Raw genomic sequence first — 72,089 nt, 5'->3', positions numbered from 1 at the left:
AAAAAAAAAAAAAAAAAAATCAAGGTCGAACTAAGCACAAGGTATACCAATGATTTGAGGCACCTCTTGTAGCCATATCTTATCACTTTTACCTTTTACACTTCAAATATACAATCCTTTTTTGATAAAACACTTTGAGCCTCGTCTAACGATAGACCTTTCTTTCTTCAACCCATATCTACCTAACCTTGGGATGGGATGGTGTGTAACTTATGCAATTTACAAATGTGAAAAGCTTGAGTGATCTCAAAAGAATAAAATAAAAAATAAATAAATAAAAGTGTGCAAAAGGGCAGTGTTCCAATGTCTGTGATATGAAAATATCTTTGATAAGAACACGTCTCAGATTGCATCTCTTATCGAGTGCTCGGTACCGTGCCAGAGAAACATGAATGCCAAGTGAGTGATAGACCGCATGATCGGGATTGCCCACACTTATATAAAAAAAAAAGCGAATATGAAAAAATGCAAAAGCAAAATAAATAGAGAGCAAAAAAAAAAAGAAGAAAGAGAGCTCAAAAGTGAGAAAAGCTCAAGCATAAAAATATAAAGATTCAAAAGCAAGGTTACACACCTTGGGGGCTTATCTAGGGTCTTGAGCCTTTATCCCCTTCTTCTCTAACCTTTAGCCTAACCACGTCACAACCCTTAAAAAGACCTTTTTGAGGTATACACACACTTGTGCGAGGTTCGGCTAGAGTTACGTTTGGCCTGATTCCTAACGGATACGTAGGCAACCTCACAATGAGGTGCGGCCATAATAAAAATGCATTCATTTTCACATTCACACACTCACACCATGATCATGTCAAGGGATCTCCAATGCTCATCCCTATTCATTTAGAGCTAGACTTGAGGGCTTGATCCTTACATCATTAGCCTACCTAGCCTAAGAGTCATCATTATTTGACTCTTACCAAATAATACTTTTCCACACCGTTAGCCTTTGCAGCCTAACCTTAGTGTCACTTTCACACACATCACGGATACATGACCAAATAGACTTTCAATTAGGAACCTTTTTGTCATGAAATCTTAACATAACGTTGAAGCATGCTTTGTCATATCACACATCACTCATCACTTATAATCATCATTGTATCAAAGTATGAAGTGCTTAGCCTCTGTGCCTAAGTTACCTAAATTCTTTCATAATCGAGTCAACTAAAATAGTTTAGGATGAATTAATCCTTGCACCTTGAGGGACAGTATCGAACGCATATATTTGCCTAAGCTCATTCAACATGCACCATCAAACACTTTGATTCTTTATCACGTCTTTCTTTTTCGGGAGAAAGTCGGTACCCTCCACAAAAATGACGGAAAATTTTTGTTTTTTTTGCATATCACACACAAGTCATGTACATTGAGTCATGTCGTGTCATATCACATCGAGTGGAGTCTAGCACATGCGTCAAACGCTTTGAGTCGAGTCATGTCGAATCAATGAGTCAAGAAACACTAAGCCTTAGGTCAACCCTAAGATAATAAAAGATTAGCAAAGTCCTATAGTCCAAAATATAGATGCAGGTACATTCCAGCGAGCAAGAATATTCCCGGATTTTTTCGAAAAAAAACCGCGAATATAGATAAGAGAAGTTTGAGCAAAATTATGAAGAGCTTTAATTTCCAAAAGATTTGAGCAGATTTGGTCGTAAGGAAACGACCAAATTGAAAGTTCGGAGCGAAACCGAGCAATGAACAGCAGCAGCAGCGGTAGAAATGAAAAAGAAATATGTCGCCAAACGACAAGGTTTGTTGCCTGGCGACAGAACGATATCGCGGCGATAGAAGGTTTTGGCTTGCGCTGGTGCGGCGACAGGTCACGTGGCTTCATGATGTGGTCATATAGACCTGGCTCAGCAATTTTTGGTTCCTTGGTACGCCAGTTAGCCCCTATAAGCAATTTGACAGGATTAAGTAGTCGGCTCAATTACAACAATAATAAGTGATCGACCTGACAAAAGATCGTCTCACTTAGCTTAAAGCGCCTAAGTATTGGCTCATCGCAAGCACCAAAGTAACGGTTCACAACGATTTCCTAGGATGGAAGAAGATTTGAAGATTCGAGATGACGAAGCCTTCAATAGGGGGCTTTAAGATTAAAAAGAGTCTATTACTTGGATTTAAGAAGGACGGTTTGAGATGAAGCGACCTTCAATAGCTTTCACTATGATAGGGGAGGTTATTATTTGAGAAGAACGATTCAAGATGAAGCGGTCTTTGATAGCTTTCGCTAAGATTGTGAAGGTTATCACTTGATTTGAGAAGATAGCACGAGATGAGCAATCTTCGACAACACCCGCTAAGATTGTGGAAGTTGTCACCAAGATTTGAGAAGATAGCACGAGATGGGCTGTCTTCAACGACGTTCGCTAAGATTGTGGAAGTTGTCATCAAGATTTGAGAAGATAGCACGAGATGGGCGGTCTTCGACGACATTCACTAAGATTGTGGAAGTTGTCACCTATATTTGAGAAGAGCAGTTCGTGATGAGGCGGTCTTCGACGGCATTAGCTATGATTGGGAAGGTTGTCACCATGATTCAAAGAAAAGGTCGAGATGTAGCAGCAATGATAGACAGCGTTCCCTAGGATGTGGAAAGTTGTTACAAATTCTGAAGATGACAAAATATGGTCACCTTCGACGGTCCCTCAAGATAAAGAAGAGATTGTCTATAGCGGCGACGCACTGCCGTGGCGACGTGCTGCCACAACCCTGAAGGTGACGACATACAGCTACTTTCGACGATGTTCCCGAAAAACTGTTGAGGATTGTCACCAAGTGTTGAAGATGACGACGCAATGTTACCTTCAAAAATGGCGTTCTCTAGCTTGTAGAAGGTCGTCAAAACAAAATACAACAAATATGGTTACCTCCAGAGATGTGTGCTCGACGGTGCAAGATACGCGTTTCTTAACTCTTTTATCTGTTTTAACTAATGATTAGTTTGCAGGTATCGGCGTTATAAGAATGATTTGGAATCGCAGAACGTTTTATTTGGATCATTCTCCGTCCCTATCGCTACTTTGACTTTTGTTTTCGAAACATAAGTTTCTCCAAACTCAGTCAAAGTGGGGGCTTTTGTAGACACCCATTTGTGTCTCCCCAAAACCAAACCAAGTAATGAATGTCTTTCACGTCGAACCATAATCGAATGAGGTGAAAGTGTGGAAAAGTCAAGTGTTGCGGTTTAGTTTTATTTAAAATTCTCTTCTCTCTATTTTCGAAAATAACTCTATTTATTTAAAAATAGCCAAACCAGTTTATCTTGGTCCATAATTAAGGTCCAATAATAGTGTAGTTGGATGGGGCTCGAAGAGACCTTTCCAACGATACATTATAGGCCCAATTCCGATGAATATTGAGGAAGTTATGGCCAAAATACTAAACCGGGCCCGGTTAATTATTTGCATACGGCCCAATGATCTAGAGGAGGGCCCAATGTTAATTATTATTCCTAAAATTATTAGGATTAGTTATAACTTTCTAAAAGTTTCTAGAAGGTTCCTTTTAATTCTAATATTATTAGATTTAATAATTATTTATTTTTAAAGTGGACTTTTATTTGGAATATTATTATTATTATTTTAATATCATTATTATTATTATTATCATCTTTAAAAATACGTTTTTATCTTCTGTACGGCTTCCGTAGATCAAGTTGATTAAAGATCGGATTTCGCGTGGAAAAACGCGCTTAAGCCAGGTTGTCGCCTCGCGACAGACCCTGTTGCGTCGCGACAGCGTGTAGTTTTATTCCTTATCAAATTCTATATTTTTCCGGATTATTTCCCTATAAATAGGATCTCAAACCTCCGTTTTTATTCATCAATAACTATCAATTCTCTCTATTCTCTTATCAAGAATTAATTAATTCTTAATTACTCTCTCTCTCTCTTTCTAAACCAACCTTTTACAAATACAATATTCCGCATTCGCAAGACTTAGAGTCACTTAGCCAAGTTCGAAGTTGCCTTCGTCCTAGACGTGCAAGAGGTACGAGGCTTCAAAGTAAGTAGATTAGCTTACTCTCTATTTCTTTCACAATGTAGAAAGCATGTTTATTATTGTTCTATGATTCCTAGTATCAAGTTAGGATGTTACTTTATGCTTTCTAGTATCATGTTTAGGGTGCCTTTAATCTTTTCTAATATTATGTTATCATGTTAGTACCATGTTAGGTTTAAAGCTTCGATCTTTATTGCTTAGTGACATGCTAGGGTTTGTTATTAATCTTGTTAGTATCATGCCTAGGATCTTGCTATTATTATTAAGCTTTATTATGCCTTATCATGGTTATTATTATGATTATGCTTATTTTTTATGTTGCTTGATATATTTTTATTGTTATTGCTTGGTCACACCTTTTATGCTTGTTAAAGGGAATTCGTACTTGAAATCACGCTTAATAAGATAATTAATAATTTGGTTTAGGCTAATATGAATTTAACTCAAGTGATCGCCAATAATAGTTTTATTTGTGCATTAATATTCAACCAACATAGATAAACAGGGTAGGGTTAATATAATGTGTGTATGTTATTCGAAAAGCGCACATGATTACGAGCAGAACAAAGTAGAGGCCTATTTTATAGGGCGGGTCCTTTCTTTTGTAGATTGGATTCGTACCCTCATCCCCGAACCCTGTTTGGTTCAAGACCTTATGGAGTTGATGGTCCTTTTGGATTGTCTTTTGGGTTTACAAGTTCCTAAAACTTGTTGGCGACTCTTTTGCTCTCTTTTCTTTCCCTTTGGAACGCCACCATACTTAAGTGATGTATGATCACAGTGGGGTTCAAGTTTGGGGATCATAATGCTTGAAATATTCCCTACACCACCGAAGACCCAGTCTCCGAGTTCGCATCGGGGGTGATGAAACAGGTTGAACACCCACCGCACCAGCAAATCCACCAGTTGGGGTGGTTTCCGCCACTGGATCTGGCGTTGGATCTGGCATAGGCGTGGGAGGAGCACGTTTTTTGGAGCCAGAACCCTTGTTGGTCTCCTCTTCAGAATCGCTAGATATGTATTCAACTAACTTAGCACCACAGATCCTTCGACGCGCAATCAAAGATGCACGCCTCACAGGCTTCATAGCCCCAGAACCCCGTCGAGGAACATACCTAGTCACTCCGGGAGGCGGTGGTGTTGGTGATCTAGTAGATCTAGAAGATAGGGACTCATATTTTTTGGGATCTGGTTGTTTATGTAGAGGGGAATCCATTTTCAGAGAGAACAAACACAAGGAACACGAAGAGAGAGAAATTAAATGCTCTCAACCATCTTCAATGGGTATTGAATGCAGATTCAATGAAGGTGGTTGGGAGAGGAATCAATTTAAAGGGAAAAGGGTAAATTTGATGGGAGTGATTAGTTTAGATAATTAAAACATAAACATAACTTTGTAAAATTAGGAGTGTTAATAAGTTTGTTTTAAAAAAAAGTAAGGGCAAAAATGTCATTTTGTAGGAAATAACTTACCAAATAAAGAAAAAAAAAATTGTTGCGAGTAAATTGAACCACCCCAAAATGGAATTTGTTGCGAGTAAATCGAACCGGAGGTAGTATTTTTCATAGGGCACCAAAATCTCATAATCAGCATTGTGTGTGTCACCGACTCACCATGTCGAGGTAGTAGGTGGTGTTGCGGACCAAATATATGTTGTTGCTGCTGCTTCTTCATTTTCTATCTTCCTCCTCTAATTTCAAGCTCAGTCTATAATGAAGGTATATGTTTAAATATACTCAAGCGGTCTAATTAGCCTTATTCTAATTTCATGATCAAGAAGCTCAAATTATTCTTGTATTATAATTAATATTTTATTTAGTATTTATTAGTCATTCAAGGAATTCCTAAGAGCAAAGCAGAACAGCTTAAAAGAACAAGGCCTTGGTTTTATTTTAATATTATTTATAAGTTATTATGTTTTTGTAAAATTTATCCTAATAAAAATGGGTTTAAATTAGTTTTATTGAAATTAAAATATTACATTTCATAATAGCTTTTAAATGGATTTTATATCTAAATATTGATTTTCTAAAGTGAATGTTCTAATTATGTGAGTAAATCGATGATACTATTTATTGTTATTATAGTTTGAGGTGAATGATTAGTGATGAAAGTTGAAGTTCAAACAAAGGAGTGTTTGATATTGAGAACTTATGGTGGTGATCGGATTGTTGATAAGAGACTTTGTATTTACGGGGCGTTTGGTAGGAGTGATGGGATTAAGTGAGATAAGAAGGTGGGATAAGAAGGATTAATAGATGGGATAAGGATAAAAATAATATAGACCATTGTTTGGTATGGATTGGGATTAGATTGAAACAACTAATTACCCTTACTACCCTTTCTTCACTCTCTTCTTCTTTTTCTTTCATTAAGGGTAGAAATGTCTTTTATCCGTTAAATTTAATCCCCATCACTTATATCACCCCCCTTAGTTATCAATTTGGAGTGATAACTCCCTTTTTTATCCCCCTCCTAATCCCCCTCATAATCCCTACCCCTCTAAACAAACAAAGGACATGTTAAATCCCCCCTTTTTTATCTTATCCCCTCATTTCATCCTTCTAAACAAACACCCTCTTAGAGTGTAATTGCCATAGGGACTAAGGTACACACTTGTTTTTTCACTTTCTAACTAGATTTAATTTGCAAGTGTTTACTTCATTTATGAAATGTTTGGAAATGCAAATAGATTTTTGCATTTGACGTGAACTAATGTGTGATCACATAGATTGTAAAAATGGTTTGAAATTTGTGATTTGAAGAATGATTGATATCTAAAGTATTAAACTAAATTTAAGAAAATAATAAATATTTTGTTTGTGTTTAAAAGATAAAAGCCGAATTAAAAATTACAATGTTTGATTCTAAGAGCATGTTTGGTACGAAATTTTTTTTTTTTTGGGTCGAAAATAGATTCAGTTAAACCATTACCGTTACCAAGTGTTTTGTTGGAAGGCTTGGCTGGTAACAATTATCATTACTTTAGGGTCATGATTTCCACTCATTTGTTACCTCTCTAAAACTTAAGGTAACAATTACCCTTTCTCTCCTCAATAAAAAACAAAGAGAGACAGGTTTAAGTTATTCATTTTCATGATTAAACCAAACAATCAAAAAGGTAAGTGTTAAATGATTTTTTTCTGACCTCTTATTTGTTTCTTTCCACTCCATTTTCCATTATTCATTCATATCAAACGCTCCCTAAGAATAATTTGATTCATGTCTATAATTTCTAAAGAAGTATTAATATTGCGTTTGTGTGTGTGAATTGAGTTTGGCATGTAATGATTGTCATATGATCTGATCTAAAGCCTTGTGCTAAGTTACTTTCTGACGTTTGACGTTTTTATTGTTATAAAATAAAGTATATATTTTGAGACATGTTTTAAGAATATACTTCTTATATTAGAGTTTCTATCTTTTTATGATTCAATTGTATCTTAAATCTATACTATATATCAAAAGACGTTCCTAAATACACCAACATTACTCGTTCCCTCTAGGTTTTCTCCTTAGGAGGGTTGTTTTTTTTCCCTCTAGGTTTTCCCTTGGAAGGGTTTTTCCTAGCCCCCATTGCTAGGTTTTTTCAAATTTTTTGAAGGTTTTTCTTCTCTGCTCTCCCTTTCCTTTCCATCTCTTTTCCTCTTGGTCTCAATTGTAAATCTTTGTAGGGGCAGCATCCACTAGTGTTCTTAACGGTGGTAAGCTCCAAAAACCTTTAAATTGCTTTCAATAAATAGATTAGGGTTTCATAATCTCTACAAGAATCCGGAGGATCACATGAGTATTTCCACTCAAACGATTATGCATCAGTGGATTTCAAGCCGAATCAGTGTGAACTCATAGATTATATTACTTCAGATGAAGTTTTTTATAAAGGAGATTGTCAATCACATCTACGATGTATTTAGTTTTAAGGTGTGTACTTGTTTTGAAAATTTTGATTTCTTAGGAATTATATGTAAATGTCATTTGGCTATAAAAAAAATAAAAATAAAAAAAATAAAAAATAAAAAAAAAAACCAAAACAAAACAAAACATTACTCCATGTAAAAAAAAATTTATATAAATGCAAACCACAAGGTTAAAAAATAATAATAATTAAAAAAAAACTAAAAAAATAACTCAATTTTGGTTTGACAATGACAGTTACATTTCTAAAAAAAACCTTTACAAAAATTTATCGATTGCACATCTACGCCCGGGTTACTCACTATTATATTATTATTTTGAGGCATACTAAGCTTATTTATACTTGAATTAGATATTTAAGAGCATATGACGGAATATCGATTTTAAATAGATGAATTTAAAGTGCGATTTATTATTTTTCAAATGAGAACTAGTTATTGGTTCGAGCGACGCCCCAATACATTGTAAAATTATAAGTTTGATCAAAATTAATTAAAAGGGTAAATTTTGAACAATATTAATAAGTGAATGATAAATATAATAATCTTTATTATCATTTATCAATGTATACTCGTATAAAATATGTCAAATTTAAATATAGAGGTTATACATATGAAGTGTTTTTCATGTAAATTATACATTATTAATTTATTATAGAAAATTAAAGTACGCCAATGAAGATATTTCAAATTAACTACGCATTACTACAATTCAATGCAGTGAGAGAAGGGTGATGACACATATGATAATACAGGGCGTACATGTGACACTAAATCGTAATTAAGGATGACACATGACATTAGCATATTGTCTTTATGAACTTTAATATAATATAGATCTTTAACGGAACTAGCTTTAATTTTATTCCACTTTAAATGATTAATTATAACTACTTTAGTTTAAAGGTGAATGTTATTTTGATTGAGTTATTTAATAATGTTGTCTTGATAAAACGAACTTGGATTTACAAGTTACATTTAAGACCTTCTTCTTCTTCTTAGAAACCAATGTAAAATCTTTTAATTTGTTTCAGGATCTTGCTAACGAATGTCCGGGACCGTTAGATAAGCATTTTAAATACTTCCTAAAATGGAATTAATTTGGGAATGTATGTCAGAATTACACGTCAATCGGTGTAATAATTAATATTTATTTTATTTTAATATCTCTATATTTAGTTATCTTATCTAACACCTCTGGGAAATTTGTTAGCTTTTACCTTTGTTTTATTATGACGAAAATAGTTATGATTATAAAAAGGGAATCCTAAAAGTTACAATTTTTAAATGTCAAATATAGATTAATTTACTTTGAATGATCAATGATCAACAATTTTATTTGTGTACTTACTAGTCATTAATCAGGAATGTAACTTTAACTAATTTATTTAAAGTTACTTCATTTCCTTACCTAAATTTGCAAGTTAATAAGGAATGTATAAAGACTAAAAAAACAGTTTTAAAAAGAAAGGTTAAGAGAGGTGACATGTGGCATATGGCCATATGGGTGATTTGTAGTGACATGTGGCATAGGATTGATCAGTGTTTTTAAATACTAGGTATAGATTATGTTTGCAAATGTGGCACTTTGATGGATATTTTGTGTTACAATGGAACAATGAATTGTTTGATTTTCTTGGGGAAAGTAGCTGGGCAAAGTGATGAACATCGATCACAACCTTTTGACGAACTGGCCTGCTGGTCCATGGTACAGTCTTGGTCTTTAATAGAATCGTGGTCATCACGGGGTGATTAATAGGGCAAAATAAACATGGTGCGAGCTTGTGGTCGTGGTTTCGAGTAGTTTATGCTCGTGGTCTATACTCTAAAAACAATGGTCTTGTGACCTCTCTTTATTCGCATTCATTTTCCTCTACCTCTACAAAGTAGTTATGATAGATGATGATATTAATCAAAAGATATGGTTGTATCTTGTATATACATATTTTTGAAGTGTGAAATTGCTTGAAAATAAAGAAAGCCTGTATTGAGAAAGAGTTATTGCTAGAAACATCAAACATCAAATTAGCCTAGATTGTTGTTTTGGGTGTTTTTGTCCCTTGGGAGAGTTACAACTCGAAGACTGGTCCTGCTGACTCTGTACCTGCAAAAACAACGAAGACACCGGTTGGGTGGTGCTCCGCCTCCAACGCTCAAGTTAGTAACTTGAATGAGAATAAAAAGTGCGGAAATTTAGGTGGAGATCTGCTTGGATTCCAAGCTCAGGTGTTCTCTGATGAGAGAGAGTAGGATGTAATAAATGATAGTAAATTTCTGAATTTTTTCAATTGTCCCCCATTTCGGGGGAATATCTCCCTATTTATAGGGTCCTTGGGAAAGGTGCCCCTTCCTAGGTTATTTTAACCTAGGACTGATGGGCTGCGCCGCCAAATAGCGGATTTTGGGGGAATTGGGCCCTTGAAGGCCGCAACTCTAAGGGAATATCTGGAGAGGCCACGTGTCAGCTGGGGATTGGTTAAGGGTGACCTGCCAGCCTCTGACACGTGGCACCTCCTCATTGGTCCACTTGTCTAGGGTAAAAATACCCCAAACATTTGCCCCTCACAGGTGGCAAGTGGCAGGCCACGTGGCGCCTGTGACACGTGGCACCTCCTCATTGGTCCACTTGTCTAGGGTAAAAATACCCCAAACATTTGCCCCTCACAGGTGGCACGTGGCAGGCCACGTGGCGCCTGTGACACGTGTCAGCCCATGAAGGGTGAACAGTGGAACGGCTATTTTTTGACAGTGGTGACGGGGATTCGTGCCGTTTCACCCCCTATAAATAGGGATTTACCCCCCCCCTCCTTCTCCTCTTCACTTTTCACAATCTTGACTTTCTAGAGAGAGAAAAAGAGTTTTCTAGAGAGAGGTGCTCTGATTCCGGTTGCGTTTGAGCAAGTTCAAGATTTCCGTGTGCTCTTTCGAAGTCACCCGGTCACCGGTTGCTTTGCCGTTTTCAGATTTTTTCAGAACTCAAAGTAAGGTAACCATCCGTTTCCTTCTTTAAGTTTTCTTCTTTTTCCTTTTTCTTTAGCCTGTATACATTCATTTCCGGCTGTATACATTAACTTTTCAAAAAAAATAAAATGAACTTTCCATTTGCACACACGGCACTGCCTAGGACGCTCAGCCGGTCACCAGGGACGGCTGAGTCTAGAACCGGGGGTGCCTTGTCTGGAGTTTTTGGAGTGCTTTGCTCAACTCCGGCTTCTTCCCTCTCTGTGTCTGTGCAGGACACAATGGCTAGAACTAAACAGGCGGCGCACTAGGGAAGTGCCCGCAAGTGAAGTAGTGAGGGAGGAGGACTATGAGGCGGCTGAGCAAAGTAATTCAGCTGAGGACACCCCGTCTACCTCCAGCAACAACGACTCAAGGGGAGACGGTGAGGAAACCGCCTCCTCTTCACACCGAAGTAACTCAGCTGAAGAAGCGGCTGAGGAGCAGGAAGGATCCCGGGCGGAGGGAGAGAACCTTGCTGAGGCTTATCGCCAAACAGCAAAGAAAGAAGCAAACCCGGATCCTACTAAAACCTGGATGAAGCCTGGGGACAGGGCCCTTCTTGAAAGTAGCTTTGAGGCTTTCAAACAACTACACCCCTTTGGGGAAGACTGGGACATTATAGTCCCTCCGGCTGATGCTGTTTTAGCCTGGGGGGATGACATTGACAATGCAGACAATTACTTTGTCTGCTATGAGGCGGTAATAGAATCCGGCCTCCGCTTTCCCCTTCATAGAGGCATCCGGAAGATTCTGAAGGGATATGACTTGGGAGTGTGGCAATTAACGCCTAACTCTTGGGTCAATATCCTTAGCTATATCGCCGCCTGCGAGCTCCAGGACATTGAGCCCAGCTTCACCGCCTTTGCCCACATGCACTACCTCAAGAGTGCCCCAGGCGGATATGGAGCGTGGTACACTATTTCCACGCTCCCGGAATATTTGATGACCTTGGACAAAGTGTCCAAGTGGGGAGGTTGGAAAGATAAATGGTACTTGGTCTCTTCCCCTCAAGTGAGGATAAACAAGATTCTCCGGCGCTATAACAAAGAGCCGGCTTTGGTGGGCCAGAAGTGTGTACGCCCAGCTCTTACTACCAAAGCCCGGGAGCAAATAATAGAGCCGGAGCTCTTCAAGACAACAATTGAGCCCTTGGGGGATGGGACTCACATAGTTGTTCCAAGAAACTGGATCCCCCACCCGGATTTCTTTGCGGATGAGAGATTCTTGTCCGCCTGCGGGTTGAGCCCTATGTTTCCAAAGGGTAGATACACTCACCCACCCGGCGGTCTTCCGTCTGCAATTTAAATTTCTTTGCTTTGAACTTTCTCTTGCTCTAACTCTTTTATGTTTTTCTGCAGAGGAAGCAAGGAAAATGGTCGATCCGGCTAAGACCCGTCAAAAATCTGCGGCTCTGCTCCGCAAAGAGAATATTTTGGCCAAGAAGGCCAACATTGAGGCCAAGGAGGCCAAAAAAGGAGGGGTAAGATAATTCCAACTTCCCTTGAGATTTTCCAAGTTCTTTTGATTCCGGATGACTTATGGTTTCCTTGCGTTTTTGCAGGCTTCAACAGGCATCCTCCCCCGTTCCATGACAAAGGTCTTAAAAAGATCTGGGGATGAAAACCTTCAAAAACCGGCTGCTAAAACCGGGAGGAAGGCAACCCCAACGGCCTCTGGCGTTAACGCCAAAGGTTTCCCTACAACCAGGGGAAAGGGCCCCGAAGCCATGGCAACTCTGAGTGAAAACTCAGAGAAATCAAAGAAAAAGCCGGATGCTCATGAAGCATCGAAGGATGGCGAGCCATCTAGGGCTGCAGGTGGTGCTGCAGCCGCAGAGGAGGAGCCGGCGAGGGTCGACTCCAAAGGTAAGATTGAAATTCCTTGGCCGCTTGACTTTATGCGCGTCAAGACTATGACTGACCCTTCCGGGGGGTCTGTAAGTAGCCGGCAAAGAATGAATGCCAAATACGCTGCTAGCCTCTCACCAAGTCCTTCTTATGCTGCAGATGCTACTTCTGCCCCAGACCTGGCGGGGTTTGGCAAACGGATGGTGAGAACTCTCACCCAGTCGGAGAAGAACTCCATACCCAACCGCCACGAGGTCGACTTCGACCAGATTCTGGGGCGGCTGGCGGAGGTAAGTGAAACTTGCCCCTTATCTTTTTCATTTCTTTTCATTTCATTTTGTCTTTCAATTTTGCTGAGTGTTTAGATTCCCGGATGACCTTGCTCAGGTTATGGTCCGGGTGGATGGGCTCCGGTTGCCCTTCCGGAAGAAGAAAGAAGAGGTAACTGATGCCAAGAGAAGGGCTCAAGCCAATCTCAACTCTGCTGAATATGCCTATATAAATTTTGATGTTGAGATTAAAGCCCTCGAGTTGAAACAGGAGGAGCTGGTCAGGACTTTGACGGCTGCTAATGATGAAGCCAACAACAAGATCAGCGACTTGGAGCTAAAGCTGAAAACTGCCGGCTCCAACATCAAGGCCTTGGAGGGGGCTGATCAGGAGAACACTGCCCTAAGGGCAGAAAAGTCCCGGCTGACTGCTGAGCTTGCCACTCTGAAGGGCAAGCATGCTCAGGAGCTCGAAGCTGAGCAGGCCCGGCTCATCAAAGAGAATGAGCGGGACAATGAGATCCGCCTCCGATACGCTTGGGGGCTTCTCTATCCTGAAGTAGACTTTGAAGTCTACAAGCTGAGGTACAACTACGCCACTGAGGTGTACGATGCCAAGGTTCTCCAGGATCCTGCTCCGGCTCGCTTCAAGGAATGGGCCCTGGAAAACGGTGCTGAGGTTTCGGACACAGAGGAGCCGGACCTGGATGAGATTATAAAGGAAGTGAACAAGGACAGCCAGCCTGAAGAGGCTGTGGTTCCGGATGATGTTCCTTCAATGACTCCAGCCCAGCCGGAACAGCCAGCAGCATAGCTCCCCTACTTCTCTGCGGCAGTATGCCAACCTTTTGCTTTTCCGGCCTGCGTGCCGAGTAATTATGTAGCCTTTCCCTATATTCTCTGTACACCGGATGTTGATCCGGCTAACAATGGTTCCTGGCCTTGGGCCAATTTATTTGATGAAGTATACCGACTCAGTCGGTTTTTCTTATACTTGCACAATTTTTCAATTTTTCAATTTTTTCACTTTTGCATATATACTCAATATATATACTTGTGAATTTGCCTATCTTATGAAAAGCATGCGGCAGGTACAAATCCGGCTGTCCTTGCCCCTGGGCGGCTGTGTGGTTGGTTTAATCTGAAAAAGGATTGATTGCCTTGGAAACTTCTCATGCTTCAAAGAGTATGGGATGTTTGTAAGGCAATCAATCACAATAGTGATTGCCCCAAACCAAGTACACAGCCGGACAAATGACAGACATACAACCTCTGCCCCAGTCGGTGTCAAACCGCCTGGGTATTCTTTATAGCCATTACGCAAAAAAGGGTTTGCCCTAAAAGTGCGCAACTTGGAGAAAATTTAACTAAGTAAAAACTTATGATGGTACTCCGGCTGATACTGGTAGGCAGCCGGAGCATGTACAACCAAATATTCCTTAGTAGAAATAACACAGTCAGACAGCTATGAGTTGGTTGTTTTGACCACTCAATCTTTGCCGCCTGCATGGGTATGTAGAACAAGCAAGGTGGCTGTTCTCTGCGACGATTGCACCCGGAGGGGTGTCGCCGGACGCCTATATCCATATTGGGACAGACGAATTTGTGAAAATGGACAACTATCTGGCCCTTGGCCTCAGGTCTTGTTGTAGACCGGCTGATAGCCACTAAACGGTTTTGTGCTTAGCTTAAGAATCCGGCTGTTAGCGTCTTGTCTTTATGGACTTTTGATTTCATATACTAAGTATCAAACTTAGTTATCTGGCCATTGGCCTCAGGCAATTCATTTGTTATTGAACCTTTCATCATTAGTATGGGTAAACCCAGACGGATAAAAAGACAATAAATGAAACAAAAAGCATCTCTCATTAATACTTGTTACAAAAAACTTTACATTACTCAGAAGTAGTACTTTTTTAAGTTGTCTACATTCCAAGTTCTAGGCAGGCGCCTACCGTCTGGGGTTTCCAGGCGGTATGTGCCGTCCCTAACTTCTTCATAGATCCGGTAGGGGCCTTCCCAATTAGGAGTTAGCTTTCCAAGCTCATTGGCCCTACCGGATGCCTCCATTTTCCGTAACACAAAATCGTCCACTTTCAAAGGACGTTTGTGCACTCTTTTGTTGTAGGCTCGCGTCATTCTCAGACGGTATATCTCATGTCGTAGGGCAGCATTGCCCCTGCGTTCCGGGAGGGAGTCCAATGCCAGCCGCATGGCCTCCCAATTTGCCTCTTCATCATAGAGCATCACTCTGAGCGTAGGCTCATAGTGTTCAATGGGTAAAACGGCTTCAGCCCCGTATACCATGAGAAACGGGGTTTCTCCGGTTGATCCCTTGGCAGTTGTCCGGATGGCCCAAAGAACATGAATTAACTCTTCAGCCCAAAGACCACCAGCTTTTTCAATTTTCTTTTTTATGCCGTCTGAGATGAGTTTGTTGAATGCCTCAACCTGACCATTTGCTTGAGGACGGCCGACTGAGGCAAAGTAACTTGAGATACCCTGATCTCCTAACCAAGTCTTGAGCTGAGGCGTCTCAAACTGAGGGCCATTGTCAAATACCATAGACATAGGTACCCCAAACCGGGTGATAATATTCTTCCATATGAAAGAGATGACATCCTTTGTCTTGATATTCTTGACTGCCTCTGCCTCCACCCATTTGGTGAAGTAATCCACAGCCACCAAGATATAGCGCTTTCCGCCTGGAGCAGGCGTATAAGGACCCAATATGTCCATGCCCCACTTAGCAAACGGGACTGGGCTGTGGATTGCCGTCAGAGCAGTAGCCGAGCGATGTATTAGCTTGCCAAACCTCTGGCATTTATCACATTTCTTCACAAATTCCTTGGCGTCTGCCTCAAGAGTAGGCCAAAAATAATGCCGCCTAGCTCTGACGGCTAGGGACTTGCCGCCTATGTGGGAGGCGCAAAATCCCGCATGCAGCTCTTCGAGTACCTCCTTCCCCTTTTTTGGGGTAACACATTTCAACAAGGGCTTGAGAAATCCTGCCTTGAAGAGTTCTCCGTTCCTCAACTCGAAGTTTGCTGCTCTCTTTTTCATGACGGCTGCTTCCTGAGGTGAATGAGGGAGCGTGCCGTCTGCAAGATACGCCCGGATGCCATCCATCCAAGTAGAACTTCGATCCAGAATTCCAATGGGCTCTTCATAAATACTTCTTTTTTCTAGAACTTCCCAAAAGACTGACCGAGGCGTATCATGGCAGGCGGATGATGCCAATTTTGACAGTGCATCCGCCGGGTGGTTATCTAACCGGGGCACTTGATTCAATCTGAATTCCTCAAGGGTCCCGGCCTCATCTTTGACAGCCTGAAGATATTTGATCATTGCCGGATGGGTCGCTTCATAAGTGCCCTCATACTGGCTAACAACCAACTGAGAATCAGAATGGGCGTCAATCTTTGTTGCCCTTGCTGCCTTACACATACGGATTCCGGCTAGCAGGGCTTCATACTCCGCCTCGTTATTCGAGGCCTGAAACTTGAACCGTAGTGCATACTCATATCTATCTCCTTCTGGAGATTCACAAACAATTCCTGCACCACAGCCGTTCTTTGTAGAGCTCCCATCTACATACACCTTCCAAACTTGATCAACATTATCCGGGAAGACCGGACGGGTCATTTCAACAATGAAGTCGGCAAACGCCTGACCATTCACTGCTTTCCTTGGTTCGTAAGAGATTTCAAGACTTTGCATTTCAATAGCCCATTTCAACATTCTGTCGGATGACTCCAGAGTGGACATTGGCCGCTTGAGGGGCTGGCCGGTGTAGATTACCACCGGATGTGCCAGAAAGTATGGCTTCAATTTTTTGAAGGCCATATATAGAGCAAGACCAAATTTTTCCACCATGGGGTACCGGAGTTCAGCATTTTTTAACACATGGCTTATGAAATATACCGGGAGCTGCGTGCCGTCTCGTTCAGCAAGGAGAACGGCACTGAGAGCATGGTCTGAGACGGCTAGGTACATGTACAACTTCTCTCTTGGCAAAGGACTAACAAGCCTTGGCAAAGAGTGCAAGTGCTCTTTCAATTTTTGGAATGCCGCCTCAGCATCATCCCCCCATTCAAATCTAGTCTTCTTCCTGATTGCTTGGAAGAAATAAAGGCATTTGTCACCTGACCGGCTGAGGAACCTCCCCAAGGCGGCCAGGAAACCGGTGAGTCTCTGAACTTCCTTGACAGTGCGGGGTGACTTCATGTCAATTACCGCCTGTATCTTCTCAGGGTTAGCCTCTATCCCCCTTTGATCAATCAGGAATCCGAGAAACTTCCCAGACTCAACACCAAAGACGCATTTCTTAGGATTTAACATAACCTTATGCCGCCTGAGTGTGGTGAAGGTTTCTCGGAGATTAGCAAGGTGATCCGCCTGCTGCTTGGATTTGACTATCATGTCATCAATATACGCCTCTACATTCCTCCCAATTTGATTAATGAAGACTGTATTAATCATCCGTTGGAACGTAGCCGGCGCATTCTTCAAGCCAAACGGCATCACAGTATAACAGAATAACCCCTGATCAGTGACGAAGGCCGTCTTTTCTTGATCTTTTTTCCACAGAGGTATCTGATGGAAGCCGGAATAGGCATCCGTAAAACTCATCAAGGCATGGCCGGCTGTTGAATCAACCAGGCTGTCGATTTTAGGAAGTGGATAACTATCCTTTGGGCATGCCTTGTTGAGATCTGTGTAATCTACACACATCCGCCAAGTACCATTCGGCTTCTTTACAAGCACAACGTTTGCCACCCAGTCGGGGAAATTACAAGGCCGAATGAACCGGGCATCTAACAGCTTTTTTACTTCGGCAACTGCCGCCTGACTTCTTTCCTCACCGTGGTTTCTCTTCTTTTGCCGGATGGGCTTCATTTTTGGATCCACGGCGAGCTTGTGGACAGCGAGATCCGGGCTGATGCCTGGCATCTCTTCCACTTCAAAGGCAAACACATCTTTGAATTCTTTCAGCAGAAGGTGCAAGTCTGCACCCAGAACAGCATTAGCAACCGTCCCAACCTTAATAGTTCGCTCTGGACGGCTGTCGTCCAGAACAAGATCAATACTTTCACCAGCCGGTTGGGGACGAAGCTCCTCTGACCGTTCACCGGTCAGTGATTGCTATTTCTTTTCTTTCTTCACCACCACCAGCTCTGCAGCTTTTCTCTTTTTTCCGGCTGCTGGTGGAGGTGAAGGAGCATCCTTGACGTTGTCAAGGTCTATTGGTTCCTTCCCTTGGCCGTCTGCGGCCACAGTATCTTTGACGGCTGAGAGGTAACACTCCCTGGCCGTCTTCTGATCCCCGTTCAGGGAACCAACAGAACCATCATCCCTCTCATACTTGATAAGCATGAGAGCAGGGATGATTACAGCCTTGGCTTCGTTGAGGGTTGGCCTCCCAAAATAATGTTGTAGGCAGTCAACTCCTCAACGACCAAGAATCTGACGACAATATGTCGTCCCTGGCCCTTCTCACCCAGCCGGATGGGTAGGTCAATTCTTCCGGCTGGATAAACCATCCCACCCCCAAAACCAACTAAAGGGAGGGTGACCGGATGCATGCTGCTGGAGTTATATTTCAGCTTCTGCAAGCACCGGAGGCTGATGATGTCTGACGAGCTGCCGGTGTCAATAAGGATGCGCCCAACTAGCTGGTTGGCGACCTTGCATTCAATAACAACCGGGTCGTCATGCGGGCGGCGGACGCTGCCCCTGTCCTTCTTAGTAATGAGGACATCCGGAAAAGTGGAGCTGGCAGACGCCTGCTCCTCATCATCCTTATCCATCTTTCGAAGATGGCTTTTGGTGCCCCGGATGGTAGGGCCACCACAAGAAAATCCGCCTGCTATGGTGAAGACCGGATCCCTGTCGATTTCCGAACTACTAGCAGGCTGGGGGGTAGCCTTAGAGGACTGACCCTTGTTCTTCTTCTTTGTCCCGGCTGGGGACTTGGAAATATATGACTTCAGATGCCCTTTGTCGACCAGACGGTCCAACGTCCGCTATAAACTGAAGCAATCGTTGGTGTCATGGCCAACCTCCTCATGGAATTGGCAATATTTATTTTTGTTCCGTGACTGGACGGAACTCTTCAGTGGATTCGGCTTCTCAATGGACAGCCGGTCCTTCACCTCCATGAGGATGGAGTTACAATCTTTGTTAAACTCATACCGGGGAACGTACGGTTTAAACTCTTTCTTCTTCTTCTAGGATGGCTGCTCAGAATCACTGACCGCCCATACTTCTTTTCTTTTCTTGCTCTCTTCTTTTTTCTTCGCCGGCTGAGCAGACCGGCTCTCTTTTTGCTTGTCAGACTTCTTGGAGTCTGATAGGCTACCAGGCGTACAGAGGTCGGTTGCTTGTATATAGCTTTCCGCCTCCCTCAGGGCCGCCTGTAGCGTAAATGCCCCTTTTCTGACAAGGTCGAACTTAAAAGTCGACCCGTCTCTCAGACCTTTGAAAAAGTCTGTGAATGCTACCTCGTCAGACAGCCCCTGGATCTGAATTCTGACCAGGTTGAACCGTCTGACATATGAGCGTAGCCCTTCTCTCTCTCCCTGCTTAATGGTGCTCAAGTCTAAACTTGTTTTCTTAGCAGGGATGTTCATTGAGAAGTTGGTGGCAAACAAGAAAGCTAGCTTCTTGAAGCAGTCAACAGATCCGGCCGGCAAGTTGCCAAACCATTGCTGGGCAATGCCCTTCAATGTAGCCGGAAAACAACGGCACCAGGTGGCATCGTCCCAACCTTGTAAACACATTAGGTTGGTGTATGCCATCAGGTGATCTTCAGGGTTGGTGGTGCCGTCATAAGCACCAACCAAAATGTTTTTAACCTTGGCCGGCTGAGCCGCCTCGGTTATATTGGCTGCAAAGGCAGACGGCTGTTCGCCTAGCCTCATCAGCCGGAGCTGCCAGTCCAGTGGCTGGACATTAGTATATGCCGCCTGACCTCCGAATGGAGGTGGCTGCATGAATTAGAGGCCATATTGCCCATACTGCGCCTGGGGTGCGTATGGCATAGACCCTATCATCAGCTGAGGTTCGGTGTTGACGGATTTACCGCCTGTCCGACTCTCATGCAAGGACTCAGAGTTCCTTGCAGAAGCTTCCTTGAAGATGTCTGGAAAGCTTGAGGTAGAAGCTGACTCAGACTGCTGCTGCCTCCTTCGATTGATGACTTCTCTAGCATCGAAGGTGGACGTTTTTCTAGCCTCCGGCTGGGGTCGCCGGGGCATCAGAATCTTAGACCAGTCAAGTGTTGCGGCTGCCTTCTCCTTTGGATGGGGAGTTGGCTGCCTGTCCTTGACCGGCTTCTTCTTCTTCCCATCATTGGGAGTCTTTTTAGCCAGCTGACTCTTGGAAGAGCCTGCCTTGTTGTGGATCATCTTCTTGATTTCACCCTTGAAGGAGTTCATGAATTTCATGAGCTCGTTCCGGGTGACTGGAGCTTCTCCTCTGGTCTTCCGGGTTTCCCCGTCTGACCTCCCAGGGGGCCGGCTTGGGCCCGCCTGATCCAGATTTCGTTCCAGCTGGTCTTTGGAACGGATGGATTTAGAGATGAGAGAACCATCTTTAGTCATATAGGTCTCCACATCATTGTCTTCTTCTTCTTCCTCCTCCTCTGTGAATACCTCTGGCTGAGGCTGAGGTGGAGGCTGAGGGATTTCAAACCCTACCGGTAGCAGGTCTTCCGGGTTACCCGTCTGAGTACCCGGACGTAGAGAGGTAGAATTGAGAATTGGTACAGAATTTTGAACCATCTTGAGGTACTCTCCCCACAGACGACGCCAAATGTTTTGGGTGTTTTTGTCCCTTGGGAGAGTTACAACTCGAAGACTGGTCCTGCTGACTCTGTACCTACAAAAACAACGGAGACACCGGTTGGGTGGTGCTCCGCCTCCAACGCTCAAGTTAGTAACTTGAAGGAGAATAAAAAGTGCGGAAATTTAGGTGGAGATCTGCTTGGATTCCAAGCTCAGGTGTTCTCTGATGAGAGAGAGTAGGATGTAATAAATGATAGTAAATTTCTGAATTTTTTCAATTGTCCCCCATTTCGGGGGAATATCTCCCTATTTATAGGGTCCTTGGGAAAGGTGCCCCTTCCTAGGACTGATGGGCTGCGCCGCCAAATAGCGGATTTTTGGGGAATTGGGCCCTTGAAGGCCGCAACTCTAAGGGAATATCTGGAGAGGCCACGTGTCAGCTGGGGATTGGTCAAGGGTGACCTACCATCCTCTAACACGTGGCACCTCCTCATTGGTCCACTTGTCTAGGGTAAAAATACCCCAAACAATTGCCATAACCAAATTAGATCAAATTTCCATGAAAAAATTCAATATAACTTAAGCAAAAAAAGTAATCTTCTTCCCATTAAAGCCTGTAAAAGCATACTCAATGAAGATGTTCAAAGCATCAATTAGTATAGGGCCGAAAAAAGCAAGGATCGACCTTTTAAATATTTGTAATGGGAATTCATCAATAAAAGAGAAGGTACTGTGTCAGTCCGGACTGACGAAATTTTTTGTCAGTCCGGACTGACAAAATGCAGATTTTTTATATCCTCAATTAGCGGGATGATATCCTCTATTGGCTGGATGATATCATCTATTGACTAGATGGTATCCTCTACTAAGGCCATGTTCTTTTGAGCTTCTAGGTAGAGCAGAGCAGAGCAGGGGTCAGGAGAGCAGAGCAAATTAAATTTCAGCAGAGTAGAGCAGAGCAAATTTCAGAATAGCGGAGCCGAGCCGAGCAGAGCAGAGCACATTTCAACATTATTATTAATACTATTATTAATGTTATTATTAATGTTGTTGTTGTTGTTGTTGTTGTTGTTGTTGTTGTTATAATTATTATTATTTTTTTATTATTATAATTACTAAGTGCATATAAATTTAGGTGAGTGAAAACATAAATATGTGTACCATATTTAACATATGTTAATAGTAGAGTGATAAAAGACAACGGTTTACTTATATTTAGTTCACAAAAATTTTAAAATACAATGATTTAATGAGTAATAAACTAATAATGCATTTACTTATAAATTTGTCTTAATCATATATTTTTAACCCTAAAATAATAATAATATACAAAGTACTATTGAAAACAACCTCTTTTTTTAATTCTTAAATTGTATGGAAAGTTTTGAAAATTAATTCAACTCTATGAATTAACAATCAATACCCACATAAAATGTTTCAACATATTGTGACTCTAATATCAAATGTTTATAAAAGAAATTGTTATTAATTGTTATTATTATTATTATTTTTTATTTTTTTTGAAAGAATTGTTAGAATTATTAGAAATTCTTAATTAATAATATTGTTAAATATTAATTCTTAATAGTTTGAATTATTAAATATTATTATTGATAATTATTATTATGATTAATAAATATTAATTATTATTAATATTAATAATTATTAAAATTCTTTTTAATATTAATAATTATTATATATATTCAAAATAATAAATTATTATCATCAGTACAATATTAATTATTATTATTATTGAATATTAATTATTATTGTTGTTATTATTAATTATTATTTGAAAATAGAGTCGTGCAGAGCAGAGCCGAGCAGGGCAGATTTATTTTGAGCAGAGCAGAGCAGAGCATATTTCATTTGAGCAGAGCAAAGCAACTCTAAAGAACGGGACCTAACTGGATGATATCCTTTATTGGCTATATGATATCCTTTATTGACATGAAGATATTTCTACTGGCTGGATAATATTCTTTACTAACTGGATGATATCCTTTACTAACTCGATGATATCCTTTATCGGCTATATGACATCTATCCTTTATTAACTAGATAATATTCCTACTGGTTGGATGATATCCTCTATTGGCTGATATGCAACTTACAAATGATATCATATAGCCATTAGAGGATATATATCATCCAGCCTATAAATGATATAATCTAGACAATAGATGATATCATAGATTTAATAGAGGATACCATCCAAACTATAAATAATATATATATCATGAAACCTATATAGTGGAAGATATCATTGAACTAATTGAAGATATAATGGTACTAATACAGATAATATTATCCAACTTATAGAGGATACCATCTAACTTATTATAGATGATATAATTAAGAAAATAATTTATTTTATAAAAATAATTAAAAGGTCAACAATGGTGGAATCACCATTGAAGGTCCCGCACTAAGCTCATGGGTATAACATAACATGCTCATTTCTCAACCAAAATACATGCATTTGTTATCAAAACGCTCACAATTCAACATACAATCATATAAACAATCAATTTCAACAATTATACATCACACAAGAGAGCCCAAAAATCGATTTTTTTGGGCTATTTTTGAAAAATTCGAGAATCTCAATCAATTATCAAGCCAATTCAAGCATAAATCATAGACAAATATAATCAACAATATTTATTTTCACTATCCTTACCATCCTCTTCAATTCAAGCATGAATTATGAAAAAAAAATAGAGTAATTTGGCAGAAAGTTGAGGAGAGAGAAAATAGGGGTGGATCAAAGGTGAGAGAGGAGAGAGAAAGTATGAAGTAGGATTGAGTGGGAGTTTTGTTGGTGGTGGTGAGTGAAAATGAGGGTGTGAGAAGTTTGTAATATCGTACAAAAAATAATAGTCGTTGGACTGATCAGGCTGGACTGGCCCAATAGTTTGTGTAAATTATATTGGGTCGAAATTTTTTTAAATAACACTAACCTTAGAAGGCACATTTCTTTAAAAAAATAAAAAAAAAAAAAAAAAAAAAAAAAAAAAAAAAAAAACTCATAATTTATAATCATGTAACATCATTCAACTAAACAAATACTACCTCCGTTACATATTAGTTGCAACTTTGGGCAATATTTGTGAGAAATAAAATTTTCCAAAGTTACAACCAATATGTAACGGAGGTAGTAATATTTTATCCTGATTAATAGTCACATGACTTTTAATGCCTACATAACAGCAAATGAATATCAATATGATATATGTCTTTCAAAATTCCATCACTACCTAAATTGGTTTTGGACTAAAAAGGATTGGAAGAAAGAACATATGAAGGTAACACTCTTTATATTTATCAACCCAATGAAAAGCACTTGGTATGTCCTATGACACATCGAGCATATCATTTATTGTTGATGACACCATGTCCAACCTGCTTTGTAAATTTGAAAATTAAAATATCCGACGTATTTACGAAGAAGCTAACAGGCCAGTTAATTAAATAACTAATGTTGTCAACTTGTCAGTGAGTTCCTTGTATTTTATTTTTATATCCCTCTATTTTTTCCGATACATAGGAATTTTCCTTATAATTAAAGTGGGGAGGTTTCCCCCATTTTTTCTTAACTTATAAAAATGATTTTACAGTGTCTTGACCAAACTCTATAAATCTTACATAGCCTTTAAGGCATTAACTTGATTGCAATATATTTGTCCTATATTGTGTTTGTGTAGATGAGTAACAAACACACTTAAAATTATCTCGCAACTACATATGTACTAGTAGTACGAAATCTCATATAAAGAAAATATAAACATGGTGACATGTAAGAATTGTACAACAATATATGTGATTTGTTTGAGGTGGTCCTAATTCCTAATTAATACTAACCTAGAAAATTAATAATAATGAGACATTTAAAATTATGGGTATCATTTTCAGAAATTTATGTCATTTATATGGTACACCTTTAGCAAGTGTGACTTGTTTGAGGTGTTTCCACTACCAAAAATAATTTTCCACAGATCACCCTCAACTTTTTATTTTGAGCTTGATTTGCTAATCTATTATTTTTGTGTGGACCACTCAATCAATTCCGCATCTCAAATCAAATTCTCAATGCGTTTACATATATACGATAAAAAAATCGTGAAGGTTGAAGTCTGTTTAAGGCGCTCTTTACAAAAAATATAAATACTATGTCATATATTCAAAGTATTTTAATTAATTTAAAAAAATGCAAGTGGGGTATTATTATCAATTTAAGATTTTTGTAAAGCAAAAGTGTGAGAGAATAAAATAAAAAGGTATAAGAGTGGATGCCATAGGGAATATATACAAACAATAATGGATAGTGTAAGATGTTTAGAAATGAAAATGAAGACGATTATTTTGAAACTTTTTTTCTTCAAAGGCAAGTGATGAGAATTTATCCTAAAGAGTCACAAAGGTAAGTGATGAAAATCAATCCCTAAATCTCTTGAAATCGCCAGAAAAGCTCTAATAACTAGAGATATAAAATGTAAGCTCATTAAACTGATTAAGAGAAGAAATAATTGTTGCATATTTGACAAAATACATGACATAATTTTGTGAAACTATTTTTCTAATGTAGTGGGGTATATTAGAAACCTCCATCATGTTTACAATTATATGTGGCTATTAATTCTCAATCGAATATACTAGTAGATTAGCTTGCAAGTGTAACAAGATCCGTAACATTAAAGTTTGTGTATAATATAATGACAATAATGTAGATGGAATATGTACTTATGCACATATGAAATTGAAGGCCATTAAGCATATTATTTGAATTTTTTACTTATATATATATATATATATATATATATATATATATATATATATATATATATATATATATATATATATATATATATATATATATATATATATATATATATATATATATATATGTTCTATTTTTGACCTATACTACCTCCGTTACAGGTTATGTGCAACGATTTGACAAAAAGCAGAGAGGGAAAATGTCTAATCGTTGCACATAACCTGTAACGGAGGTAGTAGTATATTTGACCCCATTACTTTTGTCTTTTATGAGCCTTACCATTTCTACATTTTAAAAGCCGGGACTACATATTTATTTAAATAAATGTATAAAATATGTCCTTAATTTATAAATAATTTAAATTTCTTGATGATTCAAAAAAAAAAAAAAAAAAAGCCTAATTTACCAACCTCTCAAATGATTCACCTAGCTCTTGCCAAAATTGAAAAAAAAAATTAATAAATAAATCATTATTCCTCATTTAAATAGCCCATTCTTTTATTCTCTCCCTCTACTTCGCTCCCCTTCATCCAACCTAGAATGGATTCAGAGGTTTTCTCATGTTTTCTTTGCACTTCAACTTCCAAAACATCAAAAACAGCTGATCAAATTCTAGAAAATAATGAATCAAATAATACATCATCTTTATCTTCAAACACCTTGAGAAACTTATCAAAAATGGTTCTTCCACCTTTGGGTGTTTCTGGCTATAACCACAATGATATTGTCTCTAAAGGTTGGGTCCTTTCTCCTACTAATTCCAAGTACAGGTAACTTTATTACTCCCTCCGACCCTTTTTTTCTTTGTCTCATTTGAAATATTCGGTGTTTATATATATCATAGCTATTTACAATGTAACACTAAAATAATAATTGATAGATAGGATATATTAAATGTATATTTTGTATGTTCATCGTATCTAGGATTTCTAACGTATTAAGGCCTTACGTTGTAAACTCTACATATTTTGATCAATGGTACACACTCCAGATCGAGGAGTTTTCCCAAAATCTAACAATAACAAGTTGATTTATCTGATTACATAACGCTTAAAAACCTCCTTATTTTTCAGTGATATAAAGAATAGTTGGCTTAACTTTTTTGATAGAATGAAATTGTCTAATATTGGGAACGAGTTTATTTGATTCAATGTGTATTGTATAGGTCTTAAGAGTAGACGGGTCTGATAATTACCATGTATTTTTCATTAACAAAAATGTTTGGTGTTGTGTCAACTAATAGCTAATTATCGCATTTATTAAATGTACAAGAATTTTATGTAAAACATTTGTCATGATTATGTATATTGACGTAATTAATCCTTACACAAGTTAAGAATATTGAAAAAATAAGAATAAAAAAAAGGGTAAATGCTATATATAGAGCCCTAAGGGTTATGTATAAGCATTAAATATACTCTTGGAAATTGTATAAAATTTGAAATTCATGACAAAAACACGCGTAAATCAGTGTAATTAGTTCTTATATTTTCATGATTTATTAACTTTCCAAAATGAAAATAAAATTTTCTTTTTAACTAGCCATTAGACGTGATCACTAATAATCAGTATTCTGTACTCACTATTGTCAAAAGGGGGAATTATATTATCTTTATAATTTCCGAAATATAAATTTAATTGATCTTTTTTTTTCCAAGCCATGTTATTTAACTCCTCTGTACTTGGAAATTAGAATTAGAATTTTTTTTTTTTTTTTTTTAATTTGGAGCCAAGTTATTTTCTTTTGAATCATCCTACCTTTAATCAAACAAAAATCATGAAATTTAATAGTTATTGCTATTTATTGTGATTAAATGCTTTTGTAGATTCATCCACGTCCAAGTGTCCAACCATACAAGTCTTTCCTACTCATACTTGTATAATTTTTTCACTTAAATATCAATGTATTACTGTTTATTTAAATATTCTATCTACAATTATAACTATAAGTCTATAAGGACCACATAGAGTGCTCGTTTTGCATGCGAGAGGCGCAGGGTTCGATCCCCTGCGTCTCACTTTATTTTTTTGCACCAAATATAATAAAAAATTAATTACGACCACAAAAAAAAAACATAATGGTCCCTAAAGTATGAATAATAATCTGAAGCAAAGGGACGTCCCTAGCTAGGTACTTAGTTTCCCCACATCCGCTGGTGTAGAAGACGATACTTATCTTAAGTACCAACCCACTTTTGTTTGTCCATAACTTAACTTTTATTATTCTTCTTTGCATCTTTATATACACGTATCTATAGATTTGTCACATTACAAATATTTTTATTCCATCTCTTGGCATTATAAAAGAAAATAAAATGCCATAAAATATATTTTTGAAATTAATTTTTGGATTCAATTTTGAAGTTGGCAATAATATTTTAATAACTAAATAGATTAATCATTAACGTGGAAACGAAAATTTTTGAGTCATTTAAGATGTGTGACTTCCCTAATCATATCACATTAGGGATGGCAACGGGTCGGAGTTGGAGCGGATTATGCTAAATCCGACTCCGATCCGACAAGAAGTCGGATGTTAAATCCGACATCCGACTCCGACTCCGACATCCGACTCCGAAATCCGACTCCGACTCCGACTTCAATATCCGACCTCCGACTCCGACTCCGAGTTTCTTTTACATTATTTAATATACTTTGAGATGTTGGGCTATTTGGGCCTTGACAACCCACACCCAATGCCACCATGACCCACACAAAAATCCACTATCTATTGGAGTCGGAGTCGGATAATCCGTCAAAGTCGGACATTTGTCGAAGTCGGATTTTTTTCTCGGATTTTTTTTAGGATCCGACTCCGATCCTCCTCCGACTCGGAGTCGGATTATTTTAACGGAGTCGAACTCGGATTACTTTTTTCTCGGACTCGGAGCGGATTTTTTACCTCGGATCGGGACAGAGTAGGGTCGGATTCGGACTGGATTGCCATCCCTATATCACATGGTTTCCTTGCTTTAGACCTATTTTTGGTGATCTAATTTTTACTATTTTGAGTTCTAACGCACTAAATAATAATTAATGTAGCTTCCAAATCCTAGAATCATAAACTAGATAAAAATTCATGCAATTATTTGAAAGCTATATATAGTACAAATTCAAATAGTTTTGGTACTATAAATTTGAATAGAACATATGTGCATGATTGATTATTAAATTTACATAATCTATTTTTTAATTCTTTGATCGGATAGGTGAATATAGCTAGCTAAGAAAATGTGAATTATTATTATTATTTCAATTCAATAATCATTATAAAACTATTCGAATACAATTACTATTAAGAAATAATAATCACAAGTACAATGTTAAGTGTCTAATACATTTTATACGTATTTTTTTTTTTTGCACGCACCTTTTTTTACCCAAACTCCCAAATGTGGTCACCCTTTTTCTTTTTGCATGCACTATTTTTACCCAATTAAACTCCCAAAGGTGGTCACCCTTTTTCCATCTCCATTTTAATTTAATTTTCAGTTTATCTCTTACTCACTAAATTCTATAAAAGGAAGTTTTATTAATTTATTTCAAAATTAGTAAAATTATATCCTTTTATTGTTTTTTTTAATACTTACAACATGTCTTTGTTTCCTAATTAAAAAAAGTACACGTACTCTATATATGGTTTGATAAAATATAACCCATAACAACTTACAATCTTGTTAATTAAATTTTCCGTTTATCTAGTCTAATATTTTGTGTAAATTGATGAATGCAGATGTTGGGAGACATTGATGGTTGGATTAGTAGCATACTCAGCATGGGTATACCCGTTTGAGGTAGCATTCATGAAGGCGTATCCAAAGAGAGAACTTTTTGTTACTGACAACATCGTCAATGTGTTTTTCGCCATCGACATTATTTTGACATTCTTTGTTGCTTATTTTGATTCTAGAACTCAGCTTCTTGTTTATAACTCCAAAAAGATTGCTAAAAGGTTTGTCTAATTTCTTATCTTTCTATTTTTTTTCCTTCGTTTTTTTAAGTCTACAGATTTTAATTTGTTACACTTATATACATTGTTCTATCTTAATTACCTTTATTATTCTACAATTTATTTATATTTCTACTTTTGCTCTACTTAATCTCTACATTATTTTTTAGGAAAATTTGTATTGTTTCATAATATTCGTAACATATCCTTCAAAAAAAATAAAAATAAATAATATTCGTAACATATATTATATGTATAAGAATTAAGGTAAAATGGACATATTAAGAATGTAAAAAGAAAAAAGTGAATAAAATAAGAAAAAATACGTGTAATAGGTAAATGTGAGAAAAAAAAAATGAATAAAGTAAAAGATACTCCCTCCGTTTCATAATGTTAGTCTCACATGGAATCAATCACATAAAATAAGAAAAGAAATATATTTGGAATCTAACATTAAAGTACAACATAATTCATAATTAGTTTATCTTATTTAACATTTTAAATTTTTTATTAGGAAATCACAGGTAATAATTGCATAATTTAAAGTAAAGATTTCCTTATTTAGAGTCATGTCATATTGTCATCAATCCACAACTTATTAATTTCCAAAATAAATCAAGTTATAAATGAAATATATTCAATATGGGTATATCTTTTTGAAACGCCCAAAATAGTATATGGGACTAACATTATGAAACAGAGGGAGTAGTATTCTTGTCAAAAAAAAAAAAAAAAAAAAAAAAGATAGTACTCTATACATAATTGGAAATGTGTGAATGTCGTTGGGTATGATCGTACGTATGAGTCTAAAGAAGTAAGTTAAAAAGATATTGTCAAATAAAATTAAATAAAGTAAATACGACTCTCCACTTATTAATTAACATATCAGTTCTACAAATTTTCCACATTTTTAATTAAATTAAGTTAAGTTGCTAAATGTTCTTAACACTTTCATTCCATTTTGGTTTGTTTTAAAGTTTTTTTTACAATTTGTCTAGCGTGCGGCTGACTATATCACGTGGCTGGTTGTAAAACAACAAATTAACCCCTTACAATACCGACCGAGTAAATTTTATAATATTGATCGAGTAACCTCTATAAAGCTAACAAAGTAACCTCTAATCACGCGGTGTAGTAAGCCACATCACATAAAAATTTGTGAAAATTTGAACACTTTGTCTTTGTTTTATCATTGGCAAATCTAATTTACTACACTACACCTTTTATCCCACAATATGTACACCTTTTCATTCACATTCTCTCAATTTATCCTTTTAGTTACGGTTTTCTACTCTTTTTCTTAATTTTGTTTGCAAATAATAAATATTAAGATATAAATAGAGTTGGAGGTACTACTTGATTAAATAAATTAACTTTGTATAAAGAAAACATTATCACTACTCCCGTACTCCGTAGTTTTTTTTTTTTTTTTTTTTTTTTTTTTTTAATTTTTGGGAATGGAAGCCAATTATCACTAATATTATTGACATTAACTCTACGTATGTATCGAAATGTCTTTCCATGTTTTGTTACCTGTCAACCACCTAAATAAAAACAAATTTGTCAAACTTATGCCACGCAAAAATGTGATTCATCTTCTTCCAAACAATTTTAAGTTTGTATGCTACTATATTTGTACGTTACTTATATAAGACCAAATACATACCTAACTTTGTTACGATCTCTTCTATTCGTTTTTCTTCGTCGAATTGAAGTTATTTTTGTTTGATTTACTTTATCTAACATTATTTTGCCTTTTTAAAAAAATAATCTAGAATTATGGCCTATATAATGAAAATACATTTTCAATAATTGGCGTAAGATTGTCTTTTGCATGGGATGAAAATGATTGATTTTGCACGTATATGGTGGGGTAGATAAACATGAAGGTCGGCAGAACTTATTATTTCGTGTGAACTCAAACTACCTTCTTATAACTTCCAATTTTTAATTAATAAATTAATTAAATTGAAATAAAGAGTAATAACTGCGATGGTTATTGGATAAAAGGGGACTCATTGATTAATGATGAAGGTGATTTTATAACTACGTCTGTTTTTAAATGATGTACTCATTCATTGTAATTTTTATTGAAGAGATATATCAATATTTTTTTAAATGAATTCATGCTAACATGTAAGGAAAAAAAAGTTATATAAGGTACGGTATTGTGAAATCGATCATCTCGATATATAATTTTCAAATAGTAACTTTTTATATTTTTTGATACTAAGATATTAGAGATATTGACGCTTAAAAAAAGATGTAATGAAAGAGTACAGTTAAAACTAAAAACTACATCAAAAGAAAACAGAGAGAATATGAGTTTATATGAAATGGTTTTTTTTTTTTCGTAACTATCAAAACTAGTCAAGCTGAGTAGTATGAAGCAAAATCAAGACAAAATAACATATTTTTCAATAATTTACTTTTTTTTTAATAAGAAAGATTAAGAGTTAGGGATAGAAATTCAAGATGATTGGAAAGCTTAGATACATTTATAATACAATTTATATATATTTTTTTTTTGGATAAATACACTTTAATAATCCTAACTATGAGCTATTTACTTTTAATAATCCCAACTAAAGTTTATTATCTAATAATCCTTACTATTGGGTATGTTTGCCACCAATAGTTCCAACCGATCAACACTAAGTCAATAACATGTTATGACAAGTTACCATGACACTTGTCAATGTAACAGGTGATTGGTCCAAATTAAAAAAAATTAAAACATAAAAAACTAAAAATAAAATAAAATCCCAGTCACCTCTTTACCACCGTGAAACCCTAACCTCCACCCCCTAACCTCGTCGACCACTGCCTTTTGGCCACCTAAACCAACCGGTCGGCGAACTCTGACCCCCAAAACCACCAGCCTCGCCACCGCGACCCCTAAAACAACCAGTCTGCGCGAACCTCAACCCCAAAACCACCAGCCGCGCGAATCCCGACCCCCAAAATCACCAGCCCAGCAACCGCGACCCCTAAAACCACCATCCCGCGCAAACCTTAACCCCCAAAATACCAACCGCGTAACCGCAACCATTGAAACCACCAGCCCACGTGAACCTCGACCCCCTAAACCACCTGGGAGGTTGTATCGGGCCGGGGGTCGGAGGTGGGTTAGACATGGTCGGTCAGTAGGTGTAGGTGGTTGTGGGGGGTGGCCGCCGGTTTCTGGCGAGGTTAGGGGTGGGGTTTAGGGTTTGAAGGTGGGGATAGGGTTTTTTTTTGGGAAATTTTGGGATTTTTTTTGTTTTTATTTTTCTTTATGTTTTTATTTTATTTATTAAAAAAAATTGGACCACTCTCGTATTGACACGTGGCTATTAAAATCATAAACTAAAAAAAAATAAAAAATAAAAAAAAAAACCTTTCAACAAGTTACCGGTCATATGAACTATTAGTGGCAAACATATCCAATATTTAGGATTATCATATAATAAACTTTAGTTGGGATTATCAAAAGTAAATCGTCCATAGTTAAGTTTATTAAAGTGTATTTTTCCTATTTTTTTTTATGAGAAAAGTATTACAAGAAAAGGCCTAAATTAAAGAAAATTTTAAATGTATGTATGTAGGTATGTATCGACATGGTTTATTATGGATGTGGCATCAACAATACCATATGAAGCATTAGCTTTGATGTTTACTGGCAAATACAAATTCAGCCTTTCTTATTCTCTCTTAGGATTGTTTCGTTTCTGGCGACTCCGACGAGTTAAGCAATTCTTCACCAGGTATTTTACTCACCTTATGTAGTATGTACCTTTATATGGCGGATATTAGTGCAATGCAACCACTATTTAAACCAAACTTACGGTTGATTTCACCGCATATTGATTTTAAAAGGTCGTTTTTGACAAATTGACAATGACATATAAGTTGAGAGTTGTCGATGGTAAGTTTTAGTGTCTTAATCTGTGGTTGATATTATGTACTTCCTTCGTTTCTTCATGCTTGCAACACTTTTCTAAAATGGAAATGTCAAAATATTTGCAACACACTAAAATTAGAAAGTTGTTTTGTTAAAAGTTGTACTACTTCCCTCTTATTTTAATCACATGGCCCACTAAATTATACTCCTAACCATCTCTCATCCTCATTTTAATTATATTAAATCACATGAGCCCCACTTTTCTTAAATACTGTGAAAAAGTGTATTCCATGTATATAAAAACGGAGGAAGTATTTTATAGTCTTATCAAAGATTTGGTGAAAATTAATGTCTTAAGTTATGCTTGAAATTACACAACTCATGTAGATAAAGAGAGAGAGAAATTAAAGAATATGAAGGAGTGAAATGATGAGCAACTAACTTGATTAATGTGTTTGTAATTAAGGATTATAAGTTGGATTTGAATCATACTATCTCCGTTTCATATTGATTTTTCTATTTTGAGCAATTTTGTAGGAAAATTGGCTTAAAATAACACCAACTATCAACGATGTGTGCAAAATAATACAATCTCAACTATTTGCTCTAACTATTAGTGGTATCACCTTTTATACTATATATGGAAAATAGTACATCAATCTCCGAAAATGTATTTCGATGAATATTCCATCTATCTTTGTAATTTATTATTATTATTTATATTATTTTTCTGTTTTCTTTTCAAAATACATACATAGTATTACGTTAACAATTTTCTTTACAATCCAAATTAATAATGCCCCACCCTTTTGTTAGGAAAAAATCAATATGTAATTATTTTTTTCTTTCATAATACATATAGTAATTTCTACATCACACAATAGTAAATAGGGTATTTAAATGCTTTATTACTATGTTGATATAATTAGTTTCAAAATATTCGAAATTTTCCCACATCCACCAACCATATTAATGTAGGGAATTTTTTGGATTTTAAAAATATTTTTTGAAACTGATCAAATTAAAAATACCCTATTTACTATTGTGTGGTAGACTAGTAGTAGAAATAATCATCACTACATGTATTTTGAAATAAATTATTTAAATACATATTAACAATTTTTTTAAAAGAAAAAAACACCTAACAAAGGAGTGGGGCATGCATTATTAATTTGATTGTAAAGGAAATTATTAATACAATATGTATTTTGAAAAAAAAATTAATTAATAAAATAATAGTAATAAATATAGATGGAATACTACTCAAAATACGTTTTTAGTGACTTGCATACTATTTTTCACATATCCCTACCTTATAAAAAGTAGAAAACTACTCTTATGAATAGTGTAATGCCAATTATACCCTTCAAAATGTACATTCACATACATACCCTCATTAATATATACATGCTATTTTATGAATAGTGTTTAGACAACTATACCCTCTAAAATATTTATGTACTTTTGCTTTCATTAATATTAGTTGTCTTGAACATTTATACCACCTAAATATAGTTGCTTACATATTTTCTCTTATTGAACTAAATTTGTGATATAAAAGTCAAACAAAAAAAAAACCTTCTAGATATGGCTAGCTATGACACGCGCATCGCGCGCGTTAGCCGCCCTAGTAGTATAAAAGGTGGTAACGCTAATAGCAAATAGTCGAGTTCGTATTATTTTGCACACACCGTTGATAGTTGGTATTATTTTAAGCCAATTTTCCCAATTTTGTATTAATTTTTTCGAGGAATGGTGTATTTTTCTTGGAATACCTTTATTGGCCAAGTATATTTTTTCTCTAATAACAAAATATAATTGTTTTGCGCGTATGTTTTTCAATTATTTTAACTCATTTTAAATTACAATTGTAGGCTTGAGAAAGATATCAGATTCAGCTACTTTTGGGTCCGATGTGCTAGGCTTCTATTTGTAAGTAAAAGCATCCTGGTTATATCATGTCAAAGCTATAATTTTCATGTTTGATTTGAAAGAAAACATTTTGAATATTTAGAAGAAAAAACAAGATTAACATTCAAAATTATTATTTTTTTTTTTCGGAAATTTTGACAATTACCACCTTCTGTTATGTCCATTTAGCAATTACCACCTTCTATTTTTTTTTTTGAAAATTACCACCTTCTATTTTTTTTTTTTTTTTTTTTTTGAAAATAGAAGGTGGTAATTTTCAAAAAGAAAAATAGAAGGTGATAATTGCTAAAATGGACATAACAGAAGGTGGTAATTATCAAAATTTCTTTTTTTTTTTTTTTTCTAATATAGACACGTTTATGTAGGTGACGTTGTTTTTAGTACACTGCGCCGGATGTCTATACTACTTGCTAGCAGATCGATACCCTCACGAGGGGAAGACGTGGATAGGAGCAATGAATCCAAATTTCAGGGAAACAAGCCTTTGGGTTCGTTACATATCCGCCATTTACTGGTCCATCACCACTATGACCACGGTCGGTTACGGCGACTTGCATGCCAATAACACCATTGAAATGATTTTTATCATCTTTTATATGCTCTTTAACTTAAGCCTCACTGCCTATCTCATTGGCAATATGACCAACTTAGTTGTTGAAGGAACACGACGTACCATGGAATTCGTAAGTCCATCACTTTCTTTAAGCGTACTATGGATCAAATCGAGTGATACGAGTATGTAATTTTGTGAATGACTTGGTGTTAGAATTTTGTAATTGCAGAGAAGTAGCATAGAAGCAGCATCAAGCTTCGTAGGTAGAAACCGGCTACCAACAAGGTTGAAGGAGCAAATATTAGGGTATATGTGCTTGAGATTTAAGGCTGAAAATTTGAATCAATTCCAACTAATTGAACAACTCCCAAACTCCATCTATAAGAGCATTTGCCAGCATTTGTTCCTCCCTACTGTTGAAAATGTATACTTGTTTCGCGGTGTCTCAAGGAAAACTCTCCTACAACTGGTATGTACTTTTTTAAATGCATCACTTTTTTAAATTGGCCGTTTTTTATTTGAATTTGGGTGAGTATATACAAGATCTATATTAACAAAATATACTTTTTTTAATAATAATCTAAAAAGGTAGCAAGAACAAAGGCAGAGTACTTGCCTCCAAGAGAAGATATAATATAGTAGTATATACAAGGTCTATATATTGCTATGCTCTTTTTCCTTTACGAGCAACTTCTTATGACGATTCATGTTAGCCAATCCATATCATTAAATCATTTTGGGACGAAGGCTTTGTTGTTATTGTTATTGCTGTTGTATCTACAGTATGTTAAGTATACTTTCAAAGACTTAATTCATAGTCCAAATAATCTAAAAGTTTGACCATATGTATGCTTCAAAAAACAAGGTAGCAAGAACAAAGGCAGAATACTTGCCTCCAAGAGAAGACATAATAATGCAGAACGAAGCAGCAGATGACATATACATTATAGTATCAGGAGAAGTGGAGATGATAGATTATGAAAGTGATCAGAAAGAGATTGTCGTCGGAAGTTTACAAGCCGGAGATATGTTTGGAGAGGTTGCTGCTATATGTTCTACTCCACAAGCCTTCACTTTTCGTACGAAAACACTTGCACAACTTCTCAGATTAAAAACTTCTAATCTTATTGAAGCAATGAAGACTAGACAAGAAGATAATATTGTTATGGTTAACAACTTTCTTCAGGTTAGTATCACTTACGTACTCCATCCATTCTTTATTGTTAGACCCTATTCACTTCACCTCAAAATAATTTAAGCTAAATAAAGATAATATCGGTTCATCAAATATAAGTTGATGTGAACAGGGCCTTAGTTTTATAAGGTTCGTACTTTTTGTTATGGTGAGTTAATTAACATGTACGCGTATGCATGCATGATTCCATATTATTGACAGCATAATAGGAAGCTTAACATTTTGAGAGTGGGAGACTGGCTGATTGAGAATGCAGAAAGAGATGGTGAATTAGTCAAAGCATTGATTTTATTGAATGTTTCTGCTGCTGGAAATAGCATTTTTCTTGACAAGCTTCTCAATGCAAACTTTGATCCGAACGTTTGCGACTCTCGTGGAAGAACTCCATTGGTATTGTTTATTTTTCTTCATTTAAAGCATCAAACATTTGGTTTCATTTCATCTTTTAGAAGTTCAAAGTGAAGAGATTGTTTCCTCTATTTTAAGTAGATGTAACACAACACTTTGACATACATGTTATTTGATGAAATGATTAGAGAAAGCAAACAAACAAATTAATTTGAATAAGTTTAATTATAAACTAACCCTTTTTACTTATTGATGAGTGGTAAATTTATTTTGATTAATTAACTTGTCATTACTATGATTTACTAAGCATGAAGCAGCTTCAAGGGGACATGAAGAATGTGTTGTTGTGCTTCTAAACCATGGATGCAATGTACTTTTACAAGGTATGTATAATATATTACAAATACTTTGGACTTCTTAGTTACATGGACGAATATTAAGCATTTAAAAATTCCCCTCGGAAGGAGGGTTTCCTCATACCTTAAAAAAAAAGAAGTTACAGATTTACATGTACATTAGCTATGGTATCAGCTGTTAGTTTAAAATCATGGATCCGACTGTGCTTTATTAATTTCGTATCACATAATTAATGCCTACGAACCAACTCAATATCATCTAACATATCATGAATTCTTACAGATGTGAATGGCAACACTGCTTTATGGGATGCTATAACTTCAAAACACTATAAGATATTCCAACTGCTATACAACTATGCTACAATTTCTGATACGCATGTAGCAGGGGATCTTCTCACCACAGCAACTGAACGAAACGAAATCGAAGTGATCAAGGATATGTTACAATGTGGATTAAACCCGGACTCGAAGAATCTTCATGGCTTAAGAGCACTTCAAGTTTCCTTAGCAACTAATCATCTTGAAGTAGCAAAGTTACTAATAGCCCATGGTGCAAAAACTAGTGACCTTAATGGTCACACGTTTTCGTCGATTTTCGCCGCTGGTGATCAATACGTGCTACATAACAAGGTGCAAAAAATAAATCCAGGATATAAAGAATTAAACTTAATGAATAGGCAGAATGACCAGTTTTGTGCAAGGATAAATTTATACAGGGGGCATCCAATTATAAGCAACACATTTGATAGAAATGCAACTGGAAGGCTTATTAAATTGCCAAGTTCTTTTGAGGAACTCAAAAGAATTGCAGGTATGGTTTCTAGCTTAATATTCCATTCCCTTTTGTTAGAAAAATATTTTTAATTAGTTTTTTTCACAATTAACTCATTATATTTGAATTCTAGTAAGTAATAAAGCTAAAATAATACGTACAAAATAATGTGAATGTCAACTAATTTAGTTGGTTAAGTCTTAAATGTAGTATTCATTTATTCAAGACATGAAATCAAATCCCTTCTATATTAGTGTCTTTATGATACATCTTTTTTCACATAGAATAATTACATAGTAGAAAAATTAATAATAGTTGCGAAATTAAATGTTAGTGCCAATATAAGGTCCGGAGAAAATTAATGAAAAATCAGGTAATGCATGCATATAATAGAGGAAACCAAGCGAAATTGGAAAATCAATTTTTTTTTTAAAAAAAAAAAAAAAAAAAAATTGAGATTGTTTTAGTGTAGCTTAATAAAAAGGGTACCCTTGCAATTTTTGAATTTTTTTCAATCTGCTATTTGAAAATGATGATTAAAATATGAAAAAGATGTATGTAGTTTATTCAGATTTTCATTGGATCAAATCAAACTTATTGGTCTTTGATCATTGTGTACGACTTCCTTCTTATAATACAAGTGTTTTTTTTTTTTTTTAAATTATTGATTGTAATTAGTGATTTGATTTTGTTATATGAATGACAGGGCAAAAGTTCGAAGTTAATGCAGACAACATAACAATTGTAAATGAAGAAGGGGCAGAGATTGATTCCATTCAAGTGATTAGAGACAATGATAAATTATATGTACTTGAAAATGAAATTTCATGACACAATTGTGTGTTACAAGTATTAAAGATACATCAATTATAAAAGTGAAATACTTAGTATTAAAATTTTCGCTTCAGTTAGAAAATTGTAAATATAGAAATTATATTCAGTTAAGACAGTAAGGATACAGAGTAATTTCTGTGTGACCGGAGTATTATTTCAAGGGTCATAAAGAAACGAAGGAATCATCAATCATTCTTAATTATCCTGGTTATTACATAAATCATTTAAATAATTATGTTTAAATTTGAAGCAACATAAGTACTATGCCTGCAAAAAATTAAGATTTGCTACAAAGCTTTAGTTGGTCTAGGTAACATGCTATGCATCACAGTGATATATGGCAAGTGTAAAATCTTAAATTTTGTCAGGAATATGATGCCCACTACATGACATCTCAGGCCAACCATGCTTACCTCTAGGTAAGTAAATCCATGAAGTGGTACATTAACAAGGTAGACATTGGGTGGCGACGGGCACAGCCGCACGGGCAGAGTTAAAAAAAAGGCCTATCAAAGTACCAAGTGTCACGGAGACAGAAACACTTGTATTTGTAGTAGCACAATAACACACACATATCAATAGACAGCTAAAAATCGAATATTGAAGTATAAGAAACGGAGCAAGATAAGTCCATACAAAAAGGTTTTATACAATGCACAGCAAAAACCTGAGAAGTATCGTGTGAATGCTACAAATGGTTGTACCATCACCATGGATGCTTTAGAGATTTTCTGCTAGAATATTTGATTGTTCCCCATAAAATCATAAAAAGGATTTAATAAAATTTCTAATGAGGTTAAAAAGGTTAATTAACTCATACTTGAACCAAGAAGTTTGCAGCAGATCTTCAGAATTCGAACATTTATTTAATCCTTTTAACTTTTTTGCCCAGTCTGATCCATCAATTTTTGAAGAATGCTCTGCACGCATGAACAGCATTTTTATATATCAGATGTTTTATACAGCTATCATTTGTCAGACATAACCTTAATGTCAAAACATTCAGAAACAGGGCATCAAAAAGAAGAGAACCATAAATATATTCTACACCATAGATTAGAGAAGCAGAAGGTACTTAACTACTTTGCAGCATTTACTTATCCAAAAATTAATACAGCAAACATGATTGAAACATTTAAACTTACTGGGCAACTTTGATTTTCTTTCAAACCCAATTGGAGCTCATATGGTGAGATTAGTAGCTTCACTGGACGAAATTCATTGGAATGGTTGTACCCCCTATTGTCCATGAAGCAAACTAATTCACATTGGATAAGATGCTCCAAAGCCTGAAATTATTGACCAGTAGATTATCATAATAGTTTAGATTGTGCAAGTAATATTAATAAAAGGTAAACCATGCTCACCCTCAAGCAAACATTCCGTGTATAATAGTCAGGGGTCTGGAATGAATCATGTATAGCTTTGTATTCTGTCACACCACCTACAGTAAGTACATGGAAATTTTAAAATAAAATGCAACTCGTAGATCTTTAATGTGTACCTTTCATGACAGAGTTGAAGTTATATGAGTTCTGCTCTTTAACTTCCAGCCTTTTCATACAGACCAGTATATAAAGTTCTAAGACGGAGCAATCTGTGAAAACAGATTGATACATGTCAGAGAAGTCAATAATAATTTAAGGAGGGCAAAGCAATTAAGGGAGTGAGAGCATGGAAAAAATAAACTTAAATCTGGGGAACTCGCCTTCTAAACCTACAGCTATTTATCTTATAAAAAATTTACACCATGCATATACAACTAAATAACATATGAAAGAGGGCTTCTTAAAAAATAAAAAATTATGATCCGCGTCAATCACTAGAATTAGGAACGAAAGCACAAAATCTACACTATTCAACACTGCAAAAAGCATAGCTTGTCTCCAAGAAACAAAAAGTAAAAAGATTTCAGCCATCTTGTTATATCCATCATTCAATCTCCCCCCACCCCCCCCCCCCCAACACACACACGCGCACCCCCAACCTTTCTTCTGCTCCAACTCCTCACATTCAAAATTCGTCAAAAAGGACCATTTAAATTAAACCTTTTTAGGTCCTTTTACACAATAAGTGGCAAATCAGGACCTTGAATGAAAATTTTGTCCTTAAACCGGATTCCGACCTTTGATTCTCCTTATTCGGAATTGGCCCTCACATGCTAAGCAAATAACTTGATTTTTGCCTCTAATTTTGCTGAACATTATGCCCACCAGCCCACCACTACCATACCACCATCCCTCCATATTTTTCGCCTTTCATTGTCAGTTCGTCAATATGCCATTAAAACCCCGCATAAAACATATGAAGTCAATTGAAATTCCCCTCATGTTAAGACTACGTGAAAGCTATAAATAACATCCAAATGGGGATAATAAGATGGAATGAGAGAGTTGCGTGTGTAGCGGCTTGGCAACAGCAGTACACTGATAGGTGACGTGAGTGGCGCTTAAGGTAGTGGCAATTTGTAGTAGGTAGTGTGAAGGGGTGGCTGGCATTGGGTTCAGAAGAGGACAGAAGAGAATGAAGCAAAGGAAAAGGGAGTGAAGAGGTAGGGATGGGGTGGTGTTGGATTTTGGTGTGGTGGTGGGCTAGTAGTGGGATGATGGTGGGCATGGTTTTAAAAAAAATTATATACACCAGATTGTAAGCTGCACCCATAGGTAATTTCTACTCATTTGATAATTTTTGCAAAATTTAAAATGAGCAAAAAAAAATATCAAATGAGGAACAAAATACCCTTGGGTGCACCTATCTCTATGTGCACCCAAAGGTGTTGGGCATGGTGGTTGGGAAGGTGAGAGGGATGAAAACAAGGTGAAAAAAAAAGGTACATGCTCTGCATACAAGGGTCAACATTGGAAAATCAAGTCAGCTCAAAATCCGGCTAGAGGTCTCTTTTCACACACACACACACACACAAAAAAAAAAAAAAAAAAGAATAAAAAATAATATTAATAATAATTCGGTCCTAATTTACCACTTCATTTATATAAAAGGACCTTTCTCACAAAATGTCTACTTTAAAAGATCCTTTTTGACAATTTCGGACTTTCCTATTAAATTTGTTAAAAACCAAAAGACTTGATAAATCTTCAGCCTTTTTTCCACGAAACTATAAGACTATGATAAACAATAGAGTGGATAACTTATGTTTTATAAATGATGCTAATATGGGGAGAGAGTAGGAGCAGCAGTGAATACTACATACTGGATGAGAAAAAAACATACTATCAGATTATTGAGGCAATCAATATCAAATTGAAATGGAACAAAATGATATACGTAAAATTGGAGAGGCTGAGGCCTAATGCCTACAAATTACTTCACCTTTTAGATATTCCAACTTTGGCTTTCTATTTATTCTCACAACTGCCCTTTTGAAGTTCTCAATTGAAAGGATGCCCGTCTTCATGTCCATGGTGGAAACAGATAAAAACCTGGAAACATGGTAGGTATTAACATGAGCAAACAGGTTTTGTTTTTGTTCAATTTAAGTATTGCTAGACCCCACGATGGGAGACGGATGCACAGAAGGGAGGCTCATAAGGAGCCATAGAATGCAATGATGCAGGCAACTTTTAGAGTATTTCTACACAGTAACCCTGTGACATTAGGTTATCTGAGATGCGCTCCCATATTTTTAGATTCTACACACAGTAACCTTTAGGTGCAATTAGTAAGTCAACAATAACCTAAGTACGTTAGTATTATTCATGGACATCAGACAAACATTAGATGCTTACTCTAGGCTCTTTCTCCTGTAATTTTTCTCTCAATCTGAAAGATGGAGAATGAGATTGAGAAAGTGACAAAGAAGCAGGATAAGAAAGTACCAGGTATGTTAAATTCCTATTTTCTCCTCCCTGAATTTTCATCAATCCTCCGTCGCCAGTACCACCACCACAGCTCCTCCGCTACCTCCACCGCCTTATTCAGTTGCCGGATTCCGATGGCATTTCCACTTCCTCTGCATATCCTCCCCGAGGACATCTCTTGCCAAGCTCAACTATCAAGAGAGGTTTCTCTATATTTTTTCAGTAATTTCGAACCTAACCAAATTTTTTATTTTTTTAATTGATTGAATTGGTAATAGATGTTGAAGAAGGTGATAAACACGAGGGAAAAGCATTCATGGGTCTTCCTGATGCACATGCCGTTCATTCTACTCTGTGGAAGGTTACTCTCCAATCAAATAATTTCTTATTAGTCAATTAATCAACCAGGAATAAAATCCCTAAAAATAAGAATTCAATTGCAATAGGCAACTTTTACAAGGGTGTTTTCCCAGGAGCAATGCAACCCTCATAATTAGCCAAAAAATGTCAATATACTAGCTAGAGTTAATAGGGAAGGGAATATAACAATGGATGCCTATGGATACAATATAGAAAAGGGGGTGTTAAGTACGAAGAAGAAGGAGGCCGAGAGGCTACCCCTGTTCATTTGGAGGGAATTTTTTCACCAAAACGAAAAATTGGGGTTATACTTTTTGCAGGCATAGGAGATAAACCTGACAGAGTCACAGAACTCCCATAACAGAATACTAACGGCAAGGTTACTGTTGACTTACTAATTTCACCTCAGGGTTACTATGTGTAAAACCTAAAAACATAGGGCACAACTCAGATCACCCAATATTATAGGGTTACTATATAGAAAAACCCTTTTTTTTTTTTTGTGGTTCTCATTGACCACCCCAAAGCCTTTCGCAGCTTATTATATCTATCATAAACTTATCAAAAGTTGATTAATTGACTTGAAATCACAGATTATAGTAATTACACTCATCTGTTCCTTAAAGAAGAAACTACTTACAAGAATCTCATAATCTGGTCAACTGTTGAATCTGAACTCAACAATGTGTTCATAGTGTCTTTGAATTTCTTGTCAGCCAATATCTTCTACGTAAAATCAAGGAAGAAAACATAAAGTAGATAAAAATAGCGGGAGTATTAATATAGCTTTCAAATTAAACCAATTTGCACGTATTCAAACTTGGCAAATTGTTGATTTGGCATAACAATGGGTTTCATGATAGATAGTCAATATCATTCATGTAGAAAAAATAAATTGGTCGATTCCAGGACTAAATGATAATCAACTCAAGAAAAATGAGTATTGTTATTTTGTATATAATTACGAAGCTAGTTAGCTATACTTAGAATATTACTCTATGCAACATTAGAATATTACTCTACGCAACATTGCAACCGCATAAGCTCTGCAACTCTGCTAAATCATTGAAATAAAATTTCAAGGACAGTCATGTTATCTGTCTACAAATTCTAATTGAGCTCCCAGACTTCCACTTCCTCTTCCACGCTTTTTCCACCATGTTAAGTCTAACACTAACTTAAGAAATGTACTGTAAACTCAGCTCTAGTATCTAGGCTCATGAGAAGATATTGAGGTACAATCTTTTCTAACAAAATGGGAGAAAAGCAACATATACCTTCAGAAAAAGCACCAAAACCCATTGCATTATAAGTTTAGATTCAGGAATCAAGACAGGAGAGCCCAAGTATGAATATTTCTATTACGATGGTGAAGCCAAAAGATCTTTGTATGCAATCAATGCCTGCTATAAGGCTATTTGCTGCTACTTAATAAATCCCCCTCTCAATCATCCATTACATCTCTACTTAGATATATGTGTCAACCTCCAGTACCCCAGTCTCCTCACCCAGACAGAAGTCTATAGCACACCATAATATTACTATCATGACTTTGAGAAAACAGCATTGAACAGGGCATCAAGCTGAGGCTACTCCAGATTGCTTATTCTGTAACTTAAGAGTAAAAAATAAGTACTAAATATACCATTCTTTACTGAATATCAACATTTATCCTGCAAATAATAATATAGAGCCCTATAGCATAAACACAGAGTTAAATACCAAAATTTAGCAACATATTTTTCACAGTAGCAAGTAATCCTAGTTACATCACATATTAGGTCAATATACTGCAATCAAAACTTTGAAAATGCATTGACAAGGGTACTATATAGCTTGATAGTAGATGGAATCAAAGTGATAAATTTAACTTCAACATGATATAATCATAGAAAACACATGAAAATATGAACCAATACAATAAGAATAACAGACAAAGTAACAGTCAATTCACAACAAATGTTTGCATTAAGTGTAGTACACAGACCAAAATGATGTATCTAAAAAGAAAGGATACACGAAGCTCTTTATTGAATTCAACTACGAAACTCTGAGGAAGACTCGAATTTACCGGCAAAGATAATAGAAACTCCAGCAACCTGTGTACCGCCATTTAATCAAAGAATCACTTCAGAACATGCATGAAACACTAACTGCAGGAAAAAAAAAAAAAAAATTGCCACTATAATCTCTAAACTTGGCTAATATTACCTTTCCAATTCATCTTTTGAGGGAGGACAAAATAAAAGTTTTCTCTGTGATAAACGGGATCTAACTCTTTTCTCTAAAAGTTGGTCAGCATCCTGCAAGTGGAATAGGACAAAATATGCAATTTCAGCCTTTCAGGGCATTATAATAGTGATACAATAAATGATTATTATTCTGTGTTTTTCTCTTTTCATATGAGATGTACCATCAAAATAAAAAATTGTGAAATATATTGCAACTTCCCTAAAACTAATTTCATAAAATTTTATACAAGTGTATTATAAATTCAGGCACACAGCAAAAATAAAAAACAGTTTTTTCTTTGGGAGCTAATAATGAATTAATCTCATGTATAGTTGATGCATAGAAAATAAATCCCAACAGTTAAATTTGCACATAATATTCCAAATTTTCAATTATGCATAAAATCCATTTTTCAAAGTTTGACATTTTCAGGTATCCTCACATAAAATATCTATTTAGGGGACCTAGGACAGCAATTTTAATTCATGTAAATTGTTCTTAGTACTATCAATTAATTTTAAATAACTAGCTAGAAACCATACAAATAACTAATGAAAAGTGGAATTTATTATGAGCTCAACTGCTCAAGTATTGACTTCCAGCTTCACCAACTATATGCTTGACTGATTTGAAAAGAAAGAAAAAGAAACTAAGCCAAACTATGCTCCCTCTCCAACTTTCACTAGTCAACAACAACCACTAAGTCACTTAGTTTACTACCAACACTTTCCCCCACCCCCACCAGTACCATCAGTCTTTCATCCATCGCCTTACCTCCTTTAACAATTAGCTTTCTCTTATTGCCAACCCTTACCTCTCTTGTCCGTTCCTTTCCCCTCTACATCTATCCTCTTACTCAACCATATCAAAGATTTTGAGGGGTTAAAGATTTTAACACTAAGTATCCACCAAGGCCACCATATATCTTTCTCACTAGTATTGGTGGGTTGCATGTATTATCATACTTAAGTGTTTTAAGGGGAACTCAATTTTACACAAGATGACTCCTATAATCGTACTTGGGAATATCTTTTTGCCAAGTTTACTTTCTTATACGAGACAGAAAAAATCATCATTGAAAAAGACAATATAGCTATAATAACTAAAGTTTGACAAACACAGCTTTAAACATCAACATGAACCTCCAATAAAAATATCCCAATGAAACACTTCCATCCTGCTTAACAATGACAAGATCATGTGTAGAGAAAAAGAAAATTCTTACAAAAGCATACCAATCTACAGCTTATGCCAATCACAACAGCTTGTGACGTCACAGATTGCATTGCATCTAACAAGCTATAGAGTAACCGTTGTTTACCCTGGAAAGTGAAAAACAATGGGTGATGATAAAAAAATTTCAATACACATCACTTGAAATTTCATAAAAAAAGGATTAAGAAATAATCTCTAATCTTTGATATAAGGAATTAGGGAAGATATTTTTAGAGCTAGTGTGTACCCAAGAATGACCAATGCAATTGTAGAGTTAGAAGAAGGCTTCAAGATAACAGTGAAGTTAGAAGATAAATTCATACCTGAGCAAATATATCAAATTCGTCCAGCACAATAACAATGGTCTTATGGGCCAATCCACACTCTCTAAAAGAAAGAACAAAAGGTAAAAAGATTGATTTAAGACCAATTCTAAAGGCATCCATTGACCAAGAATTAAATGATGTAATATGATTACATATGAAAGTTACTTTGCAGCAAAAAAAAAAAAAAAAAAAAAAAAAAAAAAAAACATATGAAAGTTACTGGAAGTGAATTTAAATATAAGCCACTCACCGCAACATACTAATCACAAATTGAGTATTGTCATCAAAAGAAGCCTGAGCACAAGTCAATCTCTTGAATAATTATTTTGTAATCTCATATGGAAATCAAATCAGAAACAAATTGTATATATGTATGCAGTTTACCATTTTTGAGAACGACAACTGATGCTCCACACATAATTGTCGGGCAATTTCCTACGTAGCAAAGCAAGGTTACATAATATCATAATAAGGAGAATCTCTAAGCAGAGACAAGCATAGAAGAAACTTATAAAACTCAGACAGCATCATCTACAGAAGACGGAAGTGCAAATTAGAGAAGCAGTAACAATATAAGACATTAACGCGGTAGCTAAAATGATCTTAATTACTTTTCTTAGCTAGTGTAACTGCAAAACGAGTGTGTACCCAAGAAGGACCAATGCCACTACACAGTCACTAAAGCTAGATAATGTCGAGTTATATAATTTGTGCAGCGTTGGATAATCTTAAGCTTTAATAATCTAATAAATCATATAAATAATTGGAAATATATTATTATAATTATTGCATAATTATACATTACACAACTTCCTATCTGATGTAGTGGGAAAATGCATCCAAGCGCTCCAACATTAAAGTCGACGTAAAGGTGCTCAAACAAACCAATGACTCAGTCCTCAGCTTATTGTTGCTGAAAGAAAACATATTTTTGCAGAACCTTTTACATTTCTGCTAAAATATTGAACTTTTTTTTATTTTTGCTGAAACTTAAATTACCAAGTTGAGGAGAACAAAGCCAAAAGCACACTAACCTAACACCAATATCAAGAGAATGAAAAGTTTTTGTATTAAACCTCATCACTTCATAGCATAATACTGTAATACACTCAAGCTCATGGTATTTACAGACACTGAGAGCAATAATGTGAAAAAAATGCAGCTTATAATACAACATCTAACAAAAATGAAAAGAAATTAAACTCAAAAGCAGCCAAGTGTTGTAGAGTACTAGAACTTTTGATAAGGAGCTAAGACTTTTAAGCCGTACCTTGAGGGCACAGTTATCATCACTATGCAAAAGCCCGTTTAATTTTATCTGCAAAAAGTAAAAGATATACTTTAACACCCGATGCCATGTTACCAAAAAGAAGGAAGAACCAACAACCACTTTATAATAATAGAGAAAAGAATGTCAATAATTCATTTATATTAGGGAACCTTAAAATAGTGCACTAGTGAATTGCGGAAAAACATTACCTTTATTTTTTTAATTCAAACATTGGTACAGTTGATGACTCTACTTTAACAAATCCTAATTCTCATACATAGAAAGGAGTATTAATTGAATACAAATAATAAGAAGAAATGTATCATACCAAATTGTTAATCGCACAAATGATAAAGCAAGGACAAGTAATGCATCATGCCTAAATTGTAACGTCAACCGTACCCCATTTCTAGTAACCCTGTCCACCACTTGCTCCATACACATGCCAGTTTTCAGGAGCATGAAACTACTCGGGTTTTAGCCAAAGCACCTATCAAATAGTTTGAAGGACTGAAAGAAACAGTCATTCTAAGGGTTGAAACCCGTTAGGGTCGTATTCAAAGGATCCAAACACCAAGTCAGCATAAGGACATTAATCTATTTGAAAGAGAAATGGGAATTTGTTCTACCAAAGAGATCAGCGAACATCAACCTTACTACTACCCAAAACTTAATTTGATTAAGCCCAATGGGGAAACCCCACAGAGCACATTTAGGGATTGTTTGGAAGATTAAGAAAATAAAAAGGGAATGAACTAATTTTCTTCAGTCTGCCCCTAAAGAGGTATTTTCTTCATACTAATCTGACTAATCGCAAGACACACCATAATGAATAAGGACTATTATATTTTGGTTTTGGTGATTAAAATTGAACATCTTGAGCAACCATTAATCATTACAAATTTATTGCTAAAATGCTGTCATGTTGACAATATTAAGAAACGGCTATAGCATCAAAAGTGCTTTCTACAAGATCTCAAAACCACCACCACTAGCCACCCTAGCATAATTCATGATGAGTCCAATAACTTCCGAAGAAAAAGCAAAAAATAAATAGATTTTTGACATCATCATAAAACTTTTCGCAACAATTGGGATAAAAGAAAGCAAGAAAAATAACCATGCTTAGCTTTTTAAATACAAGATCTCCCCCTTCTCTTTCATTAGCTACAACATCATATAACACATCTTCCTCTATAATCAAAGGTTTTATATTTTACTTTGGAAAAGGCATGCATATTGCGAGAAATTTATGAAACCAATCTTGTTTCATTCCTTATTCTCTGAAGTTTAGCAAGGCAAAGCTAACCCACATTTTAGTTGCTTTTATTATCCTGACTTTGATCACGAATTTAGTATTCCCATGTTTTAAAAAATTTCTTATGGTCACGGATTAAAAAGATTGTATCCACTTAAACTTTTGGCAATTAATTATACAAATAATAGCTCACGTCTAGTGATTCTTTTAAAACATTACAATTTCACTTACAAAATCAACTCAAGCTACTTCATTCATCCACCAAAACCAAATAAAATTATAGATTTTTTTAAAAGCGGTTAGTCCAATATAAGATCATTTGGTTTAAAAACACCAAATTTTCGACTCTGATACGCAAAATCTCAACACTATACTTTATTACTTTGTAATATACAAAGTACCCATATTACTACCTCTGTCCCCAAATAAATTTTCCTTTCACCCCAAACTTTAATCAACTAAACCCCACTATATATATACTTTAATCAACTAAAATCTATTTTTTTTTTTTTTTGTATATTCATTTTTAATCAACCGAACCCCACATCTTATTATTTTCTTTACCTTCCTAAAGACTTGTGCAAAAGACAAATGAGTTATTTGAGGACAAATGAAGTACATAAAATCGAAATTTTCTAAGTATTGATTTGCCACAACCAAAATGGATTTTGACTAGAAGCACCAATTATTAGATTTTTTTTTTTTTTCACATAGTAATAGGAATTGGGAATTCAAGATATAGAGCATTACCACAGATATCATATCAGGATATTCCACCAATAAATCTCTAAGAACTAACTCCAAAACCTACACACCCACAAAATTGATACATCATCAAAATCCGCAAAATCAGATAAATCCAGAATTAATTCATTTAAAAACAATGGAAGAGTAACTAAAAACAAACCGCAGTTTTTCCACAACCACGGGGACCAAGAAGCAACACCGAATTATTACATGCTTCCGTGATTGAACTAGATATCAAAAACTTTAATTTACTGCAAAATTAAAAAGCAGCAGAAACAAAGTAAGATCATCACAATTGAAAAAAGCAAGTATAACTTTGATTGATTTAACATAAATAAAGATGAATGGGAAATTGGGGAAGTAGAAGAATAACCTAAAGTTGGTATCTGAAGAAGAAGGGAGGAGAGAGAAAAATGCATGAGGGTCACATAGTCTGCTTCTGAGTAGAATTAGAGCTTCTTCTGCTGGATTCTTGTCCATTTCTGAAATGCTCCAAGTTTCAACAATGGCGGGAAAATTCACAATTGAAAACCCTAACAATAAACCCTAGATTGTGAAATTGATATTCCATTAATACAAAAGGAAATAGCAGTTTACCATAGAAAGTGCTTCTCTGGAGGACAGGGAAGTGAAGTGCGCTTCAATGGTAGACAGAGAGTGAGACTTGAGACTTGAGAGCGGGAGACTAAGGACAAATTGGAGGGATGCAATTTTAGAAACGTCATATGTTTCTCCAATATGTTTCTCCAACATTCTCCAACACTATAGGTTCTTTCCGCCTTTTTTTTTGTTTATCCGGGTGCACCATGAGCATCGTGCACCCGGGTATATTATCTAATTTTCACTACTAGTAAGAGGTACTCCACATTTTTAACATTTTTGGGCTTGTTCGGCGTTGTTTTTTGTTTTTTGTTTTTTTGAAAAAGGAATTTTCACTTTTCTGTTGTCAATTTTTAAAATTATCATGAATTTAATAAGTTTGACTAATTTTTTATTCATTATATGATATATACGAAGTATCATACTTCCTCTGTTTTTTTTAGATGCAACACACCTTTTAGCGCAATAATTAAGAAAGATGGGGTTTACATGATATAATCGATGGCCATTCCCACCATAAAAAGTATCGTCGGGTCAAAACAGACTGTGTTCGGGTTGCGCTAGGATTTTTAACTAAAAATAGCCTTTTGGCCCGTTCAACGAACATGTTGTAGCTTATTTTATTTTTCTTGAAATGTGTTGCTTATTTGTGTTGTATGTGTTGGTGATTTTTTGTAATAATTTACTTAAATTCTAACTTATAATTTGCAAGTTAAGAATACATAAAAATTTTAACATTAAACAATTTGTTTTTTTAACTTTTAAATTAAGAGGGGTATAGAGAGGAGTACAACTTTTTTTTTATAGTGAAAATGGAACACTCCATTTTCTTACTCAAATTTGCAAGTTAGGAATGCATAAAGACTTAAGCATTCAATAACATTTTATTTTATCTTTTACTTTAAAAGGGAGTATAAGAGGAAATATTAATGGATGTGTTATGTGACATATGAGTGAATTATGATGACATGTGTCATATAGGTGTGGTTTATCTTTTTAAATACTTTGATAGCCTTTTGGTCCGTTCGATGCATGCATGGGTTCTTACCTAGGTTATTTCATATGTAGGTATGTTTTTCAATAGTTGTAACTTTTGATATGAAATACAAAGCAATTGTTTCATTGCTAAAACTTAAAGGAAAAAAAGAATGAGGGTAGAACTATGGAAAAGGATAAAAGAATTTAGTTACGTATATATACATGAAGATTGTTGGATATGAAATGACATAATGGTTTAAGTTATATTTTAGGAAAATTGGCTTAAAATAATACCAATATCAACGGTATGTGCAATATAATACAAACTCAACTATTTGCTATTAGTGGTACCACCTTTTATACTATATGTGCAAAATAGTATGCCATCTCCTAACATGTATTTTGATGAATATTCCGTCTATCTTTGTTATTAATTATTATTTTTTATATTAATATACTGTTTTCTTTTCAAAATACATACATACTATTATGTTAACAATTTTCTTTACAATCCAAATTAATAATGCCACACCCTTTTGTTAGGATTTTTATTTATTTATTTTTGAAAAAAAAAATCAATATGTAATTAATTTTTTTATCATAATACATATAGATTTCTACATCATACAATAGTAAGCAGGGTATTTAAATGCCTTATTATTATGTTGATATAATTAGTTTCAAAATATTCGAAATTTCCCACATTCGCCAACCAAAATAATGTAGGGAATATTTTGGATTTTTAAAACAATTTTTTAAACTAATTAAATAAAAAATACCCTATTTACTATTGTGTGGTAGGCTAGTAGTAGAAATAATCACTACATGTATTTTGAAATAAATTTTTTAAATACATATTGACAATTTAAAAAAAAAAAACCTAACAAAGGGTGGGGCATGCATTATTTATTTCATTGTAAAGAAAATTATTAATACAATATGTATTTTTTTAAAAAAAAACATTTAATAAAATAATATTAATAAATATAGACGAAATATTACTCAAAGTACGTTTTTGGTGACTTGCGTTCTATTTTGCACATTTAGTATAAAAGGTGGTACTGCTAATAGCAAATAGTTGAGTTCGTATTACTTTGCACACACCGTTGATAGTTGGTATTATTTCAAGTCAATTTTCCTATATTTTAAGCCTAGGAGTTGAAAAGACAATTTTTATATAATTCAATTCATATGTTTATGTGATGTATATTAATTGGTTCAACTTTATTTTATTATGATGGAAATGAAAGATTTCATTTTCTTAATTGAATTTGTAAGTTTTAGAATGCATAAAGACTTAAACAAAAAGATTAAAAAGGGTGACATGTGTCATATGTACTGAGTGACTTGAGATGACATGTGTCATATGAAAAATTATGGTTTGTGTTTTTAAATACTAATAAAGTATAAATGTGTTTTTAGACTTGCCCAAACCTACTCAAATCAAGCGGGATAGTAGGTCGAGTCAATGTTGATCATCCCTAGGCTAAACTAGTTCTTTGTTCGAGTAATGCTCGGATATTCATACTACGTTTTTTTTTAATAAGTTTTACAGTTTAACCGACACATAGTTTTAGGCAATTTAATTGACTTAAATAAAATAAGAGTTATATAGGCCCTAGGGTAGTTGCAGTATTAAAAAATTCGTACAAGAAAGATACTGGAGTTAATAGTTTATTGAAAGGGAATAAATGTGAGTGGAAAGAAATAATATAAAAAAAAAACGTAGTAGTGGGTTTGGATGGGACAATGAAAGAAGAAAGATGTAATATTAAAATGTAAAAGCTAAAAAAATAAGTGTAAAACTTATTAAAACATGACCGTATATAGTAAGTATAACACTTATTAAAATACCGGGGGGGGGGGATTGGAAAAAAAATTTTATCAATATTTATAAATTTGTATTTGTTATATATTATGTATACATTTAAATATCTATTTATGTTATCAAAATCATAGATGAGATACATTAACGTAGGGTATCTCTATTTTGTTATTTGCTTACACGTTATGAGTTTAAAATTGAGTTAAAATCCTTTTTTTAGTAGGAAATGAACAGTATAGTTTATATATTAACAATTAAAGGTTCAAATGGAAATAATAATTTATAAATTATAGATTAAAAATATATATTATTGATTAAAGTTGTTGTTATTGTCTATTTTTTGGGCTGTTTAAATTGCAATATTTTCTATTTATTTTATTTTTTTTATCAATTATCTTATTATTTTAGAAAAGAAAAAAGTTTTTGACGGAAAAGTTGTTGTGGACGTGATATGTGAACTTTTGGGGGATGATTACTTTAGTATATAGTATTGATTTTGTTTTTATTTTTAACTAGCCTTCTTATATGTCCGAGTTGTTCATAGGAAATTGCTTTTAGAGATGAGTAGGGAAATACCAATAAATCATTATGGGTGTAATGTGTAACCAAAAATATGATTGAAGAAATTAATTTATTTGGAACTTTAATTTAAAATGAGGCTTGAAATAAGAAGGTGGGTGGACTATAATTAAAGGAAGAAAAGGCCATGGTAGAATTTGAAAAAGGGAGATGAAGTGTTTAATGAAAGAGTTAAGATAGATAGTGTAATATATATATACATATACATACATATATATATATATATATATATATATATATATATATATATATATATATATATATATATATATATATATATATATATATATGTATATATACATACATATATGTATACATACATATATATATACAAACATACATACATATATATATATATATATATACATACATATATATACATATACATACATATATATACATATATATATATATATATATATATATATATATATATATATATATATATATATATATATATATAATTCATCCGCGTTTTAACTTAGTAATGGCATTTTGGTAAATTATTGTATTATATCCAAACAAATCCACCGTTCTTATTTGCTTTCTCTCTCTTCTTCATGCTTTCTCTTTCTTCCTCCAAATTCTTTGTGATCTGAGGCAATTTTCAGCACTAACGATTTCTTCGCTTTTGTTCATCAAATTCTAGCGTGTTTCTGTTAAGGTACGCAAATTTCGATCTTTTAATATGTTGATTGCTCGCTTCAGTTTAAGTTTGCTCAATTTGGTTTCAATTAATTCGAGTCTGAATTTGGGGTTTTTGCTATTTTTAATTTTATTTGATTAATCAGTGTTTTTTCATTTTATAATTAGATTACATAATCGAAATATGGGGGTTTTTTGCTAGTTTTTGTTTGATTTATTTGTGAATTTTGATTGTTGAACGTGCTGTAATTTTAATTGCAATTTTTGTTGTGTTCTTTCATGATTTACTGTCCAGATTATAAAATTCAATTTTAGTAACTAGGAATTCGATTGGAATTATTGTGTTCTTGCTCTAAAATTATGGCTTCAATCTATACTTTTGTTCTAGGCTTCTATACTGGAAAATTCATCTTTTTTTTCTAGGGGATAATTCAATGGTGAATTGGATTATCATCTGGGATATGCTTTGGGTGGTTGGATAATAATTTACTTTTGGATAATTACTTTTAATAAAATCTTATTCACTTTTATGAGTTTTTATTTCACTTTTATGCCTTGAGTTTGCAATTGCAATTTGCGAGGCAATAGTATCTTTTTCAATGTATTGATGTAGTTGAAATGGCTTATATTTTGCTGGTACATTAATCTCTACTTGTATGAAATGAATGATAGGATAGCTTGCATTCTTGACTATGAGTTATGTCTTGGAGAAAGCTGATTGTGTTAGCTTGTACGTTCTCAACATTGCTCCCGCACTAAAAGAAAGCTTTATGAGTAGGATAACCTTCATACTTCTATTGTAGCTATATATGCCTGATAGACTGCAAATTTGTATGCTCTTGTTGGCTTATATTTGTATGCTCAATGTACCCAAGCTTTTATCAATGAACTAACTTTGATGTAGAAATTTATCTTCTTTTCTATCTACAACAGAATTGATTTTCTTGATGCTATCTTGTTAATGTCTATCATTAGTTTTGCGTTTTGTCTGTGCCAATGACATTGGGATGCTTTGACAATGTTAATGTGTGACAGATTATGATTGATGGTTAGTCTAATCATGCTATATCAATCCTAATGCCTTGGTATCTTATGACTTTTATTTTTTTGGCAGTGAGTTTATTTAGAGTTTCTGACATTTTCTGTTGTAGTTTTATGAGCTATTTCTCTTTTAATTACTTCACCAGCTGCACATGTAGTTCTAATTACACCCAAAATAGTGTGTACCAAAAAAACCTTGGTAATCTCTTAGCCGAGTTAAATGCCAAAGCTTCGCTTTCTGGTTTTTATTGCACATCTGTAGGTCAGATCCCTGATAAAGTTCATGGCCTTTATCTATGCCGGGGTGACATTGGTGGTCAAGGTTGTGGCCAGTGTGTATACCAAGCTCAAGGTAGTATCCTCAAAGAGTGTCAGACCCCATATATGGGGCTGTTCTATGGTACGATAATTGCATGCTTCATTTCTCTAATGAGTCATTTTATCATCAAATGGATGATTACCCAAGCAACATGGCATGGAACCCTGAAAACATTACTAGTAACGAGACTCGGGCAGTTTCTAAGGTTCTTAACAATACCATGATGGATTTGACACCAGAGATTGTGAACAGCAAGATGAAATTTGGTATTAAAATGGCTAACATCACAAGGTCAAAAAAGTTATATACCTTGGGGCAGTGCACGCTAGACTTTATAGGGAACACTTCCAAATGGACAAGAAATAGCAGTGAAAAGGTTGTCATCCACCCCAAGGCAAGGTATTGCAGAATTCAAGACAAAAGTTCTATTAGTTGCAAAGCTTCAGCATAAGAATTTGGTTAGTGTAGGCATCGTTCGAAGTGCACCTACGTTAAAGCATGTGTGAATATGCTTGACACTCATAGGAAGTGGGAATTGACATATATGATCAGGGACACGATTAGGGACAAGGAAAGTAGGGAGCCACCAACAAGTTTTTAAGGAACTTGTAAATTGTTCACGGATCATTATAAGGCAACCACGAAAAGGGACAACGATTGACCCGTGAAGGTTACACCCCGTTCATAATCCATGAGATTACTAACTCCATATGGTTCGGAACCACGAAAGGAGGATCGGGGATGATGGTACGAAGTGAGTCATGGAGTCACATTCGCCCGTATTGGCCTCTACTCGATTCTTATATTGAAAAGCATTCTTATGATCTCAAAGGCATACAAACAAAATATTCAATTCGCTCCAAACTATTATTATGCTAAATTGGTTGGAATATTAATGCAACATATTATTCTAAAATATTGGTGATCAGTTCGATTTAATAATAAGATTAAAGGAACCTAAACCGGTTGTCCAAATTATCTTATTAGGCGTGATTTTCAATTACATATTCCCTTTAAACATGCAATATGGTGATCATAAAAATATAAGAATAAACATTAATATTGGAAGCAATTCAACAATAATAATGTTAGTCCAAATCAAATAAAAATAACCCTAATCATGATATTAGCAATATAAAATAATATAAGTAATTAGGAATATAGGTTTGAGGCTTAGAATATAAGAGAAAGAGAATAGAATGATTTTGGTGGAAAAGAGAAGAAGAGAGAAGGATTTGATGATCAAGCTTGTTGATGATTGAAAAGGGGGAGACATGACCTCTATTTATAAGGAAAAAAGAGGGGTCGAATCAAGAAAAGATAAGAATTTGAATCGCATAAAACTCTTGCGATAGACAGCAGTTTTTGCGGTTTTTGTTTTTATCATATCTTTTGATCCAAAAATCGGAATAAGATGAATAAGATATCGTTGAAAAGCTATTGAAGTCTACTTTCTAACCCAATTAGAATCAGATTAAAATATTTTGTAGAATAAAAGATATGGCCGAAATAGTGGGACGGTGTCAGTTTTGGATAGAGTTTCGTATTTCGCTCATATCTTTTTCGTTATAGCTCGGAATTAATATTATAATGTATCATTGGAAAGATAATTTCAAGAGATATCCAGCCATCTAAGAATTAGATAAAAACAGTGAGGTACGAAAATAATTTCTGACTATCTTTGAACGTCTTTCAATTCAAATCGAATTACTAGAGGAGTTTTATTCTATTTCAAACTCTATAATCTTATCTTTTCAAAAAGGATAATTAAGATATTTTAGAAACTCATAGAAGCTTCTAATTAATCCTAATTGGATTAGGAATGGGATTTAAGCCTTTGGACCTTTCACATGATCATTGGGTCATATGTAAGGTGGGCTTAGGTTCGATTTAGACTCAGTTTAGTATTTTGGCCATAACTTATTCGTTATAACTCAGATTTGGGCTTATAATATATCGTTGGAAAGCTCTTTTAAAACCCCATCCAAATATTTAATCATTGGACCCAGATTATGGACCAAAATAAACTGGTCTAAACGTTTTTATAAAAAGGACACGAAATGAATGATTTTAATGGACACGAAATGAATTATTTTGGATTTAAAGGCACGAAAAGAGGAAAATAAGTTATAATTTGGGAAAATGGGCTATGAATTGGATTGGTTTATGAAATGTATTTAATGGAACATGGATTTAAGCACTCCAAAGATTAAATACTCAACCCAACCAATAATGGCGGTGAAAGGTTGTTCATCACTGGGTTTGGTTTTGGGGAGACATTTTTAGGTGTCTAAAGTTAGACTCCTGGGATTCTGTTTGCAAGCACAAGAAAAGTTACTTGTCTATGAGTTCTTGCCTAATTCAAATCTTGACAAAGTCCTACTTGGTATCATATGACTAATTTAAGGTAACCACATTTCAATTCTGTTTTTGTTTGTAGTATATCAAGATTTTGCTAATTAATTAAAATTGCAGATCCAAACAAGCACATATCATTGAAGGCAAGTACCCCGGTTTCCTCTCCCCTCTCAGCATCTCTAATTCCTCTTTTCTCTCTTGCAAGTCACATGCCTGCTCTTCCGCTCACTCTTCTTTGTCTTCCTATGATTTCAGAAGTATAGAAGGTGAATTTTTTTTTTATTTACTTTAAGAAATATTTTATTTACTTTAAATTATTTTGAATTTACTTTTATTACTAGAAATTCAAACTCTTATCCAATGATTAATATGAACATGTAGATTAACTCACTTATCCAATCAACTCACTTTTGAGTAAATATTACCTACTTTTAAGTTAATATTAATTACTTTTGAGTTGATATTAATATTAGTAATATACTTTGACAATATTTGATTTACTTTTTAGTGTTTTTTATATACTTTTAAGCTAACATGATATACTTTTGAGTACTTTTTATTTGCTTTTGAGTAATTTTGTTCAACTTTAAAAGCTGAATATACACTAGCCTACTAGCTCAACAGGCAGAGCATTGTGCAAATGCACAAAAGATGTGGGTTCGAATCCCACGTAGATTTGTTATTAGATAAAACTATTTTTTTTAATCACTCTACTTTTGAAATTTTCATATATACTTTTTGAATATTTCGATTTACTTTAAAGTCTTTTTTATTTACTTTATATTTATTCTATTTACTGTAAAGACCATAAAATTATTTTTTTATTCACTCCACTTTGAGTTTTTTATTTACTTTTAGAATATTTCGATTTACTTTAAAGTATATTTTATTTACCTTTAGAGATAACCTATGTAGAATTCGAACCTAAACTTCTATGCATCCTCATAATGCTCTACCATTTGAACTAATAATTTTACTTTAAAGGTTTTTTTATTTACTTTAAATTCGATTTTATTTACTAAACTTATCTAGAACTAACAGTCATAAAAACTCTAACACAAACCCAAGGCTAGATGAATCAAAGACAAAAGAGGAGCAAGAGAATATAGGTTTACTTTAAAGGTTTTTTTTTTATTTACTTTAAATTCAATTGTATTTACTTTTAGAGGTAACCTATGTAGGAATCGAACCTACACCTCTATGCATCAGCATAGTGCTCTACCACTTGAGCTAAAAGGTTTACTTTAAAATCTTTTTTATTTACTTTAGATTAGATTGATTTAATATAGGGTTTAGGGTTTAGTAATTTGATTTACTGTTAAGTTATTTTGATGTACTTTAAAATGCTTTGTATTTACTTTTAGAGATTACCTATGTAGGAATCGAACCTACATCTCTATGCATCTGCATAGTGCTCTACCACTTGAGCTAATAGGTTTACTTTAGAGTCGTTTTTAGTCACTTTAAATACTTTTTTTATTTACTTTAGACAACTAATATAGGAATCTACATTTTCCAACTTTATTCATCTTTAGTATTTTCAAACCTAATGTAAACTAAGATGAACATATTAACAGCCACACTAACGTGAGAATTCCTCGCCTTAGCTTTATTACACGACATGAGACTTGGGTGAGCAAAGCATAGCAACATCACATAACAGCTTCGCGGGAACCTTACTTGTTATCTCTCATTGAATGTCACCGAATGTTTCTAGATGCTTTGTGAGAAGACAAGCATCTAGAGCACAAATTTGCTCTTATCAAACTTAGTTGTCATAGGCAGAAACCCCTGCTTGCATTTTAAGGACCTTATTAAAGAACTCTTGAAACACTAACTCATTTACTTAAAAATATAATACATTTACTTTTTCTTGGTTATGATTTACTCATGTGTGACCACTATTGTGGCTCTAAAATGGTGCGATCTCATGGAAGCCCAGCCACCATGCAAATGCATTTGAATTTTCAAGTTTACACAGAGCTACATCCAAGTTTCAACTAATAAAACTTGACCTATATAACACCTAATCAACCAGCAACTATTTTTGTCAGACCTATGTATGTATTACACATAGCTACATCCCTTGGAATGTATTTTGCAATTGCTAACAAAATCATTATCTACTTTGGGAGTGATTAAGTTTACTTTTAATAAGGATATATAGTTTACTTTTAAACTGATTTGCTTTACATTTACATGATTTCAGTTTACTCTATTAGAAATAAAGAAAGCTACAACATATTAGAAAAGCATATGCCAAACTGAGGGCATAGTAAAGTAGCTACAACATTTGTTGTAAAGTCGTAGATCAATCTATGCCTTTTTCCAACTAAAGCGTATGCTTACAAACTTGTAAGGCTGGGAGCTTTTCACCCTTCATCTAACCCGCAAAGGGGGCTACCTCATGAAAATTATTATCAACATGTTGCTTTCTTATTCCCTCGCTAGATTGCATTATCATTTTATTCCACAGTATACACAATATCATATGATCAAAAAGCAACAAATTAAAAAATACACAAACAATTATGAAAATCGAGCTCATGAAGAATCTTGCCAGAGACAAGTAATGTATATGAAGAGCCATCTTATATTATCCTATATTATTCTTAGTTATATATCCAAGCTCACTAGGAATAGGGCCAGAGAGAATTATGTTTTAGGATAGAAAAGTCCTGACATCCCCCTCCATAGTAGAGCATTAGGATAACATCCCACTCTCTTCCAAGAAATTATTTTACTTTTAAAGTGATTTAATTTACTATTAAACAATTTTAGTTTACTTTTCATGCATTTTAATCACCAAATTATACAAGTAGCATTCAAAAAAATGAAAAGAGGAAACAAATCAAACAATAGAAGAAAATTGTTTTGTTTAAAGAGAAAATATTTTGTTAAGCAATTTTGACAATTGGTCGTAATGTTACATCCATCCATTTGAGCTGCCAATTCAACCACAATCAATTAATGTTGATTACAAGGAAAGAAAAATCAAATTAGGCAAGCTCATAATATTCCTGAGAGCATCACTTTCTAGAATTACCTCATTATATCCCAACTTCTTTGCCACCTCAACCCCAAACATTGCTGTTTTTGCCTCCGCCTGAACTCCATCTCACTTTCATATGCTTAATTGCAGCAGCTCATACTATCCCTGTACTGGTGTACCCTGTTGAATCTCTGATGACTACATCAAACTGAACACCCCTACAGTGCTTTATAATCGAGTATCTATCTACATTAGAAAGTGATAATATGATTCATTGGGGCATTTTAACAAATAGTTGGTGTGCATTCACTTGATATTTTGCTTAAATTTAGATGAAATTTAACAAAAATTTGTGAAAATACAAAATTAGTAGGTAATCTGGAATTACACTATTAAGAACCCTAAATTGACCCTACTAACAACAAAATTCACGAAAAATCAAATGTAGATAACGTTATTGAAACTCGTTGATTTCAACAAAAAAAAAAATAAAAAAAAAATCTTACAGCTTCAATGGAGTACAAAGAGCACGAAAGCTGCTTTAATGGAGAAGAGAATGCTCAAAAACTGCTCTAATGGAGAGCTCAAAGCAGTAGCATCAATGGAGAAGAGAGATTGATCGGAGGAGAGAGAGTGTAAAGCTAATGGCATGATTCAGAATTCTAAATATTAAATGATCTGAACCGTTTATTTCCTTTTAATCTGACGGTTGTGATGAGTTCCTAGTTCCTATACAGAGCTAGTTCTCATTATAGCCTGGTCCTATATATGTATATATGTATATATACATATATATATATATATATATATACATATATATATGTATATATGTATATATATGTATATATATCCATATATATATACTTCCTCTGTTTTCTTTTACTTGCAACACACCTTTAAAGCACGCAGTTTTAGGAGATGATTAGTGAGGATAAACGAGCGATTTTATCAATATAATTTTTACACGAAAATTAGAATAGGGTTAAGTATCATTTGTAAAAATTTTAATGAAAAATTTATCCGTTTACATTACATAAACCCAACCTTAAAACACGTGCCACAAGGCTGTGTTGCAAGCAAAAGAAAACGGAGGAAGTACATACATATACATATACATAAATATAGATACATATACATACATACATATGTATATATGTTCAAAATTTATGCACATTGAATTTCTGTCAAATTTTTTTTTGCACATTTAGTTCGAAAAATATGCATATTCAATACAAAAATTATGCACATAATTAAAATCCTTCTCATTTTAATGATCTTCTCATTTGACCCTAAATGTATAATATATAAAATCCTTCTCATTCTTTTCATTTTAAGGATCTTCTCATTTGACCCTAAATCTATAATATATAAAATCTTTCTCATCCTTTTCATTTTAAGGATCTTCTCATTTGACACACATACTCCCTCCGTCCCCATTTGATAGTCCCTTTTGGACAAATTTTAGTCCCAAAATGTTCACCCGATTTGCTTTTTCCAACAACCATTAATATTTATTTTTTACCAAAATGCCCTCCAATTTGCAACAATACTTGTGCAAATTTAAATTTTCAATGTAAATTTTGTTTTCCCATGTACTTTTATTACATTCTCTTTCTACTTTTTTACATACCCAACGTCAATTTACTTTTTCAAGTTACTTTTACTATTTTTATTTGTGTTTATTAATTCCCGTGAAAAATATCCATAAGGGACTATCAAAAAGGGACTATCCATAAACCCCTTTTAGATGCACCTTTATGCGAAAAAACCTTTTAAAAGCTTTTTTGTAAAAGTAAACCTGAAGTGAGTTTGTTTTTTTTTTTTTGTTTAAAACAACCTTAGTCACACTAATTCACTTAATTAACCTCTAATATCTTCTAAATAACCTCTAATTCTCATTTTACTACTTAATAATTATATTAATTTATAAAATAAAAAAAACCCCACCACCCCCACCACCAGCAAGCCAGCCACCCTCTCTCTCCTTTCCCCCCTCCCATGACAGCAGCCCCCTCCCCCATTTGAGCCACCGCCTTGAAGCCCTAACGTCGGCCCAGCGACCCACATCCCTTTCCCCCTCCTTTCATAATCTTCATCAATTTCCTCCAAAAATTCCTATGTTCTTCTTTCTCTCGATCTCCTAGCTCAATCATGGCTATCAATGGCTTGTCCCTCTCAATTTTCTTAAATTATCTCACAAAAACCCTAAACATCAATTGAAGACTTTAATTTCACCTTGAATTTCTCTTTCCTCCTTCCATGGGAAGAGGAGGGCCCTTGCGGAAGCCTTGCCCGCCCCGACTTCTTTCGCGAGGAAGCACTTCGCTCACCCCCCTCACCACTTGAATGGACCGAAGGGCATGTTAGCCACGGTTCTTGTAATCGACCTTCCAATTGTGCAAACTCTGATTATTGTTCTGATCTTCTTTTGAACACGATGTTGTATTTGGAGAATTCGTGGTCGAGTTGATTTTTCTAGGTGTGGATATTTTCGTGGTGGGCTGGCGATGGTAGGCTAGCTGGAGTTAGGTTGTGGCTGGGGTGGTCTTCGTGGATGGCTTGGATGGGGGCAACAATTCTGGTGGCTTAGTCGGTGGTGGGGGCTGCTGCTAGGGGAGGGGGAAAGGAGTGGGTGGGAGGCTGGTGGTGGAGATGGTGGTTTTTGGTTTTATTTATTTATTTATCAACTAATAATATTAGGAAAAATTGGCCGCAACAACACCAACTATGACTAAGGTGTGTGTAGCAGCACACCAACCTTTCGAGGGTGCACTCAATATCACAAACTATGCACTTGGGTGCACATAACAACATAAATGACATTGGCAAAATTCAGATTTCTTCTAAAAATGAAATCTTATATATTTTTAATACTTTTTTGTTTAAATATATTTTTGTTTAATTCCATTCTACTTAATTTTCCATCTCATGTAATTAAGTAACCATTACATAGAATTATTTCAAAAGTTTCCGCCATCATTTTCTATCGTTTGTTTCTTCAATTACTTTTTTTTACATCTCATGTGATGATTGACTTAGTTTCCTCTTCCATTATAATTAATTTTCTCCCTTTAGATTATTCTCTAAACCTCCATAATTTAAGTGTTGTACATCAAAAATATGAAAATCAATTTGGCATATCCTAAAATCCAATTCTAAATTTTTTTGAATTAAGTATTTAAAATCATTTTGTGGGGTTTGGTATTAGAAAGTTACCTATGTATCCTAAAATCTTGTAGAATAAAAATATACAAATAATTTCTTTTTTATTTATCAATTTAGTATTTAATTAAGTGGAAAGGGAAATGAAACTAAGTCAATCATGTGAGATTGATATTAGAAAAATTAATTGAAAAGCGAACAAAGGAAAATAATAACATAATTTTTTTTTGAAGGAATCCGCCTAATAAAATGGTGGAGGTTAAGAAATGCTTGAATGAAAAAAATAAATAGAAGGTAAGGCTAATTTAGTCACGCGTGATGAAAAATCATACAAGTTTAAATAATGTTTAAACAATTATACTGTAAAATAATAAAAATTCCACTTAATCCATGGAACCTTAGTTCATTAGTGTCATTTATGCTTATATGTGCACCCAATTACATAGTTTGTGCTGTGTGCCGCACCCTTAAAAGTTTGTGCTGTTACATGCACCTTTATCATAGTTGGTGTTGTTGCGGTCAATTTTTCCATAATATTATTAAATAATTAAGTGAAAATCAAAGAGTAATTAAAAGTAATTAGTGGTTAATCAGGTGAATTAAAGGTACCAGGTTGTCTTCAACAAAAATTAGATGTGTCTGGGTTTTTTGTTACGAAAAAGCTTCTAAAAGGTTTTTTTTCTTTTTCTTTTTTTTCTTTCTTCTTTGCAAAATGGTGCATCTAAAAGGTTTTATTTGACAAATTTTATTTTAACTTTTATGTTTATCTTTAAGCATAACAAGCTAAGATATGGTGCACAAAATAAGAAATCTATTAACAATATTAATCCCAACCATTGACCTCCCCATTTTAGTCCCAGCTATAGTTTAATCTAGAATAATCCTAACTATTGGGTAACCCTTCCCAAAATAGTTTCAAATTTTATTTAACCCAAAATTTGACACTTTCAAATAATATAATCACATTCTGGATGATATAATCACTTTTTTAGACGATATAATTATCTTTTTGTGAGTCATATTTTGAATTATATAATCTCATATTAAACCATTTAATGAGATTAATATAATTATCTTTAGGATGATAAAATTTAAAAATCATCTTTTTTGAATGATGTAACTTACTATTTGATACTTTTTACAATGATAAATTCACTTTTTGAGTGATACATTTATATAACAATTTCAAGATGATATAAGTCACTTTTGTAGTAATATAATCACATTTCGTATGATATAATCACATTCGTATGGTATACTAGAAGGTTGGGTCTACAATAAGTTATTATAGACCGGGTCTATTATAGTCTTTATACTTTTTTTAATATACGTACCCCTTTTAATTAACCCTTTAATGACTAGAGGTTGCCCTAGTTAACTTCCGTGATAAACGAAATATTCGTTTATCACGGAGTAAAACCACTATCTCAAAAAATACCTCAAGTAGTTTTACCTATTTTTACCGCAAAAATTACACTTTTGTCCCTATTATCACGAAGATAAACTTGTATTGACTATGTTTCCAATTTTCAACATAATATATGTTTTTACACACGAATATGTTTAATATTTCAAACGATTTCTTAAAAACAAACACCAACCCTATCAACAGGTATAAATATTATACATTAAGAAATCATATCATATAGTATATACATTGTACAAAAGCTGGTATCACCCAAGTTGCTTACTAGTAGTTCTTAAAGCTCTATACATTGTATACAAGTTGTTATATGTACAATTTAGATAAGAGAGAGAAAAAAAAGAAATTGATGATCTTCCCCTGATTACAAAGGAACATTACAAATTGACATTAGGGGAAAAAAAAATGTTAGAAGAGAGAAAAAATGCATAAAATATCCTCAAACTATGAAAAGTAAGAGGAAGACAAAAACTCAAAAAGAATGAGCAGGAGCACTTGAATCCTCCAGAATGACATGAACTTTTGTAATAGACTCACTTGAGATTTTCATTAATTATTAAGAATTTCTTAAAGTGCCTTCTTTCCTTGGTTCAGCTCTCGCGATCTCAAAGGGAGGAAAGACAAGACCTTCATCCTACAAATACAGAGCACATAAGTTGCGAGAGGCAAAGATGAAACACTCCAAATAAGTGATAACAGATTCTTCAGTAGTTTGAAAAAGATTAAATGGATTTAAACCATGACTTTAATTCATGCAAGCACTCCATTTCAACAAGTAGCTAACTATTTCAGCTTTTTTACTCTTCAAGATCAAACAGTGCAACTGATACACAGTAAGAAGTCTGACAATTTGCCTAGACATCAAATTAATATTTCAAACCGCGTTAAAATTTGGGAAAGTCTAGAGATGGGGAGAATCATAGAATGCATTGGGTAGAAGAAAGAAATGAAAAGTGAGAAAAGGTAGTAGTGAATAGTGAGTAGCAATGGGTGAAGTAAGGAGGGAGGAAAGAGCAGGAGGATGATGCTGAGGCGAAATGATACCCATGTTTCAGTTAATTACCCAACACGGGTACTTGAGGCGAAATGATAAGACAGCGTAACATCATGTGGAGCAAGTAAAGCATATCAAGGATGAAGCTAAAACATGACCCAAATTTTCCCCAAGAATAAAAACATAAACATGAATTGAATTTTTAAGAAAAGTACACTTAGCTGAAACTACCCTGATATTAGCTAGACCTGAAGTGGCCTAAAGTCGAAGTAACTTAAGACAGTTGCAGCCTTAAACTGAAATGACTACAACCAAATACAACACTAAAAATAGGTGGCAAACTCAAACCAAACTGAGCACCAACATTGGCTAAGTTGAACTTTCAGAATTTCTGTTTATTTTTTTTTTTTTCTAGAGTAAAATTTTTATTTTTTCGTATATGTTCTTTATTCTGCATATTCAGAATGTTTCGTTGTTTACTAAGACATAGTAAAACATAATTTTACGAAGAAGGTTTCCAATAGATCGATGTAATCTTTTACCACGTGCACATTTCAGGGTCCAGGTACCTTCTGCTTAGAGCTAAGCTTAGATTTGTGCACCTCTGCTGTCTAAAGATCATCTCCCATTGTCCAAGTGGCTACTATCTTTTTACATCGCATTTTTCCTTTAGTCTCTATGCCTTGGCCATCCTTCATCCATTTATAGGGGCACACTTCCTTTTGTCAGCAAATGCCAAGGCATATAATATGTAATCTATGGAGGTGCGAAACATGAATAGATTTGGTGACATAAGGCTTAAAATATGATTAAAAATTTAGGAGATTGCCATTATAGATAGGCCACGAAGTAAGGGTCTATTAAAGGAGAATCTGGAGCAGCACATAGGTATAAGGAATGAGTTGGAGAACTTGTTACTAGATTAGAGAAGTATGAGTTATATGTGGGTTCAAAGTGTAGTAAAAAGGAGTTAAGAGTTAATTGATAGAGGTTCCTTTTTAGAAAAATCTGCTCAAAATAATCCCAACTATAAGTGTTGTGTGCAAAATAATATGACCTCGGCTATTTGATATCAGTGCAAAATGGTACGCCGGCCATCAGAGAAGGTATCTCGAGGAATATTCCATCTATATTCATTTCTATATTTCTTTTTTTTTTTTTTTTGCAAAATACAGATTAGGTTATTATTTTCCTTACTCCCTAAATTAATAATGCCCCACCCCTTTGTTTTTCTTTTTAAAATTTTTGGTATCCTCTTTTAGTTCTACAGTTGTTCAACCTGAGTAGGACGATACTATTTATATTGGTTAGTGAATGTGAGTAAATTTTTTGTTTTTAAAACAATTTTTGAAACAAATTATATCAATATAACAAGGCAATTAAATGCTCTATTTACTTTGGTGTGATAGTAGAAATTTTTTTGTACAGAACTTAACTAAATACAGCAAATTTACTGAGGTTAATAATTTTGTTACTAACACATGCTTTTTAAAAAAAAGGTTAATAATTTTGTTACTAACACATTCTTTTTAATAAATTTTTTTTTGTGATGCTTAAGCAAATCCATTAAGCGCTACAAATGTAACCCGAGATAAGATACTAAACAAACTCTACAATAGATAATGGGGGGCTTTAGTTCAGGTATGTTTGGAACAAGACAAAAAGAAAAAAAGGGGAAGGGGATTTAACTAGCCACGTAACAAAGTAGTATGACATTATTAATTTCGGTAGTAAGGAAATTATTAACTAATATGTATTTTGAAACAAAAGTAATATTTAATTAAGAAAATGAAACTAAATAATTTAATAATGAATAAGGACAAAATATTCCTCGAAATGTCTTCTCCGATAGCCAACTTACCAATTTGCACATATATTACAAAAGTTAATACTGCTAAGCTAATTCCTACTTTTTAAAGTAGTTAGCAGGAGTAGCATTAATGAGCTCAAAGAAATATAAAATGTTATTGTCAAGACTCAATCACAGATCACTAGTAAAGGCTATAAAGATTAAGTTAGGGGTGTAATTCCCCTCATAATAATAACCCTACCAATCATCGACCTTCTCAAAATACTCTCAATTATTGATTAAGTAACAATAATCAATAAGCCTAAACATTTATCTTAGCCTTTCCATTCCATTTCTTAACCCACCCAAAAACCATACAATCCTTTTACCACCACCAACCACTTCCCTACCAGCACGAACTACCACAACTGTTCAACCGCCACCACCACCACAATTGGCTCTGCCCCACCACCATGATAAGATGGAAAAAATAATAATAACCCTACCAATCATCGACCTTCTCTAAATATTCTCAACTATTGATTAAGTCACAATAATCCTAAACATTTATCGTAGCCTTTCCATTCCCTTTCTTAACCCACCCAAATACCATACAATCCTTTTACCACCACTAACCACTTCCCTACCAGCACAAACTACCACAACTGTTCGACCTTCTCGAAATACTCTCAACTATTGATGAAGCCACAATAATCCTAAACATTTATCGTACCCTTTCCATTCCCTTTCTTAACCCACCCAAATACCATACAATCCTTTTACCACGACCAACCACTTCCCTACCAGCACAAACTACCACAACTGTTCGATCGCCACCACCACCACAATTGGCTCTGCCCCACCACCACCACTACCACCCTACCATCATCACCCATAAAAAATCAAACCACAATAAAACCACACCCCAAACACTTAAACCCACCTTCTCACACCTTGTAACCACCCTTCCTGACCACCCAAAAACCAGATTCAGCCTCCCCTGCCCTTTCAAAACCTACCCCACACCCACTCACTAGGAAAAATCAACTACATTATAACCACACAACACTAAATATTTGAAAAAAAAAAAAACAATAAAATAGGAAATTATTACCTTTTCTTCATCAATAAAGGCATTAAATGGTCAAATTCAACCACAAAAATTCTAGATCTAGAGCTTTTATGTTTTTATGGTCACATTTTGACTATTAAAACCTCAAGCTTCAATGATGGTGATGAAGAAAAAAGAGAAAGAGGAGAGAAAAGGGGTGGCGGCAAGGGGCAGGGTTGGCGCCATGGCGGGTGTGAAGCACTAAAGGGTGAGGGCAAGGAGGTAGAAGCAGCAAAGAGTGGCGGCACCACCATAAGAATAGGGGAGAAGGTGGTGGTGCAATGGTGAAGGAAAAAAAAGGAGGTGAATGACCAAATACCCCAAACAACTCTATATTAAAGGATTTAATTTCCTTCCCTCTTAATCCTTTTCTTGATTTAATTCCCTTAACCCTATTCAAATCAAACACTGCCAAAGATTAGTTTATTCATATCTAGATCCAAAACAAGAATTTCCTCATAACATGAGCTTCGATAAGGGATACTCTCGGGGAGATATCTTGAGAAAGCTAAATGAATGAAACAATTAGCTCTAAGGAAGCAATGAAGCATATGATGCTCATAATAGCTATGGCCTTGTATTTTCTTGAATTTCTTCCATATTTGAAAGTGAGAGGATTAAAGTAGAAGGGGGGTAGGGGGTTAAATCTCGGGAATTGTCATCTTAGGGGAGTACACTGGGCTAACTTGTTGAGTATCCTTTGGGTATGCATCTATGGTAAGTAGTTAATTGCTTGTTTAAATATGTTGTCTGGTGAACTCTTCAGGTTTCTTACTTGTTACTATTCTACAACTTCCCCCCTTTTATGCCATTATTTAGAAGGCTACAGTCCCCAGACAAGTGAAAGCATCTGTATAAGCAGCTAATCTAGAGATAGTAGATACTTGAGAGTTGTGAACATGTGTATGTTAAGAGGCCAAACAAGGCTTTGTTTCATCATGTGTCATGTATGTTTAGTTCAAAGTTTCAGAGGCAAAATGGGTGTTGTAAATCTGTTATTATATGTACTAATTGGATGGAAAAGAAATGATAGGTCATGGTAAGGCATCTTCTCCGGCTTTGTTTGTGGGACAAGATGGTTTCCCTATCTACTCATTTCTCTCAAACTAATGTGGCTTTCTGCAATGTAATGATGAGACATTGTAGCATGAAAGGCAGTTTCTTGGTTAAAGCTCATAACTCGGCACATTCAAGCTTGGTAAAGAAGTCAAGCTGAGCCTGAAAGTCTGAGCTCCACAATTTCAAGCTTGGCTTAATCTCAAGTTTGGATTGACCAAAGCTGTGCTCAGCTTGTCACCATATTTTTCCGATTACAATGTAGAAAAAATACTTACAACTATCAAAGTAAAAGTTGGCATAGAGCTGCTATGGTGACAAACTGACAACTAAGATAATTCATAAAAATCTTCTCATTGTTGAGATGTCAACCCACTAAAGTTGCCCAATATCAAGAACAAGCCCATTGTAAACAAGGTATTCATACTCTCTTGTGGCTAGGCACTAATTAGATTCTCAGTACCAAATACATATTTATGCCTTATAGATTGTTAAAAGAATCAAAGCTTCTAATTGAGAAAAGAAATGGAATACTTACGAGACAGTATCAGCGC

At 34.8% G+C, this 72,089-nt stretch overlaps 3 protein-coding genes across 6 annotated transcripts in view; 1 reads left to right on the top strand and 2 right to left on the bottom strand.

Moving 5' to 3' along the window:
• The first annotated feature begins 25,993 nt into the window (after nt 1-25,993).
• LOC145601290 (potassium channel AKT2/3-like) lies at nt 25,994-39,510 on the top strand. The gene is made up of 11 exons (XM_081657284.1): nt 25,994-26,382; nt 29,346-29,564; nt 33,149-33,307; nt 35,319-35,376; nt 35,742-36,059; nt 36,159-36,398; nt 36,795-37,115; nt 37,326-37,514; nt 37,780-37,855; nt 38,112-38,642; nt 39,310-39,510. Exons 1-11 carry the CDS (start codon nt 26,153-26,155, stop codon nt 39,432-39,434), a joined length of 2,466 nt encoding a protein of 821 aa, XP_081513410.1. The 5' UTR covers nt 25,994-26,152; the 3' UTR covers nt 39,435-39,510.
• A 113-nt stretch (nt 39,511-39,623) lies between these two features.
• On the bottom strand, nt 39,624-51,386 carry LOC145601291 (origin of replication complex subunit 4-like). Of its 3 annotated transcripts, none has more exons than XM_081657285.1 (17): nt 51,261-51,386; nt 51,037-51,145; nt 50,824-50,914; nt 50,667-50,723; nt 48,659-48,706; nt 47,773-47,823; nt 47,639-47,682; nt 47,386-47,449; nt 47,083-47,169; nt 45,827-45,918; nt 45,633-45,714; nt 44,256-44,341; nt 42,768-42,877; nt 40,942-41,034; nt 40,805-40,869; nt 40,583-40,726; nt 39,624-40,357 (listed from the first exon to the last, which is right to left on the bottom strand). In XM_081657285.1, the coding sequence occupies exons 2-17, from the start codon at nt 51,141-51,143 to the stop codon at nt 40,313-40,315; spliced, it is 1,266 nt and encodes a 421-aa protein (XP_081513411.1). In that variant the 5' UTR covers nt 51,144-51,145; nt 51,261-51,386; the 3' UTR covers nt 39,624-40,312. The 3 variants fall into 3 exon arrangements, with proteins under 3 accessions (XP_081513411.1, XP_081513412.1, XP_081513413.1); XM_081657286.1 differs by having other exon boundaries at nt 44,256-44,338; XM_081657287.1 differs by having other exon boundaries at nt 45,687-45,714.
• Nucleotides 51,387-66,818: 15,432 nt separating this feature from the next.
• Nucleotides 66,819-72,089, bottom strand: part of LOC145602105 (protein EI24 homolog) — a 12,025-nt gene continuing 6,754 nt past the window's right edge. Inside the window, exons 10-11 of one of the 2 annotated variants that reach the window (XM_081658254.1) lie at nt 72,074-72,089; nt 66,819-67,219 (exon numbers count right to left, since the gene is read on the bottom strand). The exon at nt 72,074-72,089 is cut by the window's right edge and continues 100 nt beyond it. In XM_081658254.1, coding sequence (XP_081514380.1) covers nt 67,153-67,219; nt 72,074-72,089 — 83 coding nt within the window. In that variant the 3' untranslated portion in view covers nt 66,819-67,152. The remainder of the gene's footprint in view (nt 67,220-72,073) is intronic. The other variant, XM_081658253.1, reaches the window with a different exon arrangement.

The sequence above is a fragment of the Chenopodium album genome, chromosome 21, assembly GCF_948465745.1.
Source record: "Chenopodium album chromosome 21, dcCheAlbu1.1, whole genome shotgun sequence".
Classification (NCBI taxonomy): domain Eukaryota; kingdom Viridiplantae; phylum Streptophyta; class Magnoliopsida; order Caryophyllales; family Amaranthaceae; genus Chenopodium; species Chenopodium album.
The sequence above is the reverse complement of the archived record's forward strand: the minus strand, read 5'-3'. Positions and strand labels throughout refer to the sequence as shown.

Excerpts from the sequence above, each read along its gene's own strand:
- LOC145601290 (XM_081657284.1), top strand. The coding sequence starts at position 26,153 with ATGGATTCAGAGGTTTTCTCATGTTTTCTTTGCACTTCAACTTCCAAA. Across the intron at positions 36,060-36,158 it reads CACGACGTACCATGGAATTC|AGAAGTAGCATAGAAGCAGC; the intron begins GTAAGTCCATCA and ends TTGTAATTGCAG. Across the intron at positions 37,116-37,325 it reads TGGTTAACAACTTTCTTCAG|CATAATAGGAAGCTTAACAT; the intron begins GTTAGTATCACT and ends TATTATTGACAG.
- LOC145601291 (XM_081657285.1), bottom strand. The coding sequence starts at position 51,143 with ATGGACAAGAATCCAGCAGAAGAAGCTCTAATTCTACTCAGAAGCAGA. Across the intron at positions 45,715-45,826 it reads TCAAAAGATGAATTGGAAAG|GTTGCTGGAGTTTCTATTAT; the intron begins GTAATATTAGCC and ends GGCGGTACACAG. Across the intron at positions 40,870-40,941 it reads CTTCAACTCTGTCATGAAAG|AATACAAAGCTATACATGAT; the intron begins GTACACATTAAA and ends GTGGTGTGACAG.